This window comes from Silene latifolia, chromosome X, assembly GCF_048544455.1.
Source record: "Silene latifolia isolate original U9 population chromosome X, ASM4854445v1, whole genome shotgun sequence".
Taxonomy (NCBI): domain Eukaryota; kingdom Viridiplantae; phylum Streptophyta; class Magnoliopsida; order Caryophyllales; family Caryophyllaceae; genus Silene; species Silene latifolia.
Window position 1 is genome coordinate 33,045,249 of NC_133537.1, and position 72,089 is coordinate 33,117,337.

General features: G+C 39.8%; 1 protein-coding gene across 1 annotated transcript; it reads right to left on the bottom strand.

Annotated features, from left to right (window-relative positions):
- Positions 1 to 19,073: 19,073 nt before the first annotated feature.
- LOC141617161 (uncharacterized) lies at positions 19,074 to 37,244 on the bottom strand. Its single transcript, XM_074434345.1, has 7 exons — positions 36,970 to 37,244; positions 36,795 to 36,879; positions 36,537 to 36,635; positions 35,482 to 35,967; positions 19,856 to 20,042; positions 19,362 to 19,618; positions 19,074 to 19,274 (listed from the first exon to the last, which is right to left on the bottom strand). Exons 1-7 carry the CDS (start codon positions 37,242 to 37,244, stop codon positions 19,074 to 19,076), a joined length of 1,590 nt encoding a protein of 529 aa, XP_074290446.1.
- Positions 37,245 to 72,089: the final 34,845 nt, after the last annotated feature.

The window sequence follows — 72,089 nt, forward strand, 5'->3', positions numbered from 1 at the left end:
AAGATAACATGTGTAAGCCAAATTGCCGAATTAACAACATGTTTAAGAACTACTTGGGCCATAACCACAAGTAGGATGCCAAAATGGGCCGAATGATAGATAGTTTTGAATGCAAAATACACCATTAGAAAACAAAAGAAATTAAGGCCGTAAAGGGAAAAAGCAAAAACAGGGGAGGGGTAAGGCAAGGCTAAGTTTGACGGGTTTTGTACAGGTTAACATAGTCGGGACGAGTACAAAATTCCAAGGCATCATGATGACCAAATGAACTCCGCACAAGTGTAGCTTGGGCTTGAAGGCTTGTCTCGAAGTTAAGGACCTTCAAAGACAAGGCCTTTGTCGCCTACAAAGTGATAGCTTGATCGGCCTTCATAGCTTTCCCGTCCATGACCAACGCACCCTCTTGACTAGTAAGGAAAGAGAGACGATGACCGTGTTGGAACACTTCCTCACGAATAGCCATCAAATCCCTCTCGAAACCAGCAAGCCTCTTATCAACCCCTTCCATCCACGCATAAACCAGAGCACTATCCAAACCCCCAACCGAGGATCGTGATGGTCCAACCCGAGACATAGCCGTAGCTAAAGCCGTGGTTTTCTCCTCAAATTTAGCCATTAACGACCCCATAAAAGCATCTAATTTGGCTTCCATAGCCACCATTCCAACATCACTATTGCTCTTATCAACACTCTTAGGAAAGACCAATTCGAGTCCTTCAAACCCGAGACCCATCTACTTAATCACACGATCACACATACCGTCTTTTGCACTTACACCGTAGCTCTCCCGTCCCACAACTAGTTTTATCTCCAATAATCTTGAAATCCACATACCATATGGGAGATCAAGAGTAGTGCAATGTTTTTCCTTGGTGACGGTTATGCTTGTTTGAACAATTCAGTTGAACACAAGACTAGCCAAGTTAACCTTTCGACCCTCCAACCAAGAATACATAATTATACCCTCATAACTCGATACCTTATCCCATCCGCCCCTTCTCGGAACAATGGTATTCCACAAAAAGTTCAAGAAAAACTTGATTTTAGCCGAGAGAGAACGAACCACAATATTGCTATTCTCAGACGCGACCTCATCAAAATACCTTTTAATAACCAACTGTTTATCGTCATCAACATTAGACCACTTAAGACTCGGATTAATATTGATTCCGTCATGAGGAACTTTAAAAGCAGAGCAAAAGTCATCAATGGTGATGGTGATATTGACACCATTCACGACTGCATGCAACACACCCTCCTTAACTTTTACCGATGCAAAGAACTGTATAACCTCAATTGGGTAAGTGGGACCCGAAAACCGACTCAAATCACTCCAACCTTAAAATTCAAGAAAATCGACAAAGAACTTAAGAGATGGAATTTGAGACAACAAAGATTTAGGGTAATACCTTCCACCATGAATTGAATTGCAAAACCCGAGAAATAAGAAAGCTTTCACCCTTGGTCATGCGAACCCGGTTCAATCCGGCCTTGGTCGCGCTTTTCGAAGACTCTCGAAACGGAGTCCACGAAATCCCATCCCGAATAACAACTTCGGGTTTATTAGCTTCCTCAACTTCATCTACTACCATCTTATTTTTCCCTTTGTTAAGCCGACACCTTTTACCCTCGGAAATATTTTCATCCCGACCACGAAACAGAGGGGGTGATTATGATAGATGTGGGTTTGTTGTAGTAAAGGTGGAGGAATTAGGGTGATGAGATGGTGGTTGTTGTGGTTGATTGCATGGGTGTTGTTGGTGTTGGTTGCGGGTTGAAGATCGTGTAGATGCATGTGGAGGTGTCATGGTTAGAGGTTGAAGATGATAATGATGATGGAGATAGTGTAAGGATTTGGTAAAGTGAAAACTAAGAGCAAGTGGGATTTTGGTCAATATTACACGGCTTAAGGGGTAATTATAGGGTATAGAGTGGGAATCTAGGTTTAGGTATAGGAAGGTAGATGTTTGATTAAATATGGTAATTAAATATGTAGAGTTTAGGATAGATATGGTTAGTTAGACGAGATATTGTATATAGAAGATTTAGGAAAGATTATGATAAAATTTGGTAAATAAAATAATATGGTGTATCTCAATTTTGGTAAAAGATAAAATTTGTATACCACACAAATTCTTAAATACAGATAGAATATGTATTATAAACATATTTCTATAAATGTAACTATTCATGCAACGCAATATACGGACACAGTCATACAATCTTATCTATACTAATCAATCAATGAGAGATTAAACATTTATAGAAGCTTAGGTATCACCGATTAAACAAATTTCCAACCGTAAAGTCTCAAAACGTTCTCTAGCTAACGATTTTGTCAAAATGTCTGCCCATTGTTTTTCAGTACTACATAATTCAAGTTTTATATTCGCTTTTTCAACATGGTCACGTATAAAATGGTGTCTAATTTCAATGTGCTTGGTACGCGAGTGCTGCGCGGGGTTTTTGGAAATATTAATAGCACTCGTGTTATCGTATAAAATAGGAATACATCCTACATCAACACCATAATCACATAACTGTTGCTTAAGCAATAATAATTGAGTACATACCAGTCCTGCTGCAAAATATTCGGCTTCTGCTGTAGAAAGGGCAACTAAATTCTGCTTCTTTGAACCCCACGTGATAATGCAAGGTCCAACGAATGTGGCAACACCAGACATACTTTTCCTATCTAGGGAACATCCTACGTAATCGGCATCTGTATATCCGACGAGGTCGAAATTGCATTCCATCAGATACCATAGATAAAGCTTTGATGTCCCAATAAGATATCGTAAGATTCTTTTTACAGCCGTCATATGGGATTCTTTGGGAGATGATTGATATCTCGCACAAACGCATACACTGAACATAATATCTGGTCTACTTGCAGTTAAATATAGCAATGACCCAATCATTCCTCGGTAAGTTATTTCATCAACTGACTTACCGTCTTCATCTAAAGCTAATTTCTTGTCTGCGACCATTGGAGTAGACATAGCATGGGAATTTTCCATTCCAAACTTTCGAATTAATTCTATAATATATTTCTGTTGATGAATTTTGATGTCTTCCTCGGTTTGTTGAATTTGCAGACCTAGAAAGAATTTCAATTCTCCCATCATACTCATCTCAAATTCGGAAGCCATCAACTCCGAAAAATACTTGCATAGGTTGCGGTTGGTTGATCCAAAAATAATATCGTCGACATAGATTTGAACAACCAAAAGGTCAGTACCTTCGGATTTTAGGAAAAGGGTTTTATCAACAGATCCTCTCTTAAATCCATTGTCTAGTAGAAATTTCGATAATCTGTCATACCAGGCCCTTGGAGCTTGCTTCAATCCATATAGGGCCTTGTCCAATTTAAAGACATGGTCTTCAAATTTGCTGTTCTTAAATCCAGGGGGTTGTTCTACGAAGACTTCTTCCTATAGATATCCATTTAGAAACGCGCTCTTGACATCCATTTGGAAGAGTTTTATTCCTTTATGAACTGCGCATGCTATCAGAAGTCTAATAGCTTTGAGATGGGCAACGGGTGTAAAGGTTTCGTCGTAATCTATTCCTTCTTGTTGATTATAACCTTGTACCACCAATCTTGCCTTATTTCGAACTATAACCCCAGCATCATTTAGTTTATTTCTAAACACCCATCTAGTTACAATTATAAATCGATCCTTGGGTCTAGGAACTAAGTGCCAAACTTTGTTCCGTTCGAATTGTTGAAGCTCTTCTTGCATAGCTATAATCCAATCTGATTCTGCGAGAGCTTCCTTAATATTTGTTGGTTCGATTGTAGATAGGAACGAATAGAAAGAGCAGAAATTGTTCAAGGATCATCGCGTTTGAACTCCTTTCTTAATATTACCAAGTATACTTTCCATAGGGTGTTAACTCTTATATTTCCATTTTGTTGAAGTACTTGGTTCTTCATTATTTGAACTTGATCCAACATCATTTGGCTCAGAATTTGAGGACGTTCCCGCTGAATCCAATCCTGGTGTTGTAGAAGAGTCGGGTATAACTTCGGACTCATCACCTTGATTTGGATTCAATGTTATAGTAACATTATCCATAACATTAGACTGGGAATCCTTATCTTGAGACAATGTTATAGTATCATCAACTATAACTTTAGTTTTCTTCTTTTTATCTTTAGAAGAATGATCAAGCTTATCATTAAGTCCTTCAATCTCATTGTCCTCAGTTTCCAATTCTGGGGGATCATCTCTGGAAAGACGAAAATCAGGTTCATCCATGTCTTCTTCCTCATCCTATAAGGGCTTATCAAACACGTTGTCTTCATCAAAAATAACATGTATACTTTCTTCAATGCAAAGTGTTCTTTTATTGAAAACCTTATAAGCCTTGCTATGATCCGAATAACCAATAAAAATAGCCTCATCACTTCTAGGGTCGAACTTACTTAACCTATTTTTACCATTGTTATGAACAAAGCACTTACTCCCAAAACAACAAAGATAAGAGATATTAGGTTTACGCCCTTTTAGAAGTTCATAAGGGGTTTTCTTTAGGATAGGTCTTATCATAGCACGGTTATGAATATAACATGAAGTACTAATTGCTTCAGCCCAAAAATTACGAGGTAGACCACAACATAAGAGCATTGTTGTAACACCCCCCATTTATTTAGGAGCCTTTAGCAAGACATTCCCAATAAATAGGACTGTTACCATCTCGGTTGCCCGAGGTAAATGATACAAATTAAAACAAACCAAAGTACTTTAATAACTTTAACTGAAATAATGGTTTTATTACATTCCCAACGGATTAAGTATAAACCTTAACATTATAATTTACTACGCAGCAGAAATTATATAAATAAAGTTGTATAAGCCAACTAAGTGATCTAGACAACAACTATGGTCCAAGTCGAGCTCATATCCGAATGCTCCCAAGTCAGCTAATCTTTAGTACCTGTCAAATCTGCTCCCCATTATGGTTCATCACAGGTGTTCACGAATACACTGTCAACCACGAGGTTGAGTAGGATAACAATCTCAAAACAGATAATATAAATATAAATAGTACAAAGATTCGAACACCAACGCCAAATCAAATTTTCTCCCAATACACCACCACGAGGGTATTAAACGGTGTCTGCTAGTAAGTTTATAATACATCACCCGAAGGCTCTTACCATGATGTCTACCTCAGCCAGTAAGTTTATAATACATCACCCGAAGGCTCTTACTCATTATCAAACCAACTTTAGCAACAATAATGGCTACCTACCACACCATCTCAAGAATATCCAATACAACTTCTTCCAATCACAATATACAAGATATGTATAATCCAATTCTCCAAACAGTTCAATTCAATTAACACAACATCCAATTAAATAAGAAAATACACAATTAATAGGTCCAGTAGAATCGTTATCCTACCTGACAAGCGAATACTCCGCAACAAAGAGATAAGCAATCAACTAAAATTGCTCCTCAACGAACTCTGAGCCTACAATAATTATTTAACATTTTATAATTACTACGATGTGCATAAAATAACGAATATAGTCTAAATCCCCCAAGTATCGCTTTTATTAATTTAATTGTATTACGCTAAGATTAGTCAATTATTAAACTACTAATTCATATTATGATGACAATAAAATAACATATACTATGATGGTGTGTAACCCACTATATGGAGCATTAATTAGTACTACTATATATAATTAGTACTACTATATACTACGACTAATGCATACGGAGTATATTAAACATAGTACCACAACGTTCCCATTCAATTAGACAATTACTAATATACATGATCATCAATGATGAGGCATTACACAACATATACAACCGCGACCACTACGATTTGCTACCCCACGGACTCCATTGATAGGACTCACTAAAGATCCAACCCGACACTCACCCCCAACTCCTCACGGTTGCACACACACCTGACCACAATCCACCGGACCTGCCCAAACACTGTTACAAGAATACACGTCTTAAACATGGTAAAATATGTGACACCGCAACGACATCAAAACAGCCCGGAACTATCACTAAAGCGATCCCCGTAATCAAACTAACCCATGGTTCAGAGGGCGTACATTGACTCGATCCATAAGACGCAAACGGTCTCACCGAAACCCCGTCGAAACCGCTTAAAACAGAATGGGTACTGCTCGCTTTCGCCACTAATGATTGCCCAAGAACCACCACAACGACTCTAAAAACCCGTTCCCAACACCCCGTATCTGACCCTAGTGAACCACAACCAACCTTCCTCAAACCCGGCATACAACGATATCAACACGTTAATATATATACAACAGAAATCTACCAATTTACCAACATCGTACCTTGCTTAATTAGAGAAGGAAGGTTGATGGAAACAAATCACGAGATGGTTGTGCAACGGATTTAAGTCGACGATTGTGCTTCTCCTAGTTGCGTCTCGCCGTCTGCGCACTGCTTTCCTAATGAGGGTTTTTTATGGGAATTGGGGACTAGTGCAACTATTATAGGTTAACTAGTATTCTATTGTTATATGATTATTATAATATAATTTACATATAATATAATTTATACTTGTTATTTTTGTATATATTTATCTATAAGCAGTCCTATTATTATTGTCATTGACTTTGTGTTTTACCATTACGCTACCAACTACTTATCATATTCTTATATATCATATACTATCTTTCCAAGTAATGCTTTCAATAACGTTATCAAAAATACGGGGTATTACAGTCTTCCCCCCTTAAAATGAACTTCTTCCCGAAGTTCACCCAAAAGCTAGAAGTGCTACAAAAAGTCTTAATAAACCATCGACACAATTGAGTACCATGTTAGTCATTACCACCTGAACACAATTTAACCATTTTAATATTGTCAAACTATATCAAACTTATCAAAATGTATCACAAAATTAACTCAAAACACGAAAATGTGTCACAAAATAAACTTAAAACATGAGTTGTCACATTCTACCTCCCTAAAAATATACTTCGTCCCGAAGTTTCAGAACTATTGTTACTTTATTAAAACTACTAACAACTTCATACTTATATAAAGGATAAGACTTTACTCCTCATAATAACACTAGTTACTCTTCTTCCCAATCCCTTGTACGGTGCTAGCTGTTCCAAATGACTTTCCACCCTTACGCTGATCAACTCCTTTGTCTTGCCTATTATTGTAGCTCTGATTGTAGCTATTATTAAAACTCACCTGATTGCTCCGACCCCCGGTCTTCTGATTACTCCCATAACCTGATATAGGAGTATAGTAACCCCCATTCTGATTCCCATTTCCAACACCACTCCCTTGCCTCTCCAAATTAACCCTACACTCAAACCTCCTATGTCCCGGCTTCCCACACCTGAAACAATTCACATTACTAGCTCCACTAGACAACCCTCCACTCAAAAAATATGATTGAGTTTGACCCACACTCTGTTTCTTACTGCCTCCTGCACTCTCAGTTGTAATTTCTACCGTCCTCTTCTCGCCCTTCCTCTTCTTTTCCTCCTTCTCCCTCTTCTCTTCCTTTAACATATCGGCAATCCTCTCTGCGTGCCCAGCTCGTTGATAAACATCATCTATGGTACTTGGCTGACCAGCTGCAAGCCTCTTCTTAATAGTAGTTGTTAATCCCTTTTCAAATCTGAGCGCAAACATCTCATCACTAAAATTCAAGTCAGCTACATATTCTCATAATTCCATAAACCTGTTATAATAAGTCTCTACTGTCATCTCATCAGTCATCCTAAAAGAATCAAATTCAGCTCTCATCTTACTCCTAATATGTTCTGGCATAAATACGGCTCTCATAGTCTCCTTAAAACCCTTCCAAGTTATAAAAGGTTCATCACTCTCCCTCCAAGCTTCCCTTAAGACCTCCTTATTAAGATTCCACCACAAACCCGCTTTTCCCCTCAAATAGTAAGCAGCTTGGTCTACCTGTAGCTTCGCAGGACAACCCAGTAACTCAAAAAGGTTATCGAACTCCCTATGTGTCGGGTTATGTCTTGCAATATTAACACTCATCTTTGCTGGATCCTGAACTGACCCCTTAGCCTTCAGTGCCGCATTCAAAGCCTCATTCATAGATATCAAATGGTCAATCTCCTCTTGGGACATAGTAGATGGTGTAGGTGCAGATCTCTTTGGCGGCATGGTTCTATAAAAGTAAACAAGACAACATAAGTTTCTACCCGAGGAAAGATTGCTTATCATTTTTAAATATCCTATACTTACAAAACAAGGTTTGGTCAATTCTATCCTTTCTCACCCCTCTTTAGGCCCTCCTATCATCACTCTCACATCCCAACTATCATAAGTTAAGAATTGATAAAACATTTATATTAAATTTTTGGTAAAACTCGCGTTTTCGGAAATCAAAGTCAAGCTATAACTTTTAAAAAAAAATCACCATTAAAGAACCGTTATATTTTACGTTGAGTTTTTATACTTTTCAGAGAATATAAAGAATTTTTAAAGCATGAGAAAAAGTATTAAGTCCAAATTTCGAATAATCATTTTATAAAGATTTTTACAATTCAGTGGGTCGATACAGAAATTGATCAGCAATTTGTCAAAAACTATAGTCAAGTTGTAAAAATCACTATTAATTGTCAAAAATTCACCTTGCAACGTGGCTTATCAATTTGAAAACATATGTGAATATTTTAAACAGTGGAGTTGGAATTAATCAAAAATATTAAGCACACATTAAATGAGAAATTTTACAAAATTGTTTGTCGAAAACATAACTGTGCAGGAATATTATGACCACAGTCCACTAAATTATTTATTTTTCCCAAACCGTAAAACCTTTAAACATGAGACTAATGACATGGGTAAGCTAACTCACTGGGTTATTACTCATAAACATTTCAACCTTAGACGATAAACGGCGGTGAAATGGCAACTAAATCAAATAGGGGTAAAATCTGGCGGAATAAAGTTCAGCTCTAAGTTCCTTTTTACTATGTCACAAGCCGTCATTAACACCCTCCTACCCCTATATCAACACAACTTATTCAATAAACTTTCCCACACGACTAGTATCTACTCTAAAGCATTCATCTCACAAGTTTTAATAATTTCATAATATATTGTAAATAACATAGCTTCGGGATTCACATAACCGCATATCGCTAGACATGATACTACCATAACATCCAGTCACCTAATCAATAATATCGATCACATTTACTTCATGCTTATGATCAAAACAATTCAACATCAAATCCTTATTTCATCCATCCAACTCTCCTTAAAATCAAGGTTACATCTCGTAACCTTGGTCATCAACGAAACAATCCACATCCAAGGCACAATGGCTCCTAAGAAAATAAACAACATTCATTTTAAATTTACCCCACTCTTCAATATCTCTCAAGGTAACCGATTCAAAACTGGAAGGGTCGGGGTTGGAGTGAGGGTACCTTCTCATCCTAAGCCAAAAAAGGGCTCCTAACAGTTTCTACCCGGGTTCATTTTATTAGACACACCCTAATTCATTTTTATATTCATTGGTTAGGCCTGAGGATCGTTTTGCTCTGATACAACTTTGTAACACCCCCAATTTATTTAGGAGCCTTTAGCAAGACATTCCCAATAAAAAGGACTGTTACCATCTCGATTGCCCGAGGTAAATGATACAAATTAAAACAAATCAAAGTACTTTAATAACTTTAACTGAAATAATGGTTTTATTACATTGCCAACCGATTAAATATAAACCTTAACATTACAATTTACTACGCAGCGGAAATTACATAAATAAAGTTGTATAAGGCAACTAAGTGACCTAGACAACAACTATGGTCCAAGTCGAGCTCACATCCCAATGCTCCCAAGTCAGCTAATCTTTAGTACCTGTCAAATCTGCTCCCCATTATGGTTCATCAAAGGTGTTCACGAATACACTGTCAACCACGAGGCTGAGTAGGATAACAATCTCAAGACATATAATATAAATATAAATAGTACAAAGATTCGAACACAAGCGCCAAATCAAATTTTCTCCCAATCCACCACCACGAGGGTATTAAACGGTGTATGCCAGTAAGTTTATAATACATCACCCGAAGGCTCTTACCATGATGTCTACCTCAGCCAGTAAGTTTATATAACATCACCCGAAGGCTCTTACAATGATGTCTATCTCAGCCATGCTAAACCTGATATCCAACTCATTATTAAACCAACTGTAGCAACAATAATGGCTACCTACCACACCGTCTCAAGAATATCCAATACAACTTCTTCCAATCACAATATACAAAATATGTATAATCCAATTATCCAAATAGTTCAATTCAATTAACACAACATCCAATTAAATAAGAAGATACACAATTAATAGGTCCAGTAGAATCGTTATCCTACCTGACAAGCGAATAATCCGCAACAAAGAGATAAGCAATCAACTGAAATTGCTCCTCAACGAACTCTGAGCCTACAATAATTATTTAACATTTTATAATTACTAAGATGTGCATACAATAACGACTATAGTCTAAATCCCCCAAGTATCGCTTTTATTAATTTAATTGTATTACGCTAAGATTAGTCAATTATTAAACTACTAATTCATATTATGATGACAATAAAATAACATATACTATGATGGTGTGTAACCCACTATATGAAGCATTAATTAGTACTACTATATACTACGACTAATGCATACGGAGTATATAAAACATAGTACCACAACGTTCCCATTCAATTGGACAATTACCAATATACATGATCATCAATGATGAGGCATTACACAACATATACAACCGCGACCACTACGATTTGCTACCCCACGGACTCCATTGATAGGACTCACTAAAGCTCCAACCCGACACTCACCCCCAACTCCTCACGGTTGCACACACACCTGACCACGATCCACCGGACCTGCCCAAACACCGTTACAAGGATACACGTCTTAAACATGGTAAAATATGTGACACCGCAACGACATCGAAACAGCCCAGAACTATCACTAAAGCGATCCCCGTAATCAAACTAACCCATGGTTCAGAGGGCGTACATTGACTCGAGCCATAAGACGCATACGGTCTCACCGAAACCCTGTCGAAATCGCTCAAAACAGAATGGGTACTGCTCGCTTTCGCCACTAATGATTGCCCAAGAACCACCACAACGACTCTAAAAACCCGTTCCCAACACCCCGTAACTGACCCTAGTGAACCACAACCAACCTCCCTCAAACCCGGCATACAACGATATCAACACGTTAATATATATACAACAGAAATCTACCAATGTACCAACATCGTACCTTGATTAATTAGAGGAGGAAGGTTGATGGAAACAAATCACGATATGGCTGTGCAACGGATTTAAGTCGACGATTGTGCTTCTCCTAGTTGCGTCTCGCCGTCTGCGCACTGTTTTCCTAATGAGGGTTTTTGATGGGAATTGGGGACTAGTGCAACTATTATAGGTTAACTAGTATTCTATTGTTATATGATTATTATAATATAAATATTTACATATAATATAATTTATACTTGTTACTTTTGTATATATTTATCTATAAGCAGTCCTATTATTATTGTCATTGACTTTGTGTTTTACCATTACGCTACCAACTACTTATCATATTCTTATATATCATATACTATCTTTCCAAGTAATGCTTTCAATAACGTTATCAAAAATACGGGGTGGTATTACAATTGTACTAGCCATATCTTCTAGTGTTCTATTCATACGTTCAACGACACCATTTTGTTGAGGAGTTCGTGGTACAGAAAATTTATGTCCTACACCATTAATTCTACAATTCTCTATAAAGGCTTGATTGTTAAATTCGGTGCCATGATCCGTACGAATAGAAACAAGGTTAGTCTTACATTTATTTTGAACAAGTTTCATAAGACAAACGAATTCATCAAAAGTCTCATCTTTTGAATGAAGAAAGATAGGCCATACATAACTTGAGTAGTAATCTATGAGAACAAAGACGTACCTGGATCCTCTTTTACTTCTTACCTTCATGGGACCATATAAGTCCATGTGTATCAATTCCAAAGCTTGATTCATGCTTACCACTCTTTTAGGTTTGAACGATGATCTCACATGTTTGCATCTAGCACAGATGTCACACATCTTCTCTTGATCGAACCTGATTTTAGGTAGTCCTTCAACCAAGTCCCATCTCTTGAGTTTGTCCAAAATAGGTGAACTAATGTGACCAAAACGTTTGTGCCACAAACAAGGATCATCAAGTGTAACTTTCATACATGAAAAAGAGTTAGTAGACACAGCATCTAAATCTACCATATACACATTTCTTTTCCTATGGCCTTCAAGCATAATATTAGTCGTACCTTCAATTATAATGCGACAAACATCTGTATGAAAAACAACCTTGTTACCTTTGTCGCATAGTTGAGATATGCTAAGTAAATTATGCTTGAGACCATCCGTTAGATAAACATCACTGATTGCATGTGATTTAGAACTTCCAACTTTGCCCACACCAATCACTTTACCCTTCTTATTGTCCCCAAAAGTCACCTTTCCTCCATTGAAAGGTTTGAGTGAAAGAAACAAATTCTTTTCTCCAGTCATGTGTCTTGAGCATCCACTATCAAGATACCATTGATTGTTTTCTTTCACCATTACCTGCAGAAGGATTAGATACAATTTTAGGTACCCAAGCTAAGTTGGGTCCTTTATGGTTAGTTACCCTATATACTAAATACTTTCGTACCCAAACTTGTCTAACAGTTGTGTTTCTAAACTTTGGGTAGTTTTGTTTAGGAGGATTTCTAGGTCTAGGGGATTCCCTGGGTCTCACATGTCTGGTCTCCTTGTGTTTAGGTTTACTTTGTTTGGGTTGACATGGAGTTTGTGAAGTGCTAGGCTTTTTGGTGTAATCAAATGCCATGTTGTAGAACCAACGAAAATCATTATTCCTTTCTTCGTTAGGTTCATCTATGGGGGAATCATCATCCTCGACTTTTGTGTCAACCATTTTAGCAAAATCGGCATTTTTCCGTATATCATGTGCCCGTTTGACACAATTGTCTTGGATGTGACCCGTATGACCACAATAATTGCAAATCAAATATTCAGGAAGATCATCGTACTTTCTTTTTCTGAAATCGTGATCAAAGGGTGTTGATTTGGATTTTGAGTGATCTCTACAGCTGTAGCACCCATGTCCTAACCCCATATTCATATTATTGTCAGATTGTTCGGTTAGGAAGTTTAGGACTTTTGTACTACCTTCCCACTTGTCATGGAATTTTCTTGCATGTAGGAGTAAGTCCTTTAGGGTTTTAATCTCCCCAAGACAATTCGTGTGATCTACGTCATTATCCTTCTTGAAATTGTCACGAAAGTCTTGGAACCTTTTGTTAAGAATAAGTACAACATCCGAATGTTGTTTCTTAACATTGATCATGTCAGTTTTAGATTCCTTCAATTGCTTTGTGAGAGAATCGATTTCTTTCTTTTGGTCTAAAATCATTGCTTCATCATATGTGATTTTAGTCTCTAAAAGTTCTTTGGCTTTTCTAAGTTCTAAAGTTATAGCTTCACTAGCTATAACTTTGGCTTGAAGGTGCTTAATATTAAGCTTTAGATCTGAAGTTATAGCTTCATTAGCCATAACTTTATATTCTAATTCCTTCTTCTCAGCATTAGCAATATCTAATGTTGTAGCTTTATCAGCTGTAACTTTAGATTTTAACTTCTTAGCTTTTGCCTTTAGAATGCGATTCTCCTAAGCAATATCAAGAATCTGTTCATCTAGATCCTTAAGTTCCATATCCTGTTCATGACATTTATCGAGGGATTGCTCAAAAAATTCAATTAGGACATTTTTAGATAGTTTCTTAACACGCTTTTTGAGTTCAAGATAACTAACCTCTTCATCGTCATCTGATTCTGATTCTCCTAGAAAGCAGTAGTTTGAGTGAGAATCTGTGCTATCCTCGTCGCTGTCAGAAATTAAGCCAAGACTGACGCTGCTGAGATAAAGATTTGCTACTTCGTCTTGTTCAGATCCTTCATCATCTTTTAAGTCAAGAACTCCCCAACACGAAGCCATCATTACTTGTTTGAACTCCTTCTTTGTCTTCTCGCGTTTTTCCTTGTCTTTAATTTTCTTCCAAGTTGGACAATCCTTAATCATGTGATCAGATTCTCCACACTTCAAGAAACCTTTTTTAGCAAATGACGATTTTGATTCTGTTGCTTTCTTGTTAAAAGACTTGTTGTTATTAGCCGTAGACTTTATTTGCTTGTTTCGAAAGATCCTATTTTTAACACGACGAGCAAATAATACGGTCTCATCCTCTATTTCGGAGCTGACATCCTCGCTTTTCAAGGCCATGTTTTTACCTCTACTCGGTTCTGCTTCATCAGCATTTAGAGTGAGTTCATGGGCCATGAGAGCACCAATGAATTGTTGATAGGATAGGTTCTCAAGATCTCTCGATTCCTCCATTGTTGTGACTATGGCACGCCACTTTTTAGTTAGGCTCCTAAGAACCTTTCTTGCAATGTCCTCGGTGTTGAACTTTCTTCCTAGGTTTTTCAATTCATTTATGATGCTTGAAAAACATGCGGACATACTATCCAGGGACTCATTTGGCTCCATACTGAATAGCTCATATTTCTGCATTAACAGATCTATGCGTTGTTTCCTAACAATGGAAGTACCTTCATAAGCTAGTTCAAGGCCGTCCCATATTTCCTTGGCCGTTGAGCACGAAGAGAAGCGATGGAATTCTGTAGTAGTCATGCCATTCTGCAATAGACTTATAGCTTTAGAATTCTTTTCGGCCTTCTTGTAGTCAGCCTCGACATAATCCTCTTCCTTTTTCTCGTAGGTAGTGCCTTCAGTGGATGCAACCAAAATTTTATGCGGTCCGTTTTGGATAATCCTCCAGCACTCCCAATCATGACCCTTCACATAGTGAGTCATCATGTTCTTCCATAAACCATAATTCTTCCCATCAAAGATGGGACACTTGAGGTATTTGGAATCCATTTATCACGTGATAGGCGGCGGAATATAAAACGATAAGATAAATAAAGATAGATAGATCAACCTCTTTGTGGTTAGGCAATCAAGAGCACGAGGCTCTGATACCAATTGAAGAGTCTATCGATCTGAAATACTCAAGAGGGGGGGGGGGGGGTGAATTGAGGATTAAAAAACTTTAACCTATTTTTTCGATTGGACTTGTATAATTTATTAACAAATAAAAACAATGTAAATAAAAGAAAGAGAGAGAGAGAGAGAGAGAGAGAGAGAGAGAGAGAGAGAGAGAGACATGGATTTTTGAAGTGGTTCCGTTTCACTCGGGTCTATACAACAAGTTATATCTAACTCAATTACCAAATCCAAAATTTTGAATATAAGAGTTATATCTGACTCAATTACCAAATCCTTCAAGACACTCGGGTCCATACAACAAGTTGGTCTCATAGTACATCCCATTAAAGTGACAAAAGCAACCCGTTGTTCAAAATCAGCAAAGATTATCGTATGATATTGGTCAACCGGAGGAAAAAGCGGTTTCTCACTTGTTTGTCCTTGCTCAACCGCGGTATTGGCACGGGTACGCTTCTTAGCGGGTGCTCTAGCTTTTGGCATAGTTCAAGAATTCAAGTTCAACAAGAATTTTCAGAATCCACACAATATCAAGATGAAAATTTCAGATTTGCCCTCTTTTAAAACGAAGTTTAAGAAGGATTTTTCGATCAAAATATACAAGATAATCATTTGGTAGAGTAACACTAGTACCAATTTGACTTCTATGAGCGTCCTACAAGGAATTAAAGTGATAAAAATCAAAATTTTGGGGCAAACCCTAGAAAATTTTCGGTACAAAATTGGTGGTTTTGGGCATAGAAATCATCTTTTCCATATACAAATCGGTTATTTGAAGGAATTACTACTAATTAACAACATCTAATACATGATTCTTTGGATTGAATGACAAAAAATTTCATATTTGAACAACCATACACCTTCAGTTAATTGGAAACAAGAAGCATTGGAAATACCTTACCTTGAATTGGAAAGTTGGTTGGATGAAGGAAGGAAGGATAAGAGGATGAATCAAAGAGCAAAGATAGCAAAATCACCAAGGTTTTTGTTGGGATATAAAATTTTGAGAGATTTTGAGTGAATTAGAATGAGTAGTAGTCGAAATAATGAAAGTAAGGTGTTTATAAGTTTTCCGGAAATTTACTCGTTGAACCGGCAAAAATAAGGGTACTCGGTCGAGTATCCATGTCTACTCGGTCGAGTACTAAAAATTTGCAGATTACAGCGGCTACTACCTTCTGAGCACTCGGCCGAGTGCAATCGTGCTCAGTCGAGTAAGGCATACTCGGTCGAGTAGCTTAAATCAGTAACGGAACCTATTTTATATTAACATTGTCGTCCCTGCAAAACAAAAAGCGTTGTTCAGAGTCTAAAACTCATTCAGAACTCGTCACAATTAGGTTCTATTACTATCATACGCTATACATCTTAGCAATTACACACACCTACTTCCACTTGATCGCACAAAATATATCGTATCTCCATAAAATATATTCACAAAACTTATCATATTACGCACGCACAATACGGTTTAAGTTTGGTTGAATTACTACAATATCATATACATACATGTATTCACTCAATTACTCCATGAAGCCATATCACATGCCATTCACACACAATATAAACACATTCATATACTATACCATTGACATCACCCGTTCCTCCTTTTATCATAACCAACACACATAGGACTCAAAACTAACCACACAAGCGTGTTCATATGCACATTCACATATCATCTCTTGTATCATAACCGTTCCGACCTTCATACCAAAATACCATATAAAAACCAAGATGACCACTCATCCCACAACCAACACACACACATACATAACCCCACACTTTCACCCCACGCAGAGTTATTGGCTTAAGCATGTTGGGGACGTGATTCTGATATGAGGGAGCCTTCTCACCCAAAACCGATATAAGAGGGCTCCCAACACACATACACCAGGTTCATTTTAATTTGACAACCTACATTCATTTGGTTCATTGGTTCAGGTTCCAAAATTGTCGCTTTGATACCACTTTGTAACACCCCCACTTACAAAGGAGCCTTAACAAGTCCTTCCCTATTAAGTATATATGGGCGTTACCATCTCGGTTGCCCGAGGTAAGTATATCAAATAGACCATAGAAGAACAATTAATAATCTCTATACAAATTACAGCGGAAACAAAAGAACAAAAGCTAAACTATGACAACATAAGAGAATACAACCGCTGAAACTACTATCGACCAAAGACCGACGCTATGCCACGCGACCTCTCCAACCCAGCAACTACATCGAGACAACAACCATAGCAACCTGAAAAGTCTCACTGCTCACCATTTGCTTTTTTTTTTAATAAAATGTAAGTATATATATCAAAAAGAGACGTCACCATACAATGAAGACTAGACAATACAAAGACGATATAATGTCTAGTTCCATATTACATAAAGCCGACCCAACAGAAGGGTAGCCCAAACAAAATCAGCCCAAACCAAATTCAAAACAAAACCTGATACAAATATGAGATTTTGTTGTGTACTAACCCTAGGCAATATTCATCTTCAATCTTTCTTCTTCCTTCTTACCTGATCAAACAAATCAGAAACACTGCCATCAAATAACCCGTCTCAGTAGCCCCTTGAGCCAAATCGCTTCCCTCTTTTGCATTTTCCTTCTTTCCAAACCTCGAAATCTCAACTTCAGATCACCAATGATTGTTCTAGCGAGATTATTTGGTCGAATGATAACAGATTCATATTTGTTGCGATTTCTCTGGTGCCAAATGTGATATATGCAAGCATTAATTATGGCGTCTAGAGTCCCTATTTGTACCTGAGATCTGTTCCGCCCCAGTCACCAATTAGTCAGATTGGATGTAGGCAAGGTGATATCTAGCCAGTTTCCAACTTGTAGAATTGTGAACCTGCTATAATTACAATCGAAGAACAAATGCTCCAGAGTTTCTGAAGCTCCTCCACAAATACAACAGGTATTATCTTCACAAATCCCCAAATTGAATAATTTACTCTTCGTATTCATATTCCCATGGTAGTAAATCCAGGCTACGAAGCCATGTTTAGGTACAGTCCACGGATTCCAAACAAACTTGCCCCATGGAACCTCCTGTGATTTAACTCGGAGATAGTCATACCCCTTTGCAATAGTGTAGTCAGTCTACTCATTAAGAGCTTAGTTTTGATTATGACGAACCTGTTGGAACTCCAGTTTAACTTGACATAATTTCCTCCAATACCAAGAAGGATTCGTGGTTGGGGAATATTCCTGCTAAGTTGACCCCTTAAGGTAGATATTATTGATCCATTTTACACATAGAAGGTCTGGTTTAGTGTAGATCCACCAGACCAGTTTACCAACTGCAGCTTTGTTCCATAAAATATCCTTTTTAAGCCCAAGCCTCCCTCTTTTTTTTGGCCTACACACTGTATCCCAGGCAACCAGAGGTGATCGCATGAAGTCAACCCCCTCATCCCAAAGAAAGTTTCTGCAAATCTGCTCAATATGATTTATAATTACACTGGGTAAGATAAACATTTGTCCCCAATAATTATGAAGAGATTTTAGCACATACCTGACTAGGACCAACCATCCTGCATAGGATAGGTTCCTGGCCCCCAAAGTCCTAATTCTATTCACCATCTTATCAATAAGAGGCTTACAGTCTTGAGCATTTAGCCTGATAGTCTTGATGGGAACTCCTAGGTATCTAAAAGGCAATTTCCCTTCAACTAGCCCAGATACCTGTAAGAAATCAGACTTCAGCCCTTTCTTTACCCCATTAAAGTACACATTGGATTTCCCTTTACTCATCTTTAAACCTGAGGTAGCTGAAAATGTAGAGAATGTCCTGATTATTGTCATCATTGATGGTGCATCTCCCTTACAGAACAAAAGCAAGTCATCTGCAAACATAAAGTGTGAGAGTCTCAAGGGTTTACAGAGGGGATGAAATTTGAACTCTAACTTAGATGTAGAGCATTGCAATAATCTGGTCAGGTACTCCATACAAAAGGTGAACAGAAGGGGAGAGAGTGGGTCTCCCTGTCTCAACCCCCTTTGCCCCCTGAAAGAACCCAAACATATTCCTATTTAGATTGATAGAATAGGTTGCATTAGTGACACACTGCATTATCCACCCTCTGAACATGTCTGGAAATTGTAGGACCTGTAACATTTGATCCAAAAAATCTCATTCTATAGTATCATAAGCTTTTTGAAGATCTATCTTGATCATGCATCTAGGAGCCACAACCTGTTTCTCATACATTCTAATTAGGTCCTGGTAAATAAGGATATTTTCCATGATGCTCCTCCCCTGAATGAAACCCCCCTGATTTTGAGAGATGATCTCAGGTAGCACAAGAGCAAGCCTATTGCAAATTAGCTTAGAAATGCATTTATATGTGATATTGCAACAGGCTATAGGCCTATAATCAAGAACAGAGAGGGGACTTGCCACTTTGGGAATGAGAGTGAGAAGAGTAGAATTAACCTGTTTCAGGATTTGGCCTGATTGGAAAAAATTAGATATAGCATAGCATACATCTTCACCAACTATCTCCCATGCATCTTTAAAAAACTGACTAGAAAACACATCAGGTCCAGGGGCCTTATTATTAGGGATATGAAACATAACCTCTTTAATCTCCTAGTGAGTGATAGAACTCAAAAGTTTCAGGTAGTGAGCCTCAGTACACACTATTCCTTGTTAGACCACCTTTTTTTTAACATTGAGAATTTAAGTACTGGTCCCCAAGAGCAACTTATAATACTCTAGAAAAGCTTCTTGTATACCATATTCTTCTGTATAGAGCTGCCCCATATGATCTTTGATCTGCAAAATAGCATTCTTATTTCTCCTAGCCTTAATAACCCCATGAAAATAGGCAGAATTTGAATCTCCCTCAGTCATCCAATGAGCTTTAGCCTTCTTCTGCAAGAATTTCATTTTAGCTTGATGTAAGAAGAGGAATTGCTTATGGGTTATTGGGGTTGGTGTCCTTAACAGTTAGTGCAAGGACTTATAAACCTCTAAAAGGATCAAAGGGCATACTTTTGGTATTATTATCAGTTGATCCACGTTTATCAATAACGGTTGGCTTGCTAGATAAGTTTGACGTTATTGTCATACAGATGGCGGTGATCAACTGGTCCCTAAAAGTCACACCTATAGGATACGTTCGAGAGATGTGACGGTATGAAAATACTGTCATGTAGATGCCAAGATTGACTAACCAGTTAGTCCGAGTTATTTGACTAGTAATTAGTCAAATATGTGATGTTGAGATATTATATTTAATACGGATTAAATATCATGGACTAAGGCGAATTAACTTGATTAATTCAGTAAAATTAAATATAAAACGATTTATATTTAATTAAATGTATATTGAATATAATTATACAATATCTGCTTTGTTTTTGTCGGACACGAATTAATAATTCAGCTAACCCGTGTTATTAGCTGATGCCTTAATTTCCGATAACCGATAACAGTTTATAATCAAACCGCGTCATATACATTTAGTCATTGGGGTTCGGACTACGAGTCAAATAGAAGAGGAAATGGAAAAGCCCATTTCCTCCCCATGGACTCGGCTTGGCCGAATTAGGAGAACAAAAAGGAGAGCCTCCTCCTTCTTGTTTAGACCTAATCATCATTAGTGAAGAGAATTAGGGTTTTAGAGATTAATTCCTCTCTGAAACCGAGATCTCACATCTCGAGAAAAACTCACAACAAGTTCTCCCTATATTGCAAGGCAATCGGAGAACACGTTCTAGCACAAGGGCATATCTCGGACAAGGTCTTGGGTGCAACAATTAGGAGGGAATCTCATTTGATTTCTGTTCTTTACGCCGCACTATAAGGACCCGAGGTTGATTCTAATTCCTTATCGTTTCTATATTGTATTTATGTTTTATGACGATATTCGCATGTTAAATTTACGTTATAGTCCTAAATTTAAAGGGTAGTATACGGATATTAACCCACAAGTGGTATCAGAGCGAGGCCACGTGAATTTTTCCATGTGTTTTTCATAAAACTATCTTGAAACGATTTTGTTTTGTCTAAAAATCCGTGCGGCAGCAGCTATTCTCTCGGCAGAAATTTTTTTTGTTATTGCTGCGGTTTTGTTGCATTGGGAACCGTGTCCTGTTTACACGATTGCTCTTGTTGTTGTTTTGTCTCGAAAACCGTACCGTGACATGTTTTACACGGTCTATTTTCGTTTTGATTTTATGCATATTGTTATTTTACACGATCATTATAACAATATGTTAATGTCTAGCATTTTGTAGATTTGTTTTCAATCAGTTTTGATCAAAATAGCGTTTGTTTTGTCTCGCCAAAACTGTTTCACGAGGGTTTTGAAGTTTTCAGAGGTTTTTGCACTCGATCGACCAAGTTTTTAATCGATCGAGTGGTTTTTCTGACAAGTTTTTGCTCGATCGAGTCCTTGTTGCACTCGATCGACCTGCTTTTAAAACCCCACTGCTCGATCGAGGAGTCCTCGTACTCGATCGAGCAAGATTGTCGATATAAGTCCTCGATCGACCACCGATTACGTCGATCGAGTACCTCCGATTAGCATACCTCTCGATCGACTTGCAGTTCAGTCGATCGAGCCCTCCTGTCCCTCGATCGAGCACTTATGTCCCTGGATCGAGGGATTTCGTCTTTGACAGCTTTGAAAATTTGTTTCTTTTGATTTAAATTTTCTTTTGGCTTCAATATGTACTTTATACGGATATAGTACACTCGCTATGATTGTGAAACGGTTCACACACGTACCATTAAGTTATTTTAAAGCGTTTTTAAAGTAACGGATTGTAATGGATTAAAATTAAATGATAGAAGCGGTTTTATCACATGAATTTTAATCATTAAAAGGTGGTTTGGATAATTTTAACATAATTACGGAATTATGTCACGAATGAATTTGTTTTTAGTTGATGCATTTTTATTTATCGTTAATTATGAATGTTTTGAATGCCCTTTTTATTACGTATTTAATTTTGCAATCAGTTGTAACTTAGTGTGGCCTTAGTAGAACGTGTTACCGTAATGATGGAACACGGTCTTGGTTGTATTTTGAGATCTCGTATCTCCGTTTTGGATTTTTCACTTGTAATTACAGTTTTTATTAGAATGTAATTAGGTTTATATTTTGTAATTTTAATTGTAATTTTTGAGAAGACCAAAGACGGAGACCAGATGCTCACTCCCGCTACATGGATCAAGATGGAACAACAAGACAAGCTTCTTGGGTCCAACGGTGGATTCCAAAGTTGTATTTTGTTCTTTTTATTAGGATAGGCCACACTAGGAATTTATTTACGTATTGCATTCTTTTATTTATTTTTCGCAACGATAATTTGCATCATATTCCGCCTAAAAACCAAACCACCTAATAATTGCATGAAAACTGACACATATAGAGGTCACGAGTTAGTTTTCCTTGACATTCGTATGTCACACGTTTTAAAGCCATCATCCAAATAAATTCATTCACGACAGACGCTAGTTATTCGTTCACTTAAAATGAATTATAATTTTGTTGATGGGATCTTCCTCGTATAAACTAAAATTGAGAACGGTCTTTATAGGTCAAACTCCAATGAGTCCCTTCTTCGTCGGTAGGCATAATATGACCCCTTCTACGTCGGGTAAGTTGGAACCGATTGACCTATTTTATCTCAACACTATGATCACTCGTACGATCCTGTGATTATGGTGGACTATAGATAGGATTTGCGAAATCTATCGACCAAGAGTTCTTCGGAAGAATTAGCTAAACAGTTGGCTTATCGTTAACGTAAATTGAGTCTTGGGATCACTTGTATCATTCTTGAGGGAGATCAATTATGCAAGTGGGAGAGTCTACATGTTTAAAATGAATTTTAAAATAGACTTAAATCACCTCGATGAGTTGCTTATTTCGTTTTTTTTTTTTTTCTTTCTTTTTCAAAGTGTAGATCACGATTTTAAATCGCTAAACAACAAATGGCTGGTTCAAGTGATAACCCAATGCCAAGTGCCACATTGGACCGTGAGTCCTGGCTTCGGATCTTCATGAATCGGATGAATTAGTCTACTCGATCAAGAATGATGGATCCAACTTCGCGGGACCGGGAGGCGGCATTACGGAATGCCGCCGACGACGGAAGCTCAAATATCTCTTGGAGCCCATCCCGCAAACCCAGGTCCCACGGCTCGAGCTTTGAAATCACCAAGTTTAATGATTTCTGTATGGAAGCGGGTGCGATTAAAAACGTACTCATTTTTGCAATGGAACCCAATTTGCAGAAACGCTTCATAGCCCATGGTGCAAACAAGATTTTCACCACGCTCACCAAGGAATTCTCGAAAGCACCGAGAATCGTGACTTATGAGCATACCACTCGCTTCTTTGATGCGAGACTCCAGAAGGGCCAACCGGTTAGCCCACACATTCTCAGCATGATTGAGAATGTCGAGAAACTGGAGACCTTTAACTGTAACATCAGCGAGAACATTGTTATCGACCGCATACTTCACTCACTCCACGATGGTTATTCGCAATTTAGAGCGAATTACTATATGAATGATTTGAAGAAAACTCCCCATGAATCGCACTCCTTCTCGTATGACCGAGAAGGACATGAAGTCCAGTGGGAGCATGAAACAGGATGTTCTCGTTGTGTCAAATAAAGGAAAGGGTAAGGGCAAAGCTCAGGCAAACCTAGCAGTAGGTAAGGCGAAGTTCAAGAAGTCGGGTTCAGGTAAGAGTGGGCCTGGTGAGTCGAGCACCTCATCAGGCGCGACAAAGAGCAAAATGGATAACATGGAATGCCATCACTGCCACAAGTCTGGGCACTGGAGACGCACATGTCCTGTTTACCATGAGGACATAAAAGCGGGTCGTGTTAAACCTGTTGGTATGTCTTCTTCTTCTACTTTTATTCATATGATTGAGATTAACCACGCAAGTTACGGAACTTGGGTACTTGATACTGGTTGTGGTTCTCATCTGTGTAATCATGTGCAGGGCCTCCGAAATCTCGAACCTCTCGCAAAGGGTGAGGTTGACCTGCGTGTCGGGAATGGAGCAAGAGTGGCTGCCGTCTCGAGGGGAACATATGTGATCCAGCTTCCTAGCGGATTTGAGTTATCATTATATGATTGCTATTATGTTCCTAGTCTTTCGAAAAACATTATTTCAGTTTCTGCACTTGACAAACTCGGATTTTCATTTGTAATTGAGAATAATACTTGCATTTTCTCTTTACACAATATGATTTATGGCAGGGCAGTCTCCATGAATGGAATTTATGTTTTAGATCAGACCACCGAAATATTACACGTAATGAATAAAAAGTTAAAGGTTGGTGACAAAGATCAAACGTATCTATGGCACTGCCGCATGGGACACATTAATGAGAAACGCGTAAAACAGCTCATTAAACATGGAGCTATCTCGGCCTTTGATTTTCATCATTTGGCACGTGTGAATCATGTCTCATCGGTAAGATGACTCGTATTTCCTTCAAAGGTGTTGGAATGCGCGCTGCTGACCTATTAGGACTCATACACACGGATGTATGTGGCCCTATGTCAATCACCGCACGAGAAGGCTATAGGTATTTCATCACTTTCACGGACGACTTAAGTAGATATGGATATGTCTACTTAATGAAGCACAAAAGTGAATCCTTTGAGAAATTCAAGGAATACCGAATAGGGTAGAACCTATTAAATAGAAAGATTAAAACACGCGTTCGGATCGTGGTGGCGAGTATCTTTCTCACGAGTTTGATCAACACCTCAAAGACTGTGGGATTGCCCTACGCTTAACTCCACCTCGGAACACCTCAATTGAATGGTGTGTCCGAACGGAGAAATCGAACACTACTTGATATGGTTCGATCCATGATGAGTCACACGGTTTTACCCGATTCATTATGGGGTTATGCTCTTTGTCGGCCGCTCTAATACTTAATCAAGTCCGTCTAAAGTGTTGACAAGACTCCATATGAACTATGGAAGGGAACGGTCCCTAACTTGTCCTTTATACGGGTTTGGGGCTGCGAGGCTTATGTCAAGTGGAGACTTGAAGATAAGCTCGGCCCGCGATCGGTCAAGACATACTTTATAGGTTATCCTAAAGGAACACGTGGTCATTACTTCTATTCGCCAACCGAACAACGCGTTTTTGTTGCGGCTAGTGCGACATTCTTAGAGAAGGAATTTCTCGAGAATGCAAAGAGTGATAGAACCTTCGACCTGTCGGAGATTCCAGAACCAAACACCGAGCAACCATTGGAGGAACCTATTCCTTCAATCCCGGCTGCGGTGAACATTCCTGAGGAACCTAGGAGGTCGGGAAGAGTCTCTATTCCTCCGGACAGATACATTGGTATGGTCGAGGAACATGACATAGATGACGTTCTACTCTTAACGAGTAGTGAACCCGCAACCTATAAAGGTGCCATGACTAGTTCTGACTCAAAGCTATGGCTTGAGGCCATGCAATCCGAGATGGACTCCATGTATGAGAACAACGTGTGGGATCTTGTTGACTTACCGGCTAAGGTTCGTCCCCTTCAATGCAAATGGCTTTACAAGATAAAGCATTCTCGTGGAAGGTCGCAAGATATCTACAAAGCACGACTAGTTGCTAAAGGTTTCACCCAAGTGCCAGGTTTGCACTACGATGAGATTTTTGCACCCGTAGTCATGCTTCGTTCCATTCGGATTATCTTAGCGATTGCCGCTTTTCATGACTATGAAATTTGGCAAATGGACGTGAAGACCGCCTTCTTAAACGGCTTTTTGGAGGAAGAGTTGTACATGGTACAACCCGAAGGTTTCATTGATCCTTTACATCCTAAGAAAGTATGCAAACTTAAGCGTTCCATTTATGGACTTAAGCAAGCATCTCGGAGTTGGAATCATCGCTTCGACCAAGTGATTAAAGAAAATGGATTTACTCGATCGGTCGAGGAACCATGTTTATATATCAAGTCGAGTGGGAGCAAGATTGTCTTCCTAATATTGTATGTTGACGACATACTCCTGATTGGGAATGACATACCTCTCTTAACTTCGGTGAAAGTATGGTTGAAAAACCATTTCCAGATGAAAGATCTGGGAGAGGCACAAAGAATTCTAGGCATCCGTATCTATCGAGATAGATCACGACGGATGTTATCTCTCATCAGAGTCTTACATAGACAAAGTCCTAGAGAGATTCAAAGATGACTAACTCCAAGAAGGGGTTCCTTCCTATGGCTCCAGGGGTGCATTTGAGCAAGTCTCAGGCACCAGAGACACCGGAAGAGAAAGAGCGCATGACACGGATTCCTTATGCTTCGGCAATAGGATCAATCATGTATGCCATGATATGCACACGTCCGGACGTGGCATATGCATTGAGTATGACAAGTCGATTCCAACAAAGAACCAGGTGAACCACATTGGTTGGTCTGTCAAGAACATTCTTAAGTACCTACGGAGGACTAAAGATTGGGCATTGACTTATGGAGGCGATCAAAAGCTATGCGCAACCGATTACGCAGATGCTAGCTTCCAAACGGATCGAGATGACTCGAAATCTCAGCCTGGATTCGTTTTTACTCTTAATGGCGCCGCATCACTGGAAGAGTTCGAAACAAACTGTCACAAAGAGATTCTACGATCGAGTCCGAGTACTATGCCGCGTCCGAAGCTACAAAGGAAGCGATATGGATGCGTCAATTCTTACATGGGCTCTCCGTAGTGCCTAGTTCGAATGACCCGATCACCATCTATTGCGACAATAGTGGTGCCATCTTCCAAGCTAAGGAGCCAAAGTCTAGCAACAAGTCTAGACATGTACAACGGAAAGCTCATCTAATCCGAGATTACGTGGAGCAAAAGACAAGAGTGATAGAAAAGATTGCTACGAGATGATAACATAGCAGATCCTCTCACTAAAGCATTACGACAAGATAAGCATGAAGGGCACGTTAATTCCATGGGAATTAAACGTGTTCCTAAGTTGTAGTACTCTTTTATGGATCAGATTCATACTCTCTTGTACTCTATACGACATCATCGTTTTGATATTTTATATATATTTTGTTTTTCATGTGGATTTGTACGACAAATTTTGAACACCACAAAGTGAACTGAACAAACATTATATTCTTAAGTCCTTAATTGCCCACATGAGCTGATAACTCTGGCAATTATTTTGTGACGTTGGTTGATGGTGGGTTCAACGAGCCATAAGTCAACCGGTTGACTGACCAATCACAGAGGCGATTTATACGGATATTTCGTAGGACACTATTGTGACATCGACGTGGAGTCCTAAATGTTTTATAACATTCGCTGCCCGGTCGTGGATAGGACCTCCATGGTGATCCTAAGAGTCGATTCTTTTGACTATCGACTGTCTCTTGAGACTAAGGCAGATTTTGGGTGACTTTGGTTTCTTTCTCACGGTCATCCGTAACAGGGGGCCAAGTAGATTTTTTGTGGGTCATTTCATGCTGTGCTTAGATCGGAAGGAGTTCGAGTTGAAGGAAATATTCAGCCTTTATCGGTACTTGATATTTCTCGGGGCCACTCGAGGAGTCAGAATCGAAATGCATGGCCATGCTCGGATACGGATTCGTTTTATCAGTTAAGTTACTCTCTAGTCGGGGAAACCACTCTAGATACAGATCGATTGTAAAATACGACCTTTGTGGATCCAGATCTGCAAATTGTTTTACATTGAGTGGGAGAAATTTTAAATGAATATGAGAATCGGTTATCGCACATACACTTGTACGGACAAGTGGGAGTTTGTTGGAGCTTGTGTCCTCCAGTTAGTGCGGATAACGTCATTGCACATGCACTTGTACGGACAAGTGGGAGCTTGTTGGGGTTGGTGTCCTTAACAGTTAGTGCAAGGACTTATAAACCTCTAAAAGGATCAAAGGGCATACTTTTGGTATTATTATCAGTTGATCCACGTTTATCAATAACGGTTGGCTTGCTAGATAAGTTTGACGTTATTGTCATACAGATGGCGGTGATCAACTGGTCCCTAAAAGTCACACCTATAGGATACGTTCGAGAGATGTGACGGTATGAAAATACTGTCATGTAGATGCCAAGATTGACTAACCAATTAGTCCGAGATATTTGACTAGTAATTAGTCAAATATGTGATGTTGAGATATTATATTTAATACGGATTAAATATCATGGGCTAAGGCGAATTAACCAGTTAATTCGTAAAATTAAATATAAAACGATTTATATTTAATTAAATGTATATTGAATATAATTATACAATATTGTTTTTGTCGGACACGAATTAATAATTCAGCTAACCCGTGTTATTAGCTGATGCCTTAATTTCCGATAACCGATAACAGTTTATAATCAAACCGCGTCATATACATTTAGTCATTGGGGTTCGGACTACGAGTCAAATAGAAGAGGAAATGGAAAAGCCCATTTCCTCCCCATGGACTCGGCTTGGCCGAATTAGGAGAACAAAAAGGAGAGCCTCCTCCTTCTTGTTTAAACCTAATCATCATTAGTGAAGAGAATTAGGGTTTTAGAGATTAATTCCTCTCTGAAACCGAGATCTCACATCTCGAGAAAAACTCACAACAAGTTCTCCCTATATTGCAAGGCAATCGGAGAACACGTTCTAGCACAAGGGCATATCTCGGACAAGGTCTTGGGTGCAACAATTAGGAGGGAATCTCATTTGATTTAAGTTTCTTTACGCCGCACTATAAGGACCCGAGGTTGATTCTAATTCCTTATCGTTTCTATATTGTATTTATGTTTTATGACGATATTCGCATGTTAAATTTACGTTATAGTCCTAAATTTAAAGGGTAGTATACGGATATTAACCCACAAGTGGTATCAGAGCGAGGCCACGTGAATTTTTCCATGTGTTTTTCATAAAACTATCTTGAAACGATTTTGTTTTGTCTAAAAATCCGTGCGGCAGCAGCTATTCTCTCGGCAGAAATTTTTTTTGTTATTGCTGCGGTTTTGTTGCATTGGGAACCGTGTCCTGTTTACACGATTGCTCTTGTTGTTGTTTTGTCTCGAAAACCGTACCGTGATATGTTTTACACGGGCTATTTTCGTTTTGATTTTATGCATATTGTTATTTTACACGATCATTATAACAATATGTTAATGTCTAGCATTTTGTAGATTTGTTTTCAATCAGTTTTGATCAAAATAGCGTTTGTTTTGTCTCGCCAAAACTGTTTCACGAGGGTTTTGAAGTTTTCAGAGGTTTTTGCACTCGATCGACCAAGTTTTTAATCGATCGAGTGGTTTTTTTGACAAGTTTTTACTCGATCGAGTCCTTGTTGCACTCGATCGACCGCTTTTAAAACCCCTTTGCTCGATCGAGGAGTCCTCGTACTCGATCGAGCAAGTATTCTTGATATAAGTCCTCGATCGACCACCAGTTCGTCGATCGAGTACCTCCTAATTAGCATACCTCTCGATCGACTTGCGTTGATCGATCGAGCCCTCCCGTCCCTCGATCGAGCACTTATGTCCCTGGATCGAGGGATTTAAATCTTTGACATGACTTTGAAAATTTGTTTCTTTTGATTTAAATTTTCTTTTGGCTTCAATATGTACTTTATACGGATATAGTACACTCGCTATGATTGTGAAACGGTTCACACACGTACCATTAAGTTATTTTAAAGCGTTTTTAAAGTAACGGATTGTAATGGATTAAAATTAAATGATAGAAGCCGTTTTATCACATGAATTTTAATCATTAAAAGGTGGTTTGGATAATTTTAACATAATTACGGAATTATGTCACGAATGAATTTGTTTTTAGTTGATGCATTTTTATTTATCGTTAATTATGAATGTTTTGAATGCCCTTTTTATTACGTATTTAATTTTGCAATCAGTTGTAACTTAGTGTGGCCTTAGTAGAACGTGTTACCGTAATGATGGAACACGGTCTTGGTTGTATTTTGAGATCTCGTATCTCCGTTTTGGATTTTTCACTTGTAATTACAGTTTTTATTAGAATGTAATTAGGTTTATATTTTGTAATTTTAATTGTAATTTTTGAGAAGACCAAAGACGGAGACCAGATGCTCACTCCCGCTACATGGATCAAGATGGAACAACAAGACAAGCTTCTTGGGTCCAACGGTGGATTCCAAAGTTGTATTTTGTTCTTTTTATTAGGATAGGCCACACTAGGAATTTATTTACGTATTGCATTCTTTTATTTATTTTTCGCAACGATAATTTGCATCATATTCCGCCTAAAAACCAAACCACCTAATAATTGCATGAAAACTGACACATATAGAGGTCACGAGTTAGTTTTCCTTGACATTCGTATGTCACACGTTTTAAAGCCATCATCCAAATAAATTCATTCACGACAGACGCTAGTTATTCGTTCACTTAAAATGAATTATAATTTTGTTGATGGGATCTTCCTCGTATAAACTAAAATTGAGAACGGTCTTTATAGGTCAAACTCCAATGAGTCCCTTCTTCGTCGGTAGGCATAATATGACCCCTTCTACGTCGGGTAAGTTGGAACCGATTGACCTATTTTATCTCAACACTATGATCACTCGTACGATCCTGTGATTATGGTGGACTATAGATAGGATTTGCAGAAATCTATCGACCAAGAGTTCTTCCGGAAGAATTAGCTAAACAGTTGGCTTATCAGTTTACAGAAATTGAGTCTTGGGATCACTTGTATCATTCTTGAGGGAGATCAATTATGCAAGTGGGAGAGTCTACATGTTTAAAATGAATTTTAAAATAGACTTAAATCACCTCGATGAGTTGCTTATTTCGTTTTGTTTTTCTTTCTTTTTCAGTGTAGATCACGATTTTAAACTGCTAAACAACAAATGGCTGGTTCAAGTGATAACCCAATGCCAAGTGCCACATTGGACCGTGAGTCCTGGCTTCGGATCTTCATGAATCGGATGAATCGTCTACTCGGCGAAGAATGATGGATCCAACTTCGCGGACCGGGAGGCGGCATTACGGAATGCTGCGTCGCCGACGGAAGCTCAAATATCTCTTGGAGCCCATCCCGGCAAACCCAGGTCCCACGGCTCGAGCTGCTGAAATCACCAAGTTTAATGATTTCTGTATGGAAGCGGGTGCGATTAAAAACGTACTCATTTTTGCAATGGAACCCAATTTGCAGAAACGCTTCATAGCCCATGGTGCAAACAAGATTTTCACCACGCTCACCAAGGAATTCTCGAAAGCACCGAGAATCGTGACTTATGAGCATACCACTCGCTTCTTTGATGCGAGACTCCAGAAGGGCCAACCGGTTAGCCCACACATTCTCAGCATGATTGAGAATGTCGAGAAACTGGAGACCTTTAACTGTAACATCAGCGAGAACATTGTTATCGACCGCATACTTCACTCACTCCACGATGGTTATTCGCAATTTAGAGCGAATTACTATATGAATGATTTGAAGAAAACTCCCCATGAATTGCACTCCCTTCTCGTACGGGCCGAGAAGGACATGAAGTCCAGTGGGAGCATGAAACAGGATGTTCTCGTTGTGTCAAATAAAGGAAAGGGTAAGGGCAAAGCTCGGGCAAACCTAGCAGTAGGTAAGGCGAAGTTCAAGAAGTCGGGTTCAGGTAAGAGTGGGCCTGGTGAGTCGAGCACCTCATCAAGCGCGACAAAGAGCAAAATGGATAACATGGAATGCCATCACCGCCACAAGTCCGGGCACCGGAGACGCACATGTCCTGTTTACCATGAGGACATAAAAGCGGGTCGTGTTAAACCTGTTGGTATGTCTTCTTCTTCTACTTTTATTCATATGATTGAGATTAACCACGCAAGTTACGGAACTTGGGTACTTGATACTGGTTGTGGTTCTCATCTCTGTAATCATGTGCAGGGCCTCCGAAATCTCGAACCTCTCGCAAAGGGTGAGGTTGACCTGCGTGTCGGGAATGGAGCAAGAGTGGCTGCCGTCTCGAGGGGAACATATGTGATCCAGCTTCCTAGCGGATTTGAGTTATCATTATATGATTGCTATTATGTTCCTAGTCTTTCGAAAAACATTATTTCGGTTTCGCACTTGACAAACTCGGATTTTCATTTGTAATTGAGAATAATACTTGCATTTTCTCTTTACACAATATGATTTATGGCGAGGCAGTCTCCATGAATGGAATTTATGTTTTAGATCAGACCACCGAAATATTACACGTAATGAATAAAAAGTTAAAGGTTGGTGACAAAGATCAAACGTATCTATGGTAATCGCCGCATGGGACACATTAATGAGAAACGCGTAAAACAGCTCATTAAACATGGAGCTATCTCGGCCTTTGATTTTCAATCATTTGGCACGTGTGAATCATGTCTCATCGGTAAGATGACTCGTATTTCCTTCAAAGGTGTTGGAATGCGCGTTGCTGACCTATTAGGACTCATACACACGGATGTATGTGGCCCTATGTCAATCACCGCACGAGAAGGCTATAGGTATTTCATCACTTTCACGGACGACTTAAGTAGATATGGATATGTCTACTTAATGAAGCACAAAAGTGAATCCTTTGAGAAATTCAAGGAATACCAGAATAGGGTACAGAACCTATTAAATAGAAAGATTAAAACACTGCGTTCGGATCGTGGTGGCGAGTATCTTTCTCACGAGTTTGATCAACACCTCAAAGACTGTGGGATTGCCCTACGCTTAACTCCACTGGAACACCTCAATTGAATGGTGTGTCCGAACGGAGAAATCGAACACTACTTGATATGGTTCGATCCATGATGAGTCACACGGTTTTACCTGATTCATTATGGGGTTATGCTCTTTTGTCGGCCGCTCTAATACTTAACCGAAGTCCGTCTAAAGCTGTTGACAAGACTCCATATGAACTATGGAAGGGAACGGTCCCTAACTTGTCCTTTATACGGGTTTGGGGCTGCGAGGCTTATGTCAAGTGGAGACACGAAGATAAGCTCGGCCCGCGATCGGTCAAGACATACTTTATAGGTTATCCTAAAGGAACACGTGGTCATTACTTCTATTCGCCAACCGAACAACGCGTTTTTGTTGCGGCTAGTGCGACATTCTTAGAGAAGGAATTTCTCGAGAATGCAAAGAGTGATAGAACCTTCGACTGTCGGAGATTCCGTAACCAAACACCGAGCAACCATTGGAGGAACCTATTCCTTCAATCCCGGCTGCGGTGAACATTCTTGAGGAACCTAGGAGGTCGGGAAGAGTCTCTATTCCTCCGGGCAGATACATTGGTATGGTCGAGGAACATGACATAGATGACGTTCTACTCTTAACGAGTAGTGAACCCGCAACCTATAAAGGTGCCATGACTAGTTCTGACTCAAAGCTATGGCTTGAGGCCATGCAATCCGAGATGGACTCCATGTATGAGAACAACGTGTGGGATCTTGTTGACTTACCTGCTAAGGTTCGTCCCCTTCAATGCAAATGGCTTTACAAGATAAAGCATTCTGTGGAAGGTCAGCAAGATATCTACAAAGCACGACTAGTTGCTAAAGGTTTCACCCAAGTGCCAGGTTTGCACTACGATGAGATTTTTGCACCCGTAGTCATGCTGCGTTCCATTCGGATTATCTTAGCGATTGCCGCTTTTCATGACTATGAAATTTGGCAAATGGACGTGAAGACCGCCTTCTTAAACGGCTTTTTGGAGGAAGAGTTGTACATGGTACAACCCGAAGGTTTCATTGATCCTTTACATCCTAAGAAAGTATGCAAACTTAAGCGTTCCATTTATGGACTTAAGCAAGCATCTCGGAGTTGGAATCATCGCTTCGACCAAGTGATTAAAGAAAATGGATTTACTCGATCGGTCGAGGAACCATGTTTATATATCAAGTCGAGTGGGAGCAAGATTGTCTTCCTAATATTGTATGTTGACGACATACTCCTGATTGGGAATGACATACCTCTCTTAACTTCGGTGAAAGTATGGTTGAAAAACCATTTCCAGATGAAAGATCTGGGAGAGGCACAAAGAATTCTAGGCATCCGTATCTATCGAGATAGATCACGACGGATGTTATCTCTCGATCGGGAGTCTTACATAGACAAAGTCCTAGAGAGATTCAAGATGACTAACTCCAAGAAGGGGTTCCTTCCTATGGCTCCAGGGGTGCATTTGAGCAAGTCTCAGGCACCAGAGACACCGGAAGAGAAAGAGCGCATGACACGGATTCCTTATGCTTCGGCAATAGGATCAATCATGTATGCCATGATATGCACACGTCCGGACGTGGCATATGCATTGAGTATGACAAGTCGATTCCAACAGCAACCAGGTGAACCACATTGGTTGGCTGTCAAGAACATTCTTAAGTACCTACGGAGGACTAAAGATTGGGCATTGACTTATGGAGGCGATCAAAAGCTATGCGCAACCGGATTCTGCAGATGCTAGCTTCCAAACGGATCGAGATGACTCGAAATCTCGGTCTGGATTCGTTTTTACTCTTAATGGCGCTGCAGATCATTTGGAAGAGTTCGAAACAAACTGTTACAAGAGATTCTACGACCGAGTCCGAGTACTATGCCGTGTCCGAAGCTACAAAGGAAGCGATATGGATGCGTCAATTCTTACATGGGCTCTCTGTAGTGCCTAGTTCGAATGACCCGATCACCATCTATTGCGACAATAGTGGTGCCATCTTCCAAGCTAAGGAGCCAAAGTCTAGCAACAAGTCTAGACATGTACAACGGAAAGCTCATCTAATCCGGGATTACGTGGAGCAAAAGACAGTAGTGATAGAAAAGATTGCTACAGATGATAACATAGCAGATCCTCTCACTAAAGCATTACGACAAGATAAGCATGAAGGGCACGTTAATTCCATGGGAATTAAACGTGTTCCTAAGTTGTAGTACTCTTTTATGGATCAGATTCATACTCTCTTGTACTCTATACGACATCATCGTTTTGATATTTTATATATATTTTGTTTTTCATGTGGATTTGTACGACAAATTTTGAACACCACAAAGTGAACTGAACAAACATTATATTCTTAAGTCCTTAATTGCCCACATGAGCTGATAACTCTGGCAATTATTTTGTGACGTTGGTTGATGGTGGGTTCAACGAGCCATAAGTCAACCGGTTGACTGACCAATCACAGAGGCGATTTATACGGATATTTCGTAGGACACTATTGTGACATCGACGTGGAGTCCTAAATGTTTTATAACATTCGCTGCCCGGTCGTGGATAGGACCTCCATGGTGATCCTAAGAGTCGATTCTTTTGACTATCGACTGTCTCTTGAGACTAAGGCAGATCTTGAGACTATCATATTCTTGTCTTACCAGGTCCTCATCACCTGGATTGGAAACCAGTTGCTGCTGAATATGAGTCAATTTAGCCTGCACCTGATCTGATTTGTTCTCCACATCACTAAAATGAGCCCTATTGAGTTGCTTTAAGATGGGCTTCAGAAGTTTAAGCTTCCTGACTATCCCATACATCTTTGTCCATGTGATACTTTGAGCCAACCAGTTATGGACACACTCCTTAAAGTCTGGAGCTGAACTCCACATATTATAATATTTGAAGGATCTAGTATGAGGCTGAGTATGAGTATGAGCAGTAGTGGTCACTAAGCAAGGTGTGTGATCAAACTGGCCCTCTGGTAAGAAGTTAGCATAGTACTCAGGGAATTGAATGGTCCATTCATGATTAACAAACATTCTGTCCAATCTACTATATATTCTTGTTTCAGGGGGCTGTTTATTGTTCCAAGTATAAAAGGCTCCAGTAGAAGGCATTTCACTCAGATTACAATCCTCAATACACTGTTGAAAAGGCTCTGCTTAAGAGGTAGTAACATTGCCTCCCAATCTCTCTTGAGCTTGAGACACACAATTAAAGTCACCCCCAACAGTCCATGGGCCCCTAACCTGCCTAACAATCCTTCTAAGACTACTCCACAGAACTTCTCTGTCCTTATCCCCATTAAAAGCATTCACTAAAGTATGACGGAAAGTCTTATGGGTATTCTTATTAGTTGCCAAAAGATGTATATATTGGGCATTATATTCTAAGACCAAGATATCCACCATTGTGGGATTCCACAATAACCAGATTCCTCCTCCCTTATGATAATTAGAATTGGTGGTCACACATCAATCCCTAAACACATTATTAACAGTTTTATTGAATTTTTGAGGGTTTATTTTAGTTTCTAGGAGACCAAAAAAACCAACATTATTTCTATGAAGGAAACTATTTACAAACTTCTGCTTCTCTTCCCTATTCATCCCCCTTACAATCCAGAAGTCTGACTTTATCATGGGGATAGGTAAAGAGTACCAATACCATTTTTGCCAAGGACTTCCTTAGGGGAATTTTAACCACACAGTACCTCCTTGTAAGTAGGGGACAACTGCTGATCACTATTGACATTTCCTTGTCTTGTTGCCCTCACTGGTCTGACAGGAGACCTTGTCTCCTCATCCAGACTCTGATTTTTTGTAACAGGAGTGTGAACATCATAATTGCATTGTTCATTATGGTCTAATTTTTGTTCTGTTACTTGTTCAGGTGCCTTCTCTGGTTGAAAACGTAGACTGGCATTGTTCACATCCTGGTCTGGTTGGACTCTTTGGACTGGTTTTCAAACTTTCTGAACCTTCTGAGTGTTTGGCTTTGTCTGGACAGGTTTACCCCTCCTACACTTTTCTTTTTCATGCCCAAGGAGTTTACATCTGGTGCAAACAGTAGGTTTCCACTCATACTCAATGTCCAAAGTTAAAAGCTATTGCTTTTCATCCATAAATTGAATTTTGTTTGGAAACTTCTGACCCAATTTCAACTCCAACATAACTCGTGCAAAACCCAATCTAGTCTTCTGTTCTGTGGCCTCATCACTTTTCACATATTGACCCACTAGATTAGCAATCTTACTCAGACTTTTACCGCAGAATTTCAAGGGAAGCTTATGGATTCTCACCCAAGCCGGCACACTTTTAACTTCTTCCTTAGTTAATTCTACATCTGCTGACCAGGATCTGAGAACAATGGGTTTATTATGAAATAAAAAATGGCCACTCCCCAACATTGCTTGCTTCATTTCTTCATATTGAAAACGAACCAAAAAAATTCCATTGGGCATAAATGAGATTTTACTAATTGTGTGCTTACTCCATAATTATTTCAGGAATGCCTCTAAAGCTTGCCAAGGAGGATTTGCACCTACAATGAAACCATAAACTGCATTCTGCCAGTATTCCAGTTCATCTTGGACGTCCTCTTCAGTCAATTGTAACATATCATCAGGCTCATCATCTATTAGTTGCAATATTTTCCTCCTATGTTTCTGGAACCACACTTCATCATTAGGGCCTTCTTCGTCCTCTTCCTCATCTGTCTCCACCACCACTTCTACAGCATGTTCTAACATTAACTCATCATCTTGAAAAATGGGACTCCAGTGATGTCATTGATACTTCTCTCTTTTTGTCCCTCTTCCACATTTGGTCCATGTATTTTCTTGAGTTTTTGAGATCGTATTGCTTGTGTAGTTGTAGAATGCGATGGATGATGTTGTAAAGTATCTTTCTTAGACGAATCAATAGCCATGTTCATCAAATCAGTATCTGCTCACCATTTGCCGATAATATGAAATGGATCACCACAAACACAGACAAAGAGAAGAACACCAAAACCACACCACACAAGTCAGTAACAGGATAAAGGAACAGTAGAATAAAGCAACTCAAAATAATAGTACAAACTTAAACCAATGATTACCGACCTCCACCACTCCAACCACATAATATCCAATGGTTCCCATCGCGACGGGTAACCAACACCACTAGAGGGAAATCGGAGTCTTGCCACCTAAGCCCCGCTCATTGCAACGAGCGAACCCAGATCATTAATGTGCACATCCCCCTTGTGACGGGAGCCACAAGGGGCGAACATGGGGGTGAAGACCATCTCCCGACAATGGCTTCACAATCAAATACCAGTAACAACAACATCACCATCGTCACCATCTCAATACCGTAACTGAATCAACTCATCCAGACACACAGAACAAGGACAACCACATAACACAGTTAGACAAACAACCATGAACTCAAACTGAGTAGGGAAACCCTACCTTTTCGCTATTCCATATAAATGCATCAATCATATCACGACAAGAAATAATCCACATCTTACCCTACAACCACGATTATGTCCTATTACTAAACTATTAAGATTGACTAACGATAATCAAATATCCCCAAACTTACCTTGAAGAACAATCAGATACTGATGGCGGTGACAACCCGACTCGATGACTCCATGCATAAGCTATCTCCCTTCCCGGATTAAGGTTCAAGGTTAATTCATGATTGGGTAGTGAGAGATGAGAGAATTAAGAGAGAATGAGAGAATTAGGTTTAGAAAATATGAAATGTATCATGGCAATGAACTTTAGTCGTAACCTCCGTTTCATATAATAACACGCTGTCAGAACGCACACTCAGTCGAGTACACTACACTGGGTCGAGTACCAACCCTACTCGGCCGAGTGACCCTTACTAAGTCGAGTAAATAGTAAATAATGTGATATAACTCCCTCTTCCTTCTCTACTAAGGGTCTCACATGGTCAATAGGTTAGTCAACGGGTCTCTAATATAGCGGGTGTTACACCACCGGTCTATTATCCGACGGAGCTTGCGGCAGCAGTCCGTGTCCCTCCAACTGATGACTCATGGTACACGGATGAAGGGTGTCTGCTCACATAACCTCTGACACAGGTAATATCAAGTCCTTTTTTTACTGAAAATTCACATGGTACCCTTAAACTTTGCCATTTGATAAACCAAAAATAGTCATTCGGAAATTTAAGATCGAATTTATGGTTGATTTGATGTTTTCTTTAAAAAAAACATAGAAAACGTCATTCGACATTTTTTTTCCCAGATCGTAAATTATGAGGAGATAATCATTGTAGAACAAAAATTGGTCGATTCCGAATTCCAATATATGAGTTATACTCGATTCAAATTTTTTATAGTGACAAAAAGGGAATGTTGTACATGAAAACCAAACATATAGGCTGTTATGTACACAAACTTAAAATGTTAGGTACCAGGTGAAAAGTGGCCGGTCTAGAAAATTTACAACTGGTAACTCTATCCCTATTGACTTTAACACTTTTTACTTTACTATGAAGAACATACAAACGAGGATCAGACTTATGAGATGCCATAGCAGCGGTGATCTGTACCCTCTTCGCTTCGCCAAAACAGTCACCCCTTGCTCTTTCGTTGCTCTTTTTGTCGCCACTCCTACTTTATGGCACTCACGCCTCGATCATCCGGGGCCTCATATTTGCTACTTGTACAGATAATACTGCCTGTCACAAGTGACTAATCTCCTCGTCGCCAAATCATCAAAAATACCAATTACATAAAAAAAATTGTATTTCATATATTCTGTTTTAAGCAATGTTATCCGCCTAATATTTCCGATCTTCTCCCACCTTTATTCTTTCATATATTATTAAGATTTTTTCAATTGTATTTGTAATACTACGTCTTTCTAAGTCCTGTTACTCGGCCGAATAACGCTTACTTGGCCGAGTAATGCGTCGTGTGTTTCTGGTCAGGCTACTGTCCAAGAGTACTCAACCGAGTATGGTAATAGTCGACCGAGTATTTGGTCTGACGGGTATTATTTTGGCGGTTTGATTAAAGATGATTAAAGTTATAAATTGAGATTTACTGTTTCACTTTTCATTTTAACAAAACCTAAAATATTATACGTAACTCTAATCACCTCTAATCTCTCCCAAGATCATTGATTGTTCGTGAGTCCTTGTTCATTCCTCTCTTGCGTCGATAGCATCGGTAAGCCACTAGTCCTATGGTTTTGTCAGTTTGCCTTTTTAGGGTTTTACCCTAGTATTGAATTTGGGGTAAAAGGGATGTTTTGCATGTTGTGATTGGATTGTGTGATTGTTGTTAGGTGGAGATTTCGTAGAAGGGTCATTCTAGCTTCCTTGTTGACTCGTATCAGATTTGTGCTAAAGTAGGGTTTCCCTACTCTGTTGATTGCGTAATTGAATAAAGTTGATGATTGTGATGTTGTGATTTAATAGATATGATACTATTGTTGTTGATTGTACTATGGAGTATTGGAGTGATGTTTGTGAGGTGCGTCCTCGGTTGAATGGAGTCACTTGCGGGAGTGGCTTCACGCCCTTGATTCACCCTTTGTGGAACCCGCCACAAGAGGGGATGTGCACATTAAGGAACATGGATTATCGCTCGTGTGATGAGCAGAGCTTAGGTGGGAAAGGCTGCGGTCCCCCACTGGCGGTGAGGAATATCTGTTGCGGCAATAATCTGGCAGGGCTACACACTTAAGTGTGTAGTCAGTTATGAGATGTGGTTGGGAGTTGGAGATTGATTGTGGAACAGTTGTTTTATCTTTGTTGCGTTTGGCTTATTTTGATTATGCAGTGAACTGACCCCGTTGTTGTTTTGTAAACCTGTGGTGATCCATTCGGGGATGGTGAGCATATTGTGATAGTTGATGGTTGTCTTTAGCAACGAGGACGAGATGGGATGTCATAACTTCGAGTCTAGCTTCCGCTGTTAGGAGTTTAGCTGTCTTTGATTTTAGTTGTATTGAGATTCATATACATTTCTTTTGAGTTTGTCTGGAGACAATGTAATCGTTAACTTTATATACTTTAATAAATGTTTTGGAATGGTTATTTTTGATATACTAGCCTGGAGAAACCGAGATGGTAACAGTCTCTCATGCTAGGATGGTCCTTGGTATGTGGGTGTGTTACAAAGTGGTATTAGAGCGACAATTCTGGAACCTAAATCCAATGAACTTAATGAACATAGGGAGTCTAAATAAAATGAACCTGGGGAGAGTTGTTTGGAGCTACCGCAAAGACTTGGGAGACATCCCGAAGTCGCATTGAGGCCCTTACAACTTGGAGCCGGTCACAACGGGGTGTCAAGGGATCGTTATCTGTTGTATGCCTATAAGTATATGTTGGATGAAGTATATTTTTGGGTTGAATGGAAGGGATTGGAGTATATGTAATGTGATGTGGGGTATGTCTACATGATCATGATGGTGTTAATGTTTGGTTGGTTGGTAGTAGCATGTGATTAAGGTCATGCGTATATACGTATGAATGTTGTGTTTAATTTACATGTGGGTATGATAAAAGTTCACCTATGTACTGGTTTTTAGAAGTATTGAGTTGTTATTGTTTGCCTTATTCATGTTCAAGCTGTGTTGTTAAGAAAAAAATTGATTTGTATGGAGACTGATTAAGGAAGGGCTATTTTAAAACTATCATAAGTCGAGTTCTGGAAAAGATATTGCTCTAATTCCAATTTGAGGTGATAGCTTGTCTTCTTACGATTCTAACGATAGGTCACATGCCCAAAATTACCAAGTAACGAGTGACATATGAATGGTTTACGAAAACTGAACATTGCTGAGAACACTGCCGGAACTCGACCGATTAGGGCCTACTCGGCCGAGTAACCCATATTTCGCCGAGTAATATTTCTGTGATAATTTTATTCAGCTTCTAGAGTCGAGAACTCGGCCGAGTAGTCTCATTACTCGACCGAGTGTCCTGTACTCGCCTGAGTACGTCATGTACTCGACCGAGTACCTTTTTGGGCTGTTGTTTTGAGTCGGCGGCTATGTTCTTACATATGTTTTAAGTCGTAGATTATGTGCACACGTACGTTTTGGGTCTTAAAGCATTCTTTTACATATGTGACGGTCTTGATACGTAAGTTACCAGATGCTGTGATGTGGGGAATGCCAGCTTATGAGGGATATGTGTTGGGTAGGGAGGACATAAGTTATATATGGTTGTGAGGGATAGTGGAAAAGGAAAGGGAAGATTGATGAGCTTATCGAGGCAGGGAGCATGTTTTGTGAGATGTGGTTAGAGATATAGTCGCGTGTTGAGTAATATAAAAGTAAGTGTATATGGGCAAGGGTGATGTAAGTGTAAAGAAACGTGAAAATGCAAAGATCGAGACGAGGGATGGAAATAGTGGCAAATTGGGATATGTAAGGATTTATGGAAGGAGACGGTTAGGATTGTGTTGGTTAAGGATATATGTGATGAAAGGTCATTATAGAGGGATGGAAACGAATGGTGTATAGTGAGATCGAGTTATGCCGCGATGTGTAGATAGTGGTCGAGTTTGGGAATTTGGATTATACAGAGGTGAGTATAGTATGTAATTCTTTGGGCAATTAATGGTATGAGGTAAATTTTTGGTTTTCTAGGGATACGAAAGGGAGATACAACTAATTGAAGAGTAACCTTTAGTTGTGTGGACTTGATGGTGACAAGTGTGAGTGAGAAGTATGATGGGAGAGGATCCGTGATAAGAAAGAATGAGAAGATATTGATATGAATTAATTGAATTTGAGTTGTGGAGCAACAAGAAGGTAACCGGATTACTAAAGAGTTAGGTTGAAGAAGGAAGGAGATGAATTATTAATTAGTATTATTGGATGGAAGCAAGCTGGGAGAACGTTGACCAAAGTTACGGAACATGAAAGTAAGGAATCATGGAAATGTACGATAGCATCATGAAAGGGTGTGATTTAATGGTTATATAGGAGTTTAGGATCACATGTTAGCCGTGATTTTCGAGGTATTAAGGGAGTAAGAATCTGGTAGAGTGTTTGCACGATATGAGATTTTGGTGGAGAGTTAGGTGACGATATAATAAAGGATAGAATTGGAAAGAATGCTGAGGTAAATTTTGTTGATGGATTTGATGTTCGTTATTTAGGATGATAACCAAAGAGAGGAAACAGATTGTTGTATTAAGAAGTGATAGTAAGAGAGTAGTTGCATGAAAGATGGTGGCGTCGTAGTCTTATCACTAGTGGTTAAGGATGATGTTAAATAGGGAAGTTAGCCGTTCTAAAGAGGTTGGTTTTGTGGAGGCCTGATTGGTATGTATGGATATGAGGGAGTATAAGATGTGGATATAGAAGGTGTTTGCTGGTAGTTAGGTACTTATGATATGGTTACGTTTGACAGGTGGTGATAATTGTGCGGCTGGAAGGACATGTTATGAAAGGCATGTGAGTTAAGCTCGGGTGAGAGATATCCATTGTCAAATGGTAATTTAGGTGATCTGGAATGGCTAGTTATACTTTGATATGTGTGTATGATATCTGTGAGTGATAGTGTGAGGTTCCGGCCTCATGAGTAATAGTATAGATGATATTCATAAGGTTATTATCTGTTATTCCGTGTAATATCTTGCGTTGTGATATAGTAAAGCGGTTTTAAGGAAGTCTTCTAGTCAAGGAAGTTGTACTGATTCGGTGTTTATGGGATTATATAAGTTGCGATGACTATCAATGTGGTTGTTGTGCCTCGGGTGGCGATCCGGGCACGGTAATTCGTGTTGTGATATGGGTATTTTCGCGCTACGGTGCGGCTGTTGATGGCAGTGTTGCGATGCCGTCATCGGTTGTGGTGGAGTAGGTGGGATACTGATGAGACGAACTTTTGAAAGTGTATATCAGTTATATAGATTGTTGTTTGTTTACTGCTGTTTCATGTCAGTGTCAGTCTGGGCATATAGATTGTTGTTTTGTTTATTAATGTTTCTTACTAGTTTCGGCTGGGGAGTGAGGGGAGAATATGAGATGGAAGAAAGTTGCGTATATTCCCGTTGTTGTCATAATATAGTGATGTTCTGTTAATGGGACACAATTGTGAGAGGTTGTTTGAGTACTTTCGGTCTTGTTTTAGATGAGGCATTGGTTGACATAGTTGTGGCAAAAGTTTTGTGGAATGTGTGTGTGCTGAGCTGGACGCGACAAGTGGTTCGTGATCTTTATTGGGACAGTGACAATAGGGTATTGAGAACTAGTATTATGTTAAGTTATGGATGAGTTTTACGGCAATAAACAGGAAAACTTGAGGATCTAGTGTGAGTGTGTGTAACAATTGTGGATCATGAGTTATGATTGGGGAGATAAGTGCATGTATAAAGAAGTATGTCGTTTTACGGTAATGGTTATGCTAAGGATTTTGTGGTATATGTAAGGTGGTGTGCCGAATGAGTTGAGGTATGAGAACGGTTAGAGTAAGAGAGCCTTGGATGTAGGTAGGTGTGGAGGCTATAGGCGGTTATCGTTGACATGCGGTGGTGATAAAGATAATAAGAAGATATAGCTAAGGATCTAGTATTAGTGAGTTACGAGGACGTAACATTTATCTTAGGAGGAGTAGGATGCGATAAAGAGAGTTTGATGGTTGTACATGTTGTAGTATAATTGGAAGTTTTGAGTGGTTGTGTAGAATAAAGGATGGATTTGTGTTGTGGTTGATTTTATTACAGGTAATGGTAGTGCTTGTAGTAGTATGATGTTTATGAGTATGAGTAAACTTCGATAGTGTTGATGAATTGGGTGATGATGTTTATGTGTAAGAGTAAACTTTGATGATGAAGTTCGTTTTAAGGGTGGTAGAATGTAACATTCCGTTTTGGTGGTTGATCTTGTTCGGTGGATTGTCTTAGTATTGAGTTTGCTAGTGAGCGTTATGGAAGTAAGATAGAGTTGACAACACTTATGTTGTGGTATTCGATAGTATTATGGAGTTTGGTGAGTTATCCTATGGTTGATGTTATGTTGTAAGCTGCATTGTTGAGATAGGCGTTGTTGATTGAGTTAGCGTCGAGGATGTAGGATGAGAGTTGAGTGATGTTGGTTGGCTGATTGGCATGTGTGTATGCTACGTAGGTATGGGTTTGAACTTCGGGGATGAAGTTCTTTTTAAGGAGGGAAGACTGTAAAACTACGATTTTCTAAGTCCTGTTACTCGGCCGAATAGGGCTTACTCGGCCGAGTAATGCGTCGTGTGTTTCTGGTCAGGCTACTGTCCAGCAATACTCGGCCGAGTATGGTAATACTCGACCGAGTAAGGGATACTTGGCCGTGTATACCCTATACTCGACTTAGTATCCGGTCTGACGGGTATTATTTCCGCAGTTTGATTAAAGACGATTAGAGTTATAAATTGAGATTTACTGTTTCACTTTTCATTTTAACAAAACCTAAAACTTTCTACGTAACTCTAATAACCTCTAATCTCTCCCAAGATCGTTGATTATTCGTGAGTCCTTGTTCATTCCTCTCCTGTGTAGATTGCGTCGGTAAGCCACTAGTCCTATAGTTTTGTCAGATTGCCTTTTTAGGGTTTTACCCTAGTAATGGTATTGGGGGAAAGGGATGTTTTACATGTTGTGATTGGATTGTGTGATTGTTGTTAGGTAGAGATTTTGTAGAAGGGTCGTTCTAGCTTCCTTGTTGACTCGTATCAGATTTGTGCTAAGGTAGGGTTTCCCAACTCAGTTGATTGCGTAATTGAATTAAGTTGATGATTGTGATGTTGTGATCTAATCGATATGATACTAGTGTTGTTGATTGTACTCTAGAATATTGGGGTTGAGATGGATTGATGATGTTTGTGAGGTGCGTTCTCGGCTAAGTGGAATCGCTTGCGAGAGTGGCTTCACGCCCTTGATTCTACCTTTGTGGAACCCGCCACAAGTGGGGATGTGCACATTAAGGAACATGGGTTATCGCTCGTGTGATGAGTGGGGCTTAGGTTGGCAATGCTGCAAACCCCCACCGGCGGTGAGGATTATCTGTTGCAGTAGTAATCTGGCAGGGCTACACACTTAACTGTGTAGTCAGTTATGATATGTGGTTGGGAGTTGGAGATTGATTGTGGAACAGTTGTTTTATCTTTGTTGCGTTTGACTTATTTTGATTATGCAGTAAACTGACCCCGTTGTTGTTTTGTAAACCTGTGGTGATCTATTTGGGGATGGTGAGCAGATTACGACAGGTGATGGTTGTCTTTAGCAACGGGGACGAGATGGGATGTCATCACTTCGAGTCTAGCTTCCGCTGTTACGAGTTTAGCTGTCTTTGATTTCAGTGTTATTGAGATTCATATACATTTCTTTTTAGTTGGTCTGGAGAGAATGTAATCGTTAACTTTATATACTTTAATAAATGTTTTGGAATGGTTACTTTTGATATACTAGCTTCGGGAAACCGAGATGGTAACAGTCTCTCATGCTAGGGTGGTCCTTGGTAAGGCACCTTGGTATGTGGGGGTGTTACAGTACCCCTGCACTTTTTCATTTTCTAAGGTGTAATCTTACTTTTTTGCAAAAAAAAAAACAAAAAACTTCAAGAGGCTATAACTCTTGGCGACGAGTTCAGAAAATGATATTCCCTCCATACCATGCCAATGGTAACACTTACCTAATACGGCCGTACCACACTAATGGTAACATTCCTTGTTTGGCCCATAACAATACCAAGTTATCCTTATACTCATTTGATATTTACAGAAAATGTCATTACATACCTCACCTAGCAACCCACAATTAAACCCACAATTACATACCCTACCTATTTTTTCCCTCTTTACCCCTGCTTTTACACTCTTTTCTTAAAAACCCCATTTTTTACCATGTTACCATTGGTCTGGTATGGAGGGAGTACTTTTTTTCACATTGATTCTCTTTATGAGATCTTAAGTTTGAGGGAATTTTTTACCGTTTTTCTTAACTCATAGCAAGGAGCTATGGTAAGTCAAAGTTTATTCGGTCAAAAAACATAAACTGGGAATAACTTCGGGTTTACGATAGAAACGATTAATTTTGTTTCAAATTCACATCCTTTACAAGATATTTGGTTTGAAAAAACAATACTGTTTTATGAACTCCAAGGTAAGAGTTATAGCTGATCAAAGTTTTTTTTTTTTCAAAATAGAAGGGGTACAACTAAAGATGTGGCAAATGGGTCAATAGGGCCGGGTAAGTTTGGCTCAGGCCATTTCGGGTTCTCATCCATTTCGGACCGGGTCGGTCCGGCTCAGGTCATTTTGAATTTCGGGTCAATTTCGGGTGACCTATTGTAACACTGTCATTTATCCAGGAGCCTTTAGCTAGACATCCCAAGTAAATGAGAGCATCACCATCTCGGTTTCCCGAGAAAGTGAATAACAAAGTACAACAAACCAAAGTACTTTAGATAAAACATAGCGATTATATGTTTATTACAAGTTAACCAAACTGAAACTCAATATAAAATAAGATACAACTCGCAGCGGAAAGAAATAAAGTGATTAAATAATCTATATGGTTTAGACTTCTAGGTAGACTGGCCAAGTCCTCACGCATTCCCATAAGCTCCCAAGTCAGCTAATCTTTAGTACCTGTCAATCTGCTCCCCATTATGTTTCATCACAGGTGTTCATGAATACACGGTCAACCACGAGGTTGAGTAGGAATAAACACTGATACCGTCGTCAGATACCAAAAATAAATACCTATTACTACTAACAGAAGTCAGCGGTAAGTAGGGTCGATCTCCACAAGGAGATGGGAAAATGTAAGCTTAACTAAGTGATGTGACTCTTATTTGCATACATTTAGTCCCCTAATTGAACCTATTTTGCATACTATTATAACATTTCATAGCCCTTATATCCGTCAAATCCTTTCTACTTTGCTTTCTTAGTGCATTTTGTATGACTTGTAGGAAAGAGGACAATGAGGCGGAATTCCCGTCTCCCGTGCACATTTGGAAGGTTGATGACGACCTTAGATGGACTAGTATGAAGAAGAGGCAAGAACGACGACAAATCAAGAATAAGGAGTATACAAAGACTAAAGGTCGTGAAGCAAGGAGCACACTGTGCAACAATCCGAGCGGCTTAGCCACGAAACGAGCGGATCCTCCTCACATGATCCGAGCGTCCCGTGCAGAAAACGAGCGGATCCTCCCCTCCCAATCCGAGCGTCTCCTCTCCTGGTCCGAGCGGATCGTGGCCGCACTAGCGTGATATGCTCATCTCCTCGCAAGACTTGCATTTCCCTACTTTAAAACATAGCATTGTTATTTACTAATCTATCCTTACTTAAACTAATGATGTACTACTATATATACCCCATTTGTAATAATCAAAAGGAGAGTCCAATTAGACACCAAGAAGTATTCTTAGATTCGAAAAAGTTTTCTTAGATTAAATCAATCTCTCTTAAATTAGATTAGGAGTAGATTAGAATAGATTAATCTCAATTATTCCACATTAATATTTCCTCAATCTTTGTTCCAGTTTATTATTATTGGGTAATTTAAGACTATTCGGTTCTCATTAGAGAATTGACAACTCTTCATCAATCAATCAAGTTTTCTTCTATTATTCTTTGCTTTATTAATTGGATCATCTTAAGTTTGGTATAATCTCTTTACTCTTTATTGTTTATTTCCTCAGTCTCTTATCATGTTTATACTTGTTGAGATGATTGACACCATTAATGACATGTTTCCCATGATAATGAGTGAGTACTAACTTAGATAGGATTAATGGGGAATTAGGGGAAACAAACATGGGAAATAATTCATGCTTAATCTAATATGTCTTCATAATTAAATTGCTTGCTTGTTATGATTTCAACTTATGCACATGTTATGTTTGATGAAATGCGAGCCTATGAAAACTTGTATTTTCTACCCATCACCTATCTTTTGAATGAGGCTTGTAAGCATATTAACCAACTCGAGCATCATTAGACCATGCATATAGTTGAATAGGAAGGACTAAGTCGACTTCTAGGTGTTGTACAATCTAATCGATTCGGCTCCGGGACCCAAACCTTCTTAGGGATTGTAAGCTTATACACCAACTCGATCCTATCACAACAATAAGTGCTTGCTATATAATTGAGAACATGTTTGTATGATCAACTCTCATGAATCCCCTATGAAACCATGACATCCTAGTATCCTCTATTAATTGTCTACAACTTTATTCGTTCTACTACTTGTTTTACTTTATTGCTTGCATTAGTCTAGAACACAACTATAAACCCAAATCAATTGTGACACTAGCATAAATTGAGATAGATAGACTTAGAACCCCAAGTACACCGTCCCATGGATCGACCTCGACTTAACCACTAACTAGTTGTTTGTTGAGAATATAAATGTGTTTGATGGAGTGAACAACGATTCGCTTGTACCACCAAAATGGCGCCGTTGCCGGGGACGGTGTTATGTGATTACGTTCTTCCTTGTTTGTCTATTTTAATTGTGCTTTAACCTTGAGGAACTTGTTCCTCAAGGTTCGTTCTTACCATTTTATTGTAGTTTCCATGCTTGTAGTTGTTTCCTTGTCTTAGCTATGATGGCTCAAGACTTGACACATGGAGTATATATGTTGGATCTTTTGAGTACGACTACAATGGGTATGGAGAGTTTGAGGAGCAAGTCAACACAAACCTACCTTACAACTCATACAATGAAAATCCTAACTACTACTCCAATTTTTTCCACCAAAATCACCACATCCAATATCCACAACAACCACCCATCCAAGACCCACCTTACAATGAATTCCAAATACCACAATACAACCACTTTCACACCCACCCACAACAAAAAGATGAGCTTAACTTTGACATTCAAAGTATGATTCTCCAATTGATGGGAGATCAACAAAACTTCTTCAAACAAGTGCTAGAGTAGACCCAAAATAGAGACACTGTTCTTCAAAATATTGTTACCCATGGTGAAAAGTTGGCAGATCAAATTGCCCAAATGAAGGAAACCCAAGTAGCCACTCCCCACCAATCCTTTAACATTGTCCGTCCATGAATGCAAGTTTGAAGGGGTAACCTTTGATATAGAAGATGAGTGGGAAGAGCCACCACCTTTGAGCTCTTGTGAGTACGAAAATGTTGTGTTCAATGAAGGAGACATGAGGTTGAGTAAGCCAAGTACTTTTAACCTTTGTGAGTATGAGGGTGTGTTTTTTGATGTGAATATTGAGATGATGGAGAAAGAGTTATTCAAGAAAATTGAAGCCCCTATCTATGATTCTTATGAAGATAGCCATGATGACGAGATTGTGAAATAATCTTATGTGTTTTACAAGGACTTTTGGAATAAGGAAGAAGAAACTTGTGAGATCACTTTACTTGAGGAGCCTATCCTTGAGAAATTTGAGATACCCTACCATGAAGAGAATGAATGTCTCTTTCCTAATGACCATGAAGACCATTTCGCACCCACCATAGAACCTATGATTGTTGGAGATGATATGGAAAACCTTCTCCAAAAAGTGAAAACATCATATAAAGGGTACTTGGTGGAAAAGCTCAAGAACAAACTTGCGAATGAACTTACTTGTGGAGATTTGGCACCCACAATTTCAACTCCAAAGGTACCCCCTCATCAATGCCAAGAGAATTCTCCTTCTACTCTTGAAGGATTGAATAATCCAAGCGCTATCATCATCACCAAAATTGAAGAAGAAGTTGGTGAGTGGAAGTCTCCGGATAAAAATGAGCCATACTTCATTCTTCATATTGACGAGAATCATGGGCTTACTAATTTCAAGCATTGCAAATACTCAAGTGCCAAGAGAAAGGTGAAGAAGAGAATGAATGACAAGTTTCCTTGGACAAGCTTTATTTTGAACTTGAGCAAAACATACTTATGCTTATTTGGGGCTTGTTCACAAGCTTTTGATCTTCTTCTAAGAGCCTGGAGCTCTATGGACAAGGAATCTCGATAATTTGAACTAGTTTGGTGGAGTCCTATCTCAAACCACCATTTGTAAAATATTCCTTCCCATAACCTTTGCATTGTATAATATTGTATATATTTTCGCATTTCTTACATTTCCTTACATGAGAGTAGTGAGAGAGGGTTTCTTACCCATTTGTTGAGCATACTTTCAGAAAAAGATAAGAAGGAATCACAAATGGGTGCAAGGGAAACAAATTCAAAAGAAAGGAACAAGGGATTGAGAAAGACAGCACGAGATGCTCATCCCGAGGGCAAGACGCTCGTCCTGAGCCTCGCCAAGAGCATAATTCGGCACTGACCTGAAATCCGCTCGGATTTCTCAAGAGACGCTCATGTCAGAAGGAAGACGCTTATCTCTCCTATAGGATGCTCGTCTTGAGCATAGTCTTGGAAACAAATCTGCACTGGATAAGAATCCGCTCGACCCAGGAAAGACGCTCGTCTCTTCCACGATACGCTCGTCCCCAGCCGGTCTCGAAATTTCCAGGATCCCTGATTAAGAATCCGCGTGTCCTCTCAGCAAGACGCTCGGATTGCTCCAGGAAGATGCTCGTCTCCAACACGGGACGCTCAGATCTACTCTAATTTCTGCTGAACCCGCCCGAGCCCAGCCCTTATCCGCTCGACTTCCACCCCTTTTCCTTTATAAACACCCTCACCATCCCTTATTTCCCTTATCTTATCCACTCGAAATCTCACATCATCATCTCTCAAAAATCCCCATCACAAAAATCAACCATTAAACCCTAACTCTTCTATTAAAAATGATGAACCTAAAGGGAAAAGGCAAGAAATCATCCGAGGCCGCACCTAAGAAGCGCAAGGGTACTTCTTCATCCACTCCGAGGGAGACAAGGGGCCATCACAATGTGATGATAGGAGGTGTGGAACAACTCGAATTTTTTCCCGAGGTAATCTTCACTTGCAATGAACACCGTCAAAAATTCGTTCATCTGATAGGTAAGCATTACGAACCCACTCAGTTCATTAATACTAATGTTTTAGAGGTCCTAGGTATAAGGTATCAAACTGAAATGTTCTTCGATGGTTTGGGTCTCAGGAAGCTATTCTATACCCATGAGGAGACCTACCTTTGCCTTACCCTCTAGTTTTTGTGTAGTCTTTGCATTGTCACAAATACCCGAAGAACTGTTTCTATAGAGTTCAAACTATGCAATCAAGACCATAGGTTAACCCTTGACCAATTTGCAAATGTCTTTGGTCTTGATGTGCCGAGCGAAAACACCGATAAGCCCTCCGACTTCAATGTTAACCACATTTGGAGAGCCGTCTCCGGAAGGGACCTCTTTCACTTGAAACAATGCTATACCTTTTCAATTCAACATCCGGTGATTCAGATCACCGAGCGCTTCATAGCCGACACTATCAATGGGAGATTTGAACAAGATAGGTGCACTCTCCTTGACTTGACCTTCTTAGAGTCTTATTTGAATGTTCAAGGGACAAGGCCTTACAATTTTAACTCGCCCCTTAAGATGCTTACAAGGTTCTTTGATTATGCTCAAGGGAACTCTAACATTAAGACCTTTGTGATGGGAGGCGTAGTCACAATGTTGGCCAATGACCTTTGCCCCAGGTTTAACCTTCATGGGGCCTATGAGAAGCTCGAAGGGAGCACTTTGATTGATGAGGATGCCATCTTCAACCACCACCGGTGGTGCACCTACACTCAAACCGGGAGTGTTGAGTGGTTTACAAAGGGATGCTCTTCTATTGTCCTCACGAGGTGGAATGTACCACCTACCGAGCCACGGTTGAGTCGATACTCGCCTACACTGAGCTACCTCCTCGATTTTGAGATTCCCCCTAACCCACCAGAACGAGAGGAAGCACCTCGTCAACCTCGTGGGATGCTGGTACAGGATAATGCACCACCGTCATATGTACCCATTCGACCCTACCCCACTCAACATGTACCGTTCACTCCTTATGTTCCCGGTCCTCCGGACATGAATCACTTGATGAAGCTGATGCAATGGATCGATCTTGGAGTGCACGATGGGAGGGTTGACAACGTTTTGGCCCTTTATCCTCAATACTACCAAATGGCTCAACAAGGGTATATCGACCCTAGAGGCCCTCGCCCATCTTGAGCTCAACCGCACCTTTTGTTCCCTAATCAAGGGAACCAAGATGGGAACATTGGCGGCCAAGGTGGAGGGTTCTACGGCCAAGGAGGAGGGTATGACCAAGGAGGTTCTAGCGTGTATAGATACCGCGATGATGATGATGATGATGACGAGTGAGATGGCAAGAGGTGTCTACCACACCACCTCTAATTGTAAGATATTCTTTTCTCTTCCTTTCTCTCATGAATAGTTATATTGTATTTTCAATTATCTTGCATTTGTATTATATCATTCACATTAGTTAGTTTATATAGTATAGTTCACATAGTATAATTTGCATTGTAATATATTTCACATGATTCATATAGTTAGTTGTATATAGACTAAAATTCATGCATAATCACTAATGACCAAACCTATTCATTTCTACACTAGAAATAGTGTTTAAATCGGTTTAGGGAGGTTTGATCATAGGTGACTTAAGGATTAATCATGCATCATTTAGTCTAGCTTAGATTGCATTCATTTGTTATATATGTCATATAGAATTGCATTTAGTTAAAACATGCATTCATTCATATCATATCATTGCATTTGTACTTCAATTTCCATAAATCTTTAAAAATCAAAAAACATGTATTTCTTTTTCATTCCTACTCCTACATGTACATTGAGGACAATGTCCAAGATAAAGTGGGGGATGAAAATTTATATTCCAAAATACAAAAAAATCAAAAAAATTCGAAAATCCCCAAAAATATGTTCTTTAATTTCATAAAAAAAAAAAAAAAAAAAAATCCATAAAAATTTTGAAAATGCAAAACCCAAAAACATGTTCATTCCTTATAGTGTAAATTGTATATTTTGTATATATTTGTTTATTTGTTTGTTTATCCTTTTTCACATTGATCGACTACGCCACATCCGAGACATAAGGATCATGAAGACCGTATGGTATGATCTTTCCAATCTCCTTTTTCCTCTTTATGTCAATGACTATGTGGCATTATTTTGATTGATGCGGTAGAAGCTATGTGATTATAGGATTGCATTTAGATTATATGGCATACTAGTTGGTAGAAGCATATGCATTAGGTTGTATATATGTTAGTTGCATCATGGCATGTAGTTGCATTTAGGAAACATTTTGTGAAAACATCTTTTTGGGAAGCTTGACAAGTGTATATAAGGCCCTTGTAGATACTTTTTCTTCTTAAGACTTTGCTTGTTAGAATACTTGTAAAACACCCTAGGATGTGTCATGCTTGTATCATTTGACCCATGGATTAAGGCCTAGTCATGAGTACCTTGTGGTGTGATAATGCCTTGGCTACCGTTTATTTAAAGGTGACACTTGAAACCATGCAACCATCTTCCATATTCTACCACAGTTTGTCATCAAAAAGGGAATGGGCACAAAAACTATCAATTTGACTTCAAGAATTGAAATGAAAGTCAAAAAGTTTGCAATTGCATCAAAAGAAAAGAGGAGTAACAAAAATGAAAACTTTTATGCCTCAAATATAAGCACCCTCACTACAAATGGGGTAGCTTTGAAAATGATCAAAATAAAATGAAAAAAGTTGAAAGTTGTCAAGTGTTGAAATGCCAAACATCAAAACATCAAAAGAAATGGCAAAGAAATGTTCTCAAAATATCAAATGCCACAAGAAATTGGGGGGGGGGGGGGGACAACAAGAAAAGCAAACTCCCATATGAAACTCAAATACAAATGACTCCTTTATCCATCGAATCCACTTTTATGTATGGTAGAGAGGGGACGACTCTTCCTCTTTTCTAGGCAAGAAGGGGAATTCCGCGATTCTCTAGTATTTCTAACACCATATGGAGTCTACTCTTGGCGAAAGCATTTAATGATTGAGGACAAAGGTACCCTAGCTTGACACAACTTGGAGGTGATTTATTTATCCTTCTAGGCTTAGTTTGAAGAAACCATGTCTATGAAGGAATGTGTACCCTTAGATTGCTTCCCTTATAGATAACTTCCGCCACTTAGATGAGGAAATTGGCTATTCATTTTTGTAGATGCATCCACTACTTGTTTTGTGTGCTTTAACACTTGGATGTGTCGCCATTTTGGCAAGACCCACCTTGCCTTGCAAGAAGGCATCCTACCTCATGGTTGTCTTGTTGTGAGTTGAAGGGGCGGAGTGAGACCCGCTAATTGTCTCAAGTCGGTTATATTATTAGGATAGTTTAAATAAAGGTCTTGTTCTAGTCACCTCTTTACTCGGGACGAGTAAATGTTCGGTTTGGGGATGTTTGATGAGACTCTTATTTACGTACATTCAGTCCCTTAATTAAACCTATTTTTCATACTATTTAACATTTCATAGCCATTATATCCGTCAAATCCTTTCTACTTTGCTTTCCTAGTGCATTTTGTATGACTTGTAGGAAAGAGGACAATGAGGCGGATTTCCCGTCTCCCGTGCACATTTGGAAGGTTGATGACGACCTTAGATGGACTAGTATGAAGAGGAGGCAAGAACGACGACAAAGCAAGAATAAGGAGTATGCAAAGACTAAAGGCCGTGAAGCAAGGAGCACACTGTGCAACAATCCGAGCGGCTTAGCCACGAAACGAGTGAATCCTCCTCACATGATCCGAGCGCCCCGTGCAGAAAACGAGCGGATCCTCCCCTCACAATCCGAGCGTCTCCTCTCCTGGTCCGAGCAGATCGTTGTAGCACTAGCGTGATATGCTCATCTCCTCGCAAGACTTGCATTTCCCTACTTTAAAACTTAGCATTGTTATTTACTAATGTAATACTACAGTTTTATGAGCCTCTGGGTACTCTATCGAGTGGGCCTTACTCTGTCGAGTAAGAGTGTTTTGGATTTTAGAAACGTTTCTGCCTGTAGCATACTCGATCGAGCATCCTGGGTACTCGATCGAGTAAGTGACACTCGATCGAGTACGTCAGCTACTCGATCGAGTAGCTCGGTTTACGGGTAATGTTTTGTCGGGTTTTTTTAATAATGCGAATTATTATATAAACCTTTCCGTCACTTTCATAATACACTTTTATCGAACCTAATTACTTCAAAAGAGATTTCAACCTACGTACTTCGCATCTTTCGCATTATTGACAAATCCCGGAGCTTGAGAGGTCGGAATTCATCATCCTTTACATTCTTGTGATCCTTGCGTCGAGGGTAAGATCTACGTACCGATTTTATAGTATTTTATTAAGTTTGTTTAAACCCTAATTTGGGTGTTTGGGGGTTTTGTTAGTTTTTATGATTGTTAGTAATTATGTGATCATATGTTAGGAGGAGGATTCGTAGAGGAGGCTTTACGATAAATTTGTTGAGATCGTCTGATTGTATTGCATTCCAGGTAGGGTTTCCCTACTCAGTATTAGTCACATGATGTGTTGGTTGTGGTTTGTGATTGTTGAGTTTTATCGTACGAGTATTGTGACAGTTGTTGGGTTTGATTGCTGATTAGTAGTTGTGATTGATTTTATTTGTCTGTGTTCTTCGGGGTGCGTCCCTGGCTGAGTGGAGTCACTTGCGGGAGTGGCTTCACGCCCATGATTCTCCTTCTGTGGAACCCGCCACAGAAGGGATATGCACATTAATGGATTTGGGTTTATCGCTCGACGGAGATGAGCAGGGCTTAGGTGGGAACGGCTGCGGTCCCCCACTGGCGGCAAGGAGTAACCTGTTGCGATGGGTACTCTGGCAGGGCTACACACTTTAGTGTGTCGTCAGTATTGTGAAGTTGGATGATGGAGTTTGGAGTACATCTGTGACGATTGAGCTGTGTTGTGTGATGTTTTGTTAAGCTATATAAATTGTGTTATTAGTACTGACCCCGTTTAATTGTTTTAAAAACTGTGGTGATCCATTCGGGGATGGTGAGTAGTTGTCGAGCAGGTATGAGTCGAGATACAAGGGATAGCTGGGATGTGTCGCTATCAGATGATAGAGTCTTCCGCTGTAGTCTTAATAGCTTTTTAGACAGTTGTTTTGAGATCATGTAAACTATAGTTCGGCAGTTGGTTTTGGAATGTATTTACTCACTTAAATATTATGCTATTTAAATATTGTTTCTTCATTGTCTTTTGATTATCATTGCCTCGGGAAACCGAGATGGTGACATCTTTATACCTGAGTGGTCCTGGTAAAGCACTGGGAGTATGGGGGTGTCACAACTAATCTATCCTTACTTAACCTAATGATGTACTACTATATATACCCCATTTGTAATAATCAAAAGGAGAGTCCAATTAGACACCAAGAAGTATTCTTAGATTAGAAAAAGTTTTCTTAGATTAAATCAATCTCTCTTAAATTAGATTAGGAGTAGAATAGAATAGATTAATCTCAATTATTCCAAATTAATCTTTCCTCAATCTTTGTTCAAGTTTATTATTATTGGGTAATTGAAGACTATTGGGTTATTATTAGAGAATTGACAACTCTTCATCAATCAATTAAGTTTTCTTCTATTATTCTTTGCTTTATTATTTGGATCATCTTATGTTTGGAATAATCTCTTTACTCTTTACTCTTTATTGTTTATTTCCTCATTCTCTTATCATGTTTATACTTGTTGTGATGATTGACACCATTAATGACATGTTCCCCATGATAATGAGTGAGTAGTTACTTAGTTAGGATTAATGGGGAATTAGGCAAAACAAACATGGGAAATAATTCATGCTTAATCTAATATGTCTTCATAATTAAATTGCTTGCTTGTTATGATTTCAACTTATGCACATGTTATGTTTGATGAAAAGCGAGCCTATGAATCCTTGCATTTTCTACCCATCACCTATCTTGTCAATGAGGCTTGTAAGCATATAAACCATCTCCAGCCTCATTAGACCATGCATATAGTTGAATAGGAAGGACTAAGTCGACTTGTAGTTGTTGTACAATCTAATCGATTCGGCTCCAGGACCCAAACCTTCTTAGGGTTTGTAAGCTTATACACCAACTCGATCCCATCACAACAATAAGTACTTGCTATCTAATTGAGAACATTTTTGTATGATCAACTCCTATGAATCCCCTATGAACCGATGACATCCTAGTATCCTCTATTAATTGTCTACATCTTTATTCGTTCTACTACTTGTTTTACTTTATTGCCTGCATTAGTCTACAACACAACTATAAATCCAAATCAATTGTGACGCTAGCATAAATTGAGATAGATAGACTTAGAACCAAAAGCACACCATCTCATGGATCGACCTCGACTTAACCACTAACTAGTTGTTTGTTGAGAATATAAATGTGTTTGATGGAGTGAACAACGACTCGCTTGTACCATCACTAAGTCCATCAGGGCAAATTCTTGGGGGTTTTTGAATGATTGTTCTAAACTAAGGATCTCAAAGGAGAGAAATAAAGTAAGAGAGTTGAAAACAAACAAGCAGAGAAAAAGGAGCTAAGACAGTCGGTTCACCATGCTTCTCAGGAAATGTAATCTAAGATCTCAGGTCAATGCAAGTTCGATCTACAGGGCAATGAACATCTCCTTCCGGTCTCAATTCACCCTAAAGCACTATTAGCTTAGCTTCCTCCCTCACTAGAGTGCCCAAATGTTCGCTACAGGTCTTACCTTTTCCAATCTTCTGATCTAGGTGAAGGTGTACCGTAATTAATCACCTAATTGCGTCGACTTAAATAGACAAGAACAATTATATGTAACGATTAACAACATAGATCAAATTCGCATCAAGTCTAATCACCTATTTCACAATTTCCTTAAAATCATGGCTCCCCTATGTATTAGCAAGGGAGAATTAGCTATGCATAATCATTGAGCAAGCAACAGCAATACATAAACCGCAGAAATTCGACATAGCAAAGGTATGAAAGAGAGAAACAACAATAGATATTAAAGGGAAGAATAGGAAATAAAACAAGTAATTGATTATAGATCAAGAGTAGAGTAAAGAATACCGATTACAAGCAAGAAAATCCGTAGTTAGGGTTCAAGAACAAAAGTCTAAGAGAGTAGAGAAAGTGTCAAAGGAAAGGAGAGAGGAAGAGAAGAGAGAGCTCCTATGACTGCCGTCATAACCTTATATTCTAAATTACAAAAGCCAAAGTCGAAAATAGATCAAAGCCCGTATAAAACACATAGTCTCTCGATCGAGTGAGAAGAAACCACTCGATCGAGGATAATTCTTGAAAATCCTTTCGATCGAGTGAAAATGGAGTTCGATCGAACACTTCAGATAATGGCTAACTCGATCGAGTGAAAGAAGATTTCGATCAAGTGATTCTTCAGGGATAAAGCATTCGATCGACCATAATGAGTAGCAAAACTGGTCGATCGAGCTATATAAGCATGTGTGAACTCCTTGGCCCCTTCCGAGGCCACTTCACGCATTTCTAAGTGACAGAATCTAGGCTCCGATTCCTTATTCTCCAAAATGCATGCGATTAGGACAAGTTCAGGCTTGATTTTACTCCTTTCTGGTCCGTACCTACAATTTATACAAGATAAACCCAGAGTAGACTAATCGGGGGCATTTGTAGCTAGATGCCACATAAATAACACAGAAATGCGTGTAAAAATGAGGTAAAAATCTTATATAAAATACACGCATCAAACACTAACAACAAGAACATACGATTGGCAATTCAATTCCATTCACATAGCACAACTCCCTGACAACGTGCTCCTTTCCATGACTTGGCACACCTCCTTTAACAACGTGCTCCTTCTCATTACTTTGGTACCCCTCCCTTAACAACGTACCACCTTCTTGTAATAGTACCCCTCCCTCAAAACGTACATATTACCATCACCCCAAAGTACAAACTCCCTCAACAATGTACTTCTGACTGTAGCATAGCTTTTAACAATTTCCACATTCACAATCAACGATAACAATTAATTCACCTCATCACAATTATCAATATCAACCAACACAATGCAATATAGTTATCCCTTCCAACAAATACGATAATATCTACGTATGAACAATGCACATATGATCAATTCCATTTTAATATAAATCATCCATTATACCAACATTAACGGACAAGAGTTGAGTAGGATTTATCCCTACCTGGCAAGCAATTAATGCATTCTACTAAAATATTCTTCAACAACCCGTTCCACAAGTCTGTCGCCTATAAATAAATAATATATTTACAATTACTTAATTATTTACTTTATTCAAACAATACCATCAATTATTAATTATTACCTTCTATTATTATTTAATAATTATAAATTATATTCATTATTCAAATTAATTATTATAATTATTATTATTATTATTATTATTAAAGGTCCACGATATTAAAACCCGACTCAAATACAATCCCGAGTCACCCAAGCAAAACCCGTCTTAAACAAACAAGTTAACCCAATTTACAAAGCCCAAATCCCACAATAACACGTGAAATACCCAACCATACACACCCATATACACGATTTTATAACCGTGTCCACACCCCACCAAAACCTGTCCTTCACGACTCCCCTAGCCACCATCACCTCCACCCAAGCCTGCCACCTCCTAGCCCGCAACCCGACGCACCCTGACAACCAATAACCACCAGCCAAAGCACCACCACCATCCCACAAACTAACGCCCTAAACACTACCACGACACTACTAATACCGAAAACCCGACACCATCCTCTCACTCAACCTCACCACCTCTGGCCACCACCGTTGTCACCACTGACCCACGCTGATTCCAGGGATGGTTCCTTATCTCTTTGACCCAACACCACCACCACAGAAACAACCCAACACCGGTAGCAACTCCAACCCTCAACACCTCTCCTATTTTACTCTAAACCGACCACCACCATCACCAACCACCACCTACAACAGCCAAAACAACCGAACCATGGTCGACTCAACCACCCGGTTCCATCCCTACCATACCCAGGTCAAGACACAAGTATTAAATAGGTTCCATCGTGTTTAAACCATAATTATTTCCAAGCTCGGATTCCGGCCAACCACCATCAACAACCACCCATGACACCTCCCCTGTGGTCGAATCTCACCCCTGATCTCAACCCAAGCCCCGGTCAGGTCTGGGTCACATGAAACAAGGGTCAAAACCGAGTCCTATGTATTATTTACCCTAACAAACACCACCACAAAACGCCGGTCAAACACCCCCTCCCTGATGGTCAACGGTGGTCCAACGTGGCTCCAGTCACCCCCTGGTGTCCCACGGTCAAGGTCACGGTCTTAGCTAGTCTAGAGGCAGTCTAAATTACGAGTTATAAAAGTTATAAAATCGAGACATTAAATTATAAGACGGTTTTACCTTTTATTGCTAATTGCTCCTTTCGTCTCTTAAATCTCCTTCTTCTTTCTTTGTGAATTTATTTTCAGATATCATGGTATTTATAGTCTAAGTTTAGAGAGTATATGAGGCCAATTAGGAAACTATTGCCTTATTCCGATTATTATTAGGAATTACCTTATTATTATACTTATTATTTTATTATTAAATCTCGCTTCAAATCTGGTCGGACTCACTTGGAGGTTTAGTTTTCGGTACTTGTCGTTAGGAGCACCTAGACCAAAACACAATTTATAACTCCACAAACAACTCTACAATTAGTAAAGAGGCAAGTAAAGGTCGGATCCCATGGGACGGGAATTGAGATGAGATTTTCAATTGCAACTAGTGGTGTCTACGGGTGTCACAATTTGGGGTTTGAAGTAGAAGATCACTAAACTAAATAGCAATAAAAGTAAACAAGCAAGATGATTAAAAAGGGATGTAAACAATTGATAAAAGGCACTAGGGTGTCATGGGGTCATAGGGGATTCATGGGAATTGATCATACAAACATATTCTCAAATTATAAGCAAGCAATTATTGTTGTGATGGATCGAGTTGGTTTATATCTTACAATCCTAGGAAAGTTTGGGTCCCGGAGCCGAATCGATTAGATTGTACAACACCTACAAGTCGACTTAATCTTCCCTACTCAACTATATGCATGGTCTAATGAGACTCGAGTTGGTTTATGTCTTACAAGTCTCATTAAAAAGATAGGTGATGGGTAAAAAATGCAAGGATTCATAGGCTCGCATTTCATCAAACATAACATGTGCATAAGTTGAGATCACAACAAGTAAGCAAATAAACTATGAAAACATATTAATTTAAGCATGAATCATCCCCCATGTTGGTTTCCCCTAATTACCCATTAACCCTAGCTATGGAAACTACTCACTCATTATCATGTTGAACATGCTAGCAAGGTTGTCAATCATACCAACAAAGTAAAACATGATGAATAAATGAAGATAATTTGTAGATACCCGTATCCGTCGATATTGGAATTTATAGAGAACCCGACAAACACCCGATGATGATAGGACACATGTATTCTTCAGTTGTCATTGTCATTATTTGGAGCTCGTTTACGATGTAGAATGGGTGTCGTCGATGAAGTATTTTATTAATTTAAATGATATTTAAATTAATGTTTTTTTAAGTGAATTCATTCTGTTAATTTAAATGATATTTATTTTAATGTTTTTAGTGAGTTCATTTTGTTATTTTAAATGATATTTAAAATTAGTGTGTTTTTTTAATGAATTCATTTTATTAATTTAAATGATATTTAAATTAAAGCTTTATTTTGAATTTATTTTTCTTAAGTTTATTTTATTGAAAATAAAATAAATATTTGATTTGGAAAATCATTTTATGATTATATTTGATTTGAAAAGTCATTTATTTCAATGGTTTAATTGATTTGAAAAATCGATTTTTAAAAGCGAAGAAAACTCGTTTTGAACACTTGTTTTTGAGCTCGTTTTTAGCTCGGTTCTTGAGCCCGTTTTCTTTGCGAATTGGCATGAATCTCGAGTACACTAACCCACCTTAGCCAATACCCATCCACCCATGTTCGAACCCCCATACCATGGCCCAAATTCTCGTTCAAAACCAACCCCAAGCAGCCCGCACTAAACCGAGCCCCCTGTTTTTGCGAGCCAATTCCCGAGCCCAAACCCGCTCCAAACACTACCAAGACCCGTACCCATTAACCCTAACCCATACCCTAATATCCTACCCATATTATCCTAGCTTAATCACCAAGAAAACCCCCCTCAAACCCTCACAAAAGTCGATGGACAGCAGCCATCCGTGAGCTAGCCCGATTTGCCCTCCCTCTCTTTTAACCTATTTTAACTCCCTATAAATACCACCCCTCCACCATACAATCATTCCTCTAAGTTCTCCATACATCCTAACATCACCCACAAGCTTTAAACCTCAGAAAAAAACCCTAAACATCCTTCAAAAACCCTAAACAAAACCGACACACAAACTGAAACTGTTTGTGTGTCCTCTTCGAAAACCCTTTCGTTCCTCCATCAAAACTCCATAAAAATTCGAGTTTCTTGCTCCTAATTAACCACATAACATCCATATACACATTAGACAAAGATTTACGAGCCAAATTGCCCTTGAGAGTACACGAGATCCTCGAAAAAAAGAGTGAAATAACACTGTGTTTTCGCGTTTACTCTTGTCTGTCCAGTTCTGTTTGTGCTCGTTTTTCGTGCCCAATAACCCAAAACGAGCAGGGGTTGCTTTAAGATTCCTGTTCTCCTCTCTTTCTAGTTTCCAAAACATCTTTTAAATCGAATTTTCGTCGTGAAACGAGGGAGATATCATCGTTTGAAAGTTGCTGTCCAGATTTGTCAAAAAACGCGTGTTGCTTTATTTCTTCGTCGACGACGGCCTCTCGAGATAAAATCTACCATCGATTACGACCCAAGACGGTGTCAACGATACATGTAGGTTGAGGGTGCATCAAATCCTCTTCTTTCTCCTTTTTATTTCGTTTTTTTATGCTTGTTCTTTTATAGTTTGTTTTATTCGTTTATCGTTTTTTTGTTTATCGATTGTTTAATTAACTATGAAACTAGTTTAGTCCGAGTATGAGTTAAAGTACCACCATGAACACCCGCGTTGACTTGAGATGGGAAAAGAAACCGCTATATCAGTCGGTCGTACACCCCCGTCTCATTTACATATCCTCGTGTTCAAGGTAGGGCATAAATAAAACAATTGTCTAATTTCGTTCTTCGCTTTCGACCCCCTTACTGTTTCGGCCAAATCGACATACCCTAGGACCCGTTGTATGTTAGTTTAACCTCTGATTGTTAACCTATGACATATTTAGATAACATTAATTTAATTTAATAACCTAACTAGACACGATAGGTGGCTTCGACGTAAGTTATAAAATCAATCGACGATTCTGTAAATAATTGAATGCATCTCTCTCTTTCACCTAATTTCTCGCTAGTATAAGAGTGCGTGATTAGCACCTTCTTATTGACACTCGATGAGTTAATTTAATTAGCGAATTTGACCTAATTAGACCCTTTAGGCCGTGTAGAATGCACCCTCATGCGACAATCCATCAACATCGTTTTTAACTCATTTTCTAACTTGTTTCCTATCCCTTTTCGCAATCATTCGATCTAACCAATGAACTTAACTTAGGAACTAGGTTGGCCTCGTCTTGGCCGTGAGGGTGGCCGTCGGTTTGGGCCGTGAGGTGGCCGTTTTCTTTACCTTTCTCGTTTTGTTTTTATACCGTTTGTTTTCTCGTTGTTTCATTGTTTGTAATTTATCGTTGGTTTATCGATTTGTAATCTTTCAAGTTTGTTTTCTTTTATCGAGTCAAATGATTTCTAAAGCCTTAGTCTTGTTTGGTTAGACGGTTGTTCCCCAATGTTTGTAGAAGCGTAGTAAACCGCGTGTTGTCTAAAGCAACATGGCCCGGTTTATGCTAATGCATGCTTTGGTGCGTAGCCCTATGTCTAATTCGATGAGATTAAGTGAAAGCACGCAACACGAGGAGTGACCCAAGGCCGTGTGTCATGTAGGCCGTGAGTCACCTCCCCCTTGTGCACGGTTTTCAAGGCCCAATGGCCGTGTGTTTTGTGTCGTGTTTTGAGTTGTATGTAGCAATTGTAATTAGATCGAGTTGTAATTTATTTATCGTTGTGTCGGCATGAAATGTCTGGGTTGTAATAGGGTAGATCCCCATGGCTCCCCCATTCCTCCTAAGCCGTGTTTGCGCATCTTTTATTTCAAATCAACCAACATGCTAAAACAACTTTGACAAAGTTAGTATTCATGCATTAAACGACATAGAAATTATTGTCACATGTTAGGGTTTTAAAATGATGTTTGCATATCATATATCGTAGTAGCTATGACCTTGTTTGAAATCCGACACTTGACTTAGTAGAGGCCGTTATTGACGGGCGGGGTTGGGTGTCCTTATGGGCTTCCCAACACGTACCCTCACCCCTTACTCAAGATCTATGGTTTGTGGATCCGTCTAAATACCATTGGATTACGAGAGTCATTCAAATCGAGTGATATAGGGTACAAGTCTTTATCTTTAATCACTCGTAGTCGATTGGCTTTATGCTTTTCGATGAAAGGTGTAAAGTTGACTTGAACGGTTCCAAGTTCCCAAAAAACTTGGTGGCGACTCTAATATGTCTTAATTCGATTCGAAAGAACCTCGAGTCGATTATGCCTAGTGTGGATCCCGCGGACGCAGTTCCCGAGGGCCTTGTCCACGATTTGGCGACTCACTGGGGAAAAGAGGACTAGTTACACTTGTGTTTCTAGGGTCTTTTCCTCCGAGGTGAAACTTGAAAAGAAAGTGTTGGAAAGTAAAACATTACTCATAGTGCTACGATTCATGCATAAACCCTTAAGGACTTGCCCGGGCCGTCCCAGCGTTTCTTCGTGATGCGTGGGGGGCGACGTCCCACTATGCCAGGAAGCTGCACATTGCTCGCTTCCACTTCGCCTCGCGTGGTTCTTGAGGGTGGGGACGATCTTCTAGGTACTTTACCTTAAGACACCTCGCTCTATTAGACCGCAAAAGGATGGAGGGCATAGACCTTCTTATAGAAGACTTGCCGAGACTTAGAGATGTCTAGGAGCATACATCCTTATAACATGAGAATGACAATGTGCAATGTGTTTTCCCGAGTCCTTTTTTCGAAAATTCCAAGTCCTTTTCAAAACCGAACTTTTGAACAACTTACTTTCAAACCTAGCATGATTTTCAAAACGCGGAATGCTGCCCAAATAGGACTAGAATTTCGGCCCAAAGCAAGCTTTTATAGCCGGCATGCTGCCCATTTCAAATCTCATTTTTCAAATCGATCATTCGTTTTTCAAAATCAATCCAAAATGTTTCTCGAACCTCAACCAAGCATGAAATGCGTCGAGTCGTGTCCGGGTCATGGCCGTGTTAGGCCGGGTTTGTTTCAAGAGTCTAGAACACGACCTTGTTGGGTCACCCAAACTCACCTCTTGGGCTTTGAGTCATGTTGGTCGACCTTTTGGTCTAGAATAGTCCACAAAAAAAAAACGTCCAAGCTAGGCCTTATGGACGTTTCACTCGAACCCATGGGCTATGTTAGCCCAATCACAGGTTTAGTCACACCAAGTCCAGTTTAGAATCGAGTTATGACAGTTTGAGTCATGTCGTTTTGTCGAGTCTAAAATGAACCGATGTCTAAATCAAACCGTGAGTCGTACCTTTGGTTAGTCAATCTCAAGTCGAGTCTTTGTTCCAGTCAAGTTAGGGTCGTGTCCTTAAGTGTGCAGGGGCTCTTACTTTAAATATTGACTCAGTACGGGGTTTTCTTGTAGAAAGGCCGCCAAAAACCCGACGTCAAGCAATGGAAGATGCTATCAACAAGCTCACGGAGGCCGTGAACCTAATGATGACCCGAATGGATGTGATCGAGTCTAAGCTGGTTGAAGATTCCTCTTCATCTACCCCACCCTCGACTGATTTGGAGAAACGGTTCAAGTTCATCGAGGACCGTTTGAAGCTCTCCCCGGGGAAGAACATTCACTATGAGAATGCTAGGGCCTATGCCCCGATTCAGACAAATTGCCCACGAACATGGTACTCACCGACATCCCCAAGTTCAAGGGCATCGAAGATCCATCCACCATGTTAAGGCCTATAAAGGGTACTTAGCATCGAAGGGAGTACCGCCGATATGCTCTCTCGAAATTTTCGCCCAATCTCTGGGTGAACATCCAAAGGCTTGGTTCTATAATCTTGACCTCAAGAACTTCCCCACTTTCGAAGATATTACGGTGGAGTTCTGTAAGCACTATGCTGACAATGTTGAGATTCAAACCAACATAAGAACTTTGGAGGTTATGACGCAAAAGGAGAAAGAGGGCTTTACTGAGTTCCTCGCAAGATGGCGCGCTGAAAGCGTGAAGTTAGCTAAAAAGCCCGATGAAGTTGAAATGGTAGACAAGTTCGTGAAGAATTTACGACCGGTTTACCGTAATGCTCTGAAATACCAAAATTTTGGTTCTTTCAAAGAATTGATAAGGATCGGGATAAAGGTAGAGGACGATGTCCGAATTGCTGAAGCTGAGAAGCCAAAGGGATACCAAGGGGCTTCATCATCAAAAGCAAAAGCACCCGCAGCGGCCCATTTTGTTGACACCGTCAATCTCTTAGATGGACAATCAAAAAGGCCTCCGCGCCAAGCTCCGAGGGTATTCACTGATATCGGATGCACTTACGCCTATGCTCTTCAAAGGCTCATGGCCCAAGGAAAGTTGAAGCCCATTGGTCCAACTCCGGACCCTCCTGCTGATCAACAAGGCAAATGGTACAAACCGAATGCCTACTGTGCCTTTCATCAAGGGAAAGGACACGATACTGAAAGGTGCTTTAGACTAAAGCACGAAATTCAAGATATGATTGAGAACGGAACGCTCCCAATCCCGGCCATAAAGCCCAACAACGTCACCAATCCGTTTGGCGACCACACTAACTTTGTCTCTACCGAAGATAGTGTCGATTACTCTCACTTGATCCGCCCATGTCGTCTAAAAGGGGTGTTCGTCGGAAGAATATTCGTAGATTGCTCCGAATTCCTACCAAGCTCGAGAAACGAGATTACATTCGGGGATTTTATTGTTGATTGTACTCCTTACATACTCCGAAGCGGCAATGAAATCAATGGCGTTTGGGGCTGATGACGAGGATGATGTTTACCTCGTCAAAGGTGCGACAATTCCTCACACCCAAGAAGAAATCTTAAAGGTGAGGCAAGATGCCCTAGAGTCAAACCATTTGACTAGATCCGGACGCCCATATCGTGTGGAGAAAGCTAAGGATATCCCGAGTAAGGCACCTCAAAAGGAGCCGGCAGTGGTCGAAGTTCTTGGTGAAGGGTCGACCTCCGAGGCTTCCCTCATCAAGCAACTCCAAAAGACTAAGGCCGACGTATCTATCTGGCAACTTATCTTGAGCTCTTTCGAACATCGTCAAGCTTTGTTACAAGCTTTGATGAACATGACCGTGTCGTCAAATACTACTCCTGCGGACATGGTCACTCACATCGCCCCGAGAATCGGCCTCGATTACCAACGGTGTGACATTCTCCGACGAAGATCGCCACCGTTCGGGCCTCGACATAACCTGGCCCTCTATATTGCTACCGTGTGTCTCAACAAGCATATCCCTATGACTTTGGTTGACGACGGATCGGCTGTCAACGTACTCCCTCCGAAAAACGGCGCATATTCTCGGGCTTGGAGAAGAATGACTTCATCCCCACTACGCAGCGGTTCGGGCATTCGATGGCACCTGTGCGTCGAGTGAGTGGACTTGTCGACCTGGTAGTACAGACGGGGCAAGTGGAAAAGAAAATAAGTTGCCAAGTGATTGACATATGCTCATCCTTCAACTTATTGTTGGGAAGGCCCCGGATCCATCCGCGAAGGCCGTAACATCAACGCCGCATCGAAAAATCAAGGTCCCACTCAATGGCAAAACCGTCACCATTGACGCCACGCCACCATTCGTGGGAGGAGGAGACATTACTTCAAGTAAGGGTCGAAGCTACCAATGACGCATGTGGTTTCGAGATTGTCAACATGATCGAGTTGAACTCCGAAAATATGGATCTATACACGGAAGTCATGTCTCATGCGAGGTGATTCTCAAAATCGGGAAGTACTTCGGTTTCTCATTATATCCTAGAAAGGAGGAGGCTTTCGAGTTGAAACCACCCGTAGCCAAAGGAGTAACCTTCGGGCTTGGATATGAGCCCACTGAGAAAGATCTACGGGAAAAGAGGGGAAGAACGATCGAAGATCGAGATATTAAAATGGGACCGTATCACCTAACTCTCAATGGTCACTTCGTGAAAGCTGGGGAAGAACTCCCTTGCATGGACTTCCCCGAACCTATCTTTGACCCAAAGAAGAACCTTATGGTCCCAGGAATCGAAGTATTCCAAGATTGCTACTACATCCCTGAAGACATTCTGACCGTGATGCCAGTAGAAACCAAACCGGATCCAATAAATGACGAGAAAACTATGGGTCTCCTTTTCGGTGAAGAGAAGAAATCACCAATACCAAACGAAGATTTGGTAAGCATGATCCTGAGAAGCGAGCGGTTTGACCCATCTACCCTCATCACCGATGTGGATCCTCTTAGGACCAACACGGGATGGCGGAAAACAATCAAGTGGACTGACAACAAAGGACTTCTTTTCAAGTTGACAACGGGAGAAGGAGAGATGTTCAAGCCAGATGATGTTACCGATTCTGAGTCTGAGTCGGAGTCTGAGTCTGAGTCTGAGTCTGAGTCTGAAATAGGTCCTAAGATTGAGTCTAAGGAGTCAGGTGTTGAAAATACCCCTCCCCTAGCTTTCCCTTCCTATGCACCCTTTCCTAATGATGGTATTCCGGGGCCTGTCCCGAATACCCCTATCTCGCCACTGAGCTCTGACCAGTTGGCTCAAATGTTAGCGCATTTCGCGAAATTTCAAATCAATAATAATATGAACCAGTTTGCTTACGACTCGTCTTACTTACATTGCAATTCAATTTTTGAAAATGACTGTTTTAATAATGACATTGAGACTGAGGTCGAGGATGAACAGTTGGTCGAAGAAGAAGAAGAAGAAGAAGAAATGGAACCACCTCTACAGTTGATAAAAGGGTTGGAAGAGTACGAACAGAAAACCTCGGTCATCGAAGATACCGAAACTATCAATGTAGGTACAACCTTAGAACCACAGGAGCTTAAAATAGGAACTACTTTAAGTCCCACCGAAAGACAGGGGTTCATTGATTTGTTGCATGAGTTCAAAGATGTTTTCGCATGGTCCTACAAAGACATGCCGGGCATTGATAGGGAAATTGCAGAGCACAGGATCCCAATCAAGCCGGGGTATAAGCCAGTCAAGCAGAAGCTACGCAAAATGCACACAGATTGGTCTTTGAAAGTCAAGGAAGAAATCGACAAGCAACTCAAAGCTGGGTTCATCAAGGTGTCAGAATACTCGGACTGGGTGGCTAACGTCGTTCCAGTGCCTAAGAAAGATGGTAAAGTTCGGGTTTGTGTGGACTTCCGGGATTTAAACAAGGCAAGTCCGAAGGACGATTTCCCATTACCTCACATCGACATCCTGGTGGACAACACGGCAAAACACGCGTTACTATCCTTTATGGATGGATACGCCGGTTATAATCAGATCAAGATGGCGGTAGAAGATATGCATAAGACTGCGTTCAGAACGCAATGGGGAACCTATTGCTACACAGTAATACCTTTTGGGTTGATAAACGCAGGGGCTACATACCAGAGGACCGCGACAACATTGTTACATGATTTGATGCACAAGGAAGTCGAGGTTTATGTCGACGACATGATTGTCAAGTCAAAGGAGCGTGATGGCCACCTTGGTACGTTACGCAAATTCTTCGAGCGACTGCGCAAGTATAACATGAGGTTGAATCCACAAAAATGCGCATTCGGAGTCACATCCGGCAAACTGTTGGGTCACATCGTTAGCCACCGTGGCATCGAGGTGGACCCATCAAAAATAAAGGCTATAATGGAAATGCCTCACCCGAAACCGAGAAGGAAATTCGAGGCTTCCTGGGAAGAATCCAATATATAAGTCGGTTCGTGGCAAGGCTAACTATGATATGCGAACCAATTTTCAAGAAATTGAAGGTCGGGGAACACGTCGTATGGGATGATCACTGTCAAGCTGCGTTCGATAAGATCAAAGAAATACTATCTTCCCCTCCCGTACTTAGCCCACCAACGGCTGGGTTACCACTTTTGTTGTATCTTACAGTCACGGATACTGCAATGGGGGCAATGCTGGCGCAGACAGTCGATAAAGAGGAAAGAGCAATTTACTACATTAGTAAAAAGTTCTTGGAGTATGAAATCAAGTATACTCAACTCGAAAAGACATGTTTGGCTTTAGTATGGGCGACGAAGAAGTTACGGCACTACATGCTCAGTCATAGTGTCTGCATCCACTCGAAGATGGACCCGATCAAATACTTGTTTGAAAAACCGATTCGAACGGCAGGTGTCAAGATGGACTTTGATGCTTTCCGAGTTTGACCTGAAATATGTACCGCTAAAAGTGATAAAGGGAAGGGCGGTTGCAGACTTCCTGGCGGATAACCCGATAGAAGAAACTGAGGTTTTGGATACGTGGTCGTTTCCCGACGAAGATATCGTTCACATAGACAATGATACGTGGGACCTCTATTTCGATGGAGCATCGAACTATAGGGGATACGGGATAGGAGTTCTACTCATTTCGCCAGAAGGTGAACATGTTCCTATTTCGATCAAGTTGGACTTTAACGTCACTAATAACGCGGCTGAATATGAAGCATGCCTACTCGGTTTGCACAGTGCTCTCGAGTTAGGCATCAAAAAGCTTGTAGTACATGGGGACTCGTCATTAGTGATCAATCAAGTAGCCGGGACGTGGAAAACCCGAAGTGATAGCTTGGCTCCTTACCAAGCAAAAATCGAAGAACTAGAAAAGTTGTTCACCGAGGTCAAGTACGTGCACCTCCCCAGAGACGAAAACCAGTTTGCGGATGCACTATCAAAGCTAGCTGCTCTGATCAACATACCTGATCATATGGATACTGAATGAAAAGTAGATTCATATACATGTTAACATACTCTTATATGTCTAAATAATTTGTCATAAAATTGAAACGGATCTTATGCATGCAAACAATAATATAAATAGAGGAGAAATCATGTCCTTACAAAATGGATTTCGGCTATTAGGGCACAAGAGAGATCACCTATCTCTTCTTGTTCTTGA

Coding starts and splice junctions, on each gene's coding strand:
- LOC141617161 (XM_074434345.1), bottom strand. CDS start 37,244: ATGAAGCAAGCAATGTTGGGGAGTGGCCATTTTTTATTTCATAATAAA. Junction 35,968..36,536: donor TGTCCCCTACTTACAAGGAG/GTACTGTGTGGT, acceptor CCTTTTCAACAG/TGTATTGAGGATTGTAATCT. Junction 19,275..19,361: donor TTAGAATGTATGAGAAACAG/GTTGTGGCTCCT, acceptor CAAATGTTACAG/GTCCTACAATTTCCAGACAT.